Below are 69976 nucleotides of genomic sequence, written 5' to 3'. Positions count from 1 at the left end.
TGTGTGACCAGGTCATGATCGTCGATAACAGGATGAACATCTTTGGGGCCTCAAACCGATCCATCTCACTGTGTAGGGCTGTGAATTGTGAAGAGAAGAGAGGTTCAGCTTTCCCTCCTCCATTATCCACAATGAGAATAATCCTCCCAATTCATCTGGGTCCGAGAGTCACCACAGACATCATTTGCTGTGTGCCACCCGTGCACATGACCTTATGACCTGGAAGTCGGCCATTGTCATCGTTGAAACGATCACCAGAAATGTCTTAGAAATAAAAGTGAACAAACAATATTATCAGTTGTAAAGTTTGTGAGTAATGAGGAGCAGAAATGAAGCGCGCCCGTCCTTTTCTTTTTGTCCCTCTTCAGATCCCACCTCAAGACTTTCTTCTTCGACCGTGCCTATGGTCAAGTCCACCTTCTACCCGGATTGGCATCAAACTGCGCCACTGTTAAACATCCGAGGCACTATCCCGTGTAACTCGAATAAATGTGAGTTGTTGTTGTTATGGCGGTCGAGGGACTGGCAATTGTTCTTTAACCGTTTCAATCATCAACAACGACAACAACTTGCATTTATATAGCACCCTTCACACGATCTCAGGGGTAGCGTCCCAGAATGCTTAAGGGAATCAAAGCTAAAGAGAGACACAGTAAGAGAGAGACAGAGAAAGAGAGAGAGACAGAGAAAAAGAGAGAGCGATAGAGACAGCGAGAGAGACTCAGAGAGATAGACAGAAAGAGAGAGAGAGATAGAGAGAGAGAAACAAGACCTGAGGCAGCCCATGAGGCCTCGTCGATCTGATCCGTGTTCTCGATGATGTTATAGATGATAATGTCACACTCCAGCAGGAATAAGAGCAGCTCCTCACGCGATACAAACTGAGGAAGATAAAATCAAAGTCACCCACAAGCACGGTTTGCTCAAGATTTAGTTCCGTCACTACGCTGTGCATTCAACCACCTGAGCTCAGCCTGCAGTGGTTACAGCATCCTATTATGCACCATAAGCGCACTTATTAAAATCCCGGTCTATGCTGGAGTTTATTGGGCTCTAAATTAGCTCTGGCCTACCCAGGGTTGTGGAGAGGGAAAACAGCCAGGCTTCCTGCATCTGATCCCTTTACGGCACCCTCTACTCTTTGTGTGCACACAGGACGCCCTCTACAACTGAGCGACACTCATTGCCAAGGCTCACATAAAATAAAAATAATCCTTGCATTTGATAGCGCCTTAGCACTTTGTGGAGACGTCTCAAAGCCCTTCACAGAGAGTAATGTAAAGTGGATTGACTGTATATTTGGTGGGCAAATCATGGCAGTCAATTACCCATAGCAGTGTCCCACTAACAGTCGTAGATTGAGTGACCAAATTTTTAAATGTTTTTTTTTGGAGGGATTATTACTCCCGGAAAGCGATCCGCCAATTGACTAACAACTGGGTTCCTACTTACTGCTCGGTCAACAGAGGCTTGTGGAGTAAGGAAACTTGACCAAGGTTTCACCCAGCCTGGTAATCGAACCCAGGACCTCTCGCTTAGAGTCGAGCGGAATAACCACTGTATGGGACTCCACGTAGGATTATTCTCATTAATTAGGGATCTCTGCCACTCAAGCTAGAGACTCAGTTGGCAATGAGGAAACTTACAGAGCAGATTTCAAAGGCGAAATCAGGACCCTTGTCATTACGGTTTTTCAGCGTTCCCACGACCTGATACGTTCCCTCCTTGCCTCGGCCCAAGGACCCGCTTAGTATCGTAGAGGTCTCCTCCTCCTCTTCCTCCTGATCGACTTCCTCCGATGACGATCCCACCACACACTGGGCCAGATACTGCAATGGGATAATAATAGATAATAATTCCTGCATTTAAAACAGCACCTCATCACATCATCGAGACGTCTCAACAACCACAACAAATTACATTTGTATAGCGCCTTTCACGACAGGAGGACATCCCAAGGTGTTGGACAGTTAGGGATTTGCACCCAAGCTGGTGGTTGGGATCAGGAGGGGTGGAGGGCGGTGAGGGTAGAGAAAGGAGAGTGACCGAAGGCACAGTCGAAGAGAAGGGTCTTGAGACTGGTCTTGAAGGAGGCAAGTGAGCTCATGTGAGATCAGCCATGATCTTACTCAATGGCAGAACAGGCTCGAGGGGCTGAAAGGCCTACTCCTATTCCTATGTGAGGGCATGGAGGAAAGTTAAACCTTTTCCTACCATGACTGAAATTATAATAATAATAATTCTTGCATTTGATATAGCACTTTTCACATTTTCTAGATGTCTTCTAGATGTCTCAAAGCACTTCACAGTGAAAGCGTGAAGTGAATTGCCTGTATATTTTTGGGCGAAACACGGCAGTCAATTGCGCACAGCAGTGTCCCACAAACAGTCAACATTATCAAAATTATCAAAGTCAAGCAAAAATTTTCCCTTGCGATGTTTTTTCAAAGCAACTGCGAAAGCATCGCCCTAATTCCTTGATCCTCCCACAACGCGCACCTTTTTCCTATCTTTAAATCCCACCCAAATACCTGCCTCGTCGACCGCACCCATGGTCACATACCCCACAGGAGGAGGCCATTTGGACATGTTGCCTGAATCGGCTGTGTGAAAAAGCAACCCATTCACTCTACCCCCCCCACCCCACCCACACACACACACACCCACACCCACACACACACACACCCTCCCCCACACACCGGCAGGGTAGCGTCCCAAAGCACTTGACAGTGGCGGAGCATGACATTGAGTTGGGGGGGGGGGGAGGAGGGAGGTGACTGTAAGCACGGCCGAAGAGTAAGGTCTACAGACGCGACCTGAAGATGGGGAAGGAGAAAGCAAGGTGTTGGGATAGAGGGAGGGCGTTCCCAGAGTTCCGGGGGCTCTGTGGCTGAAAGCCACCGATGGTGGAGCCCGCGGCGGGCAGGAGGGACAAGGGCAGGAAGCCGGAGCCGGTCGAGTGGAAGCAGCGGGTCGTGGGTTGGCGAAGTAAGCAAGTCGGAGAGATGCGGAGGTGCCAGGGCTTGAAGGGATTTGAAGGCCAGTGAGAGGAAGACCTGGAGTAAGAGGCATTTCTCCCAATTCCCTCAGAAGCGGTTCTGACCCCCCAACCGCCGTGTCCCAGAGATTCCCACCTCCTAACACGGTGCGACCCTAACGGTTCGTGCACACGGTTCGTGCAGGGCAGACACGGACCTTCCCCACATATTTGCCCACGAAGGTGTCCAGTTGGTTGAGGAAGATGCGTTTGCTGCGGACTATCTCTTTCTGACCATCGTCAGGTTCCTCCATTGCTGCCCGTCGCTAAGGTAAACACCAGCTGCTCCCGTTGCTAAGGAGGGGCCTTCGCACCCGACACATCAGGTCAGGCATCAGCTCGGCCACCTCGACCGACAGCAGCAGGCGGGAGGCGGGGTCCAGGCAAACGTCACACGAACACGACAATTGTTTAGGAATCGCATCTTTATTCCCCACACAAACACACACACACACACACACACAAAAAAACCCAGAGACGAAGACAACAGCTCTCGTTGGTTTTTTTTTGTGAAAATTGTGGGCAGAGAATCAGGCGGATCTGGAGGGACAGGCGGGGGCCTGAAGTGCGCGGTGCTTGATGGGAAATGTAGTCAATCTATGACCACACACTACTGGAGTCACACATTGGTGCCCCCCCCCTCCCCCCTCCCCCCCAGTTAATAATAATAATATATTAAATCTGTTGAATAGGATTTCAGGAACAGGAATATCCCATTCAGGCCCTCAAACTTGCTCTGCCACGGCTGATCTGTACCTCGATTCCGATTACCCGCCTTTCCCCCAAATCATTTAAAGAATTAAATCAAATTAAGGAGAAACCACAGTCGTTCGTTCAACTGATGAACTTTCACCATCCAAAAGGCCCTCCACCCCCTCCTGACCCCAACCCCCAGCTCGGGTCCAAAAACCCGATTGTCCGGCGCCCTGGGACGTCTTTCCGATGTGAAGGGCGCTATACAACTGTCATTCGCGGTTGGATATTATTTCCATCGTGAAAATCAGTCAAAGCAGATTTTAATCGGTTGAGAGGCAGTCCCGGGTCAGCCGTTGGGCATTAAACAGGTGTCCAGTACTTCCCAGTATTAATAATCCTTGCATTTGATACAGTGCCTTTCGCATCGGGGCAGTCGCAAAGTGCTTCTTCGTGGGATATTATAATAATAATCCTTTCATTTAATATAGAGCCTTATCACGTCGTTGAGACTGTGCTTCTCAGAAGTGAAGTGACCGTGTTTTGCGAGCCAACGTGGCAGCCAGTTTGCGTACAGTGACCCAGAAACCCCACTGGAATGATGGACCATCTTCATAACTGAGAGCAGGCGAGGAGGTGGGAATGGGCAGCCATGTGTCTGGTAAATAATAATAAAGAACTCTGCAAGTTAGTAAGCAAACAAGCAAGCGAGTAATAAATAAATCAAGTGCCCAACATGAGTTTGGCAATATTTTATTTACAAGTTCTTCTTGGTAAGTAAGGGGGCGTTTTTTTTCCCGCCTGGTTTCTGTAAAACAAATGTTCCCTCTCGTAACTGCTTTGCAATAACGCTGGAATTAATCCTCGCATTTGACACAGCGTCTCCAACATCGAGACATCCTCAAAGTGCTTCACAGAGACTGCGTATTTGTAGACAAATGGCACAAATTAGCTCCTGCACCCGTCCACAACACCAATGTCTCTGGAGGATGTGTTGGCGTTTACCACATTTAGGATTTCGTACATTTCATGTTTGTTTGTGGGGGAAGGTGGCGTGGAGGGAAGTGTGGCTTGTAAACCAGCGGATAACTAAAAAAAACTGTTCTTTAAAATAAAAACGAACGGGGCTATGGAGTAAGAGCGGGGGAGTGGGACTAGTTAGTGGCTCTTTCAAAGAGCTGGCACAGGCACGATGGGCCGAATGGCCTCCTTCCTCTGTGCTGTAAGATTCTATGATATGGCGGTACTCCATTCACAACCGCAGACCGACAGCGCCGCCTCATGGCGAAAACTAGACAGTGCGACGCCCGATATTCTTGGAAGCACATCTCATCTCCTCAAATCTGGAACATTTTGGCATTTTCAGCTCCTAGACCTGTCCGTCTCCAATGGAATGTCTCCCCACTGCCCCAGCTTCATAAAACCCATGCGTATAACCGTTCAAAAATGTACAAACCTGATGGGAATTAAGCGTTTAAATTCAGTTTGATTTGAACACTTCAGGTGATGGGTTTCCTTGTCGGACAGTGTCAAGATACCCGGTCGACCGAAACAAAAATGTCTAAACACGTGGGAGAGGGAACTGGAATTCTAGGTCACCATTACCGGTTGGTGGTGGGGGGGAGGGGGTCCTTGGGGGTGGGGGGTGGAAATGGCGCTGTCACAGAGCACACGTTCTGCTGTGTTAATCCTCAAGCTCCTTCGGTTTCACAGCTTTCAATCTAGAATCGCGTTTGGAAGACTGTTGTCGCTCCTTGCACCTCAAAAGGTTGACGGCTCTGTCGGGTCAGTTCTTCCATCGGATTTGCTGGAAAGTGCAGTCATCAAAACTTCCATTAGCACCCAATACATTCTGGTGGGCTGGGATACTCGCTTGCTTTTCCTCCTTCCCTCCCCCCAACCTCCCAATCGTCACCTTCAAATATCTGCTCCGTTCTACCTCTGCGATCTCCTGTCACCCACTCTCCAATGACATTGGTTTGGGCCCTAGAGTTTAGGACTCTGGAGTCATAATGTGAGTGTCATTGGGCGACTCAATGAGTTGGATAAAACAACACGACACCCAAAGGGCAGAACACACTTCGGGGGTTCTGCCGTTCTCCAAACATACCCATCCTCTCTCCCCCACCTCCTCTCCACACCCTGCTCCCCCCCCCACCCTGCTCCCCCCCCCCCCACCCTGCTCTCCCTCCCCACCACCCTGCTCTCTCCCCCCACCACCCTGCTCTCCCTCCCCACCCTGCTCTCACACCCCCCACCCTGCTCTCCCCCCCCACCACCCTGCTCTCCCCCCCACCACCCTGCTCTCACACCCCCACCCTGCTCTCCCCCCCCACCACCCTGCTCTCCCCCCACCACCCTGCTCTCTCCCCTCCACCACCCTGCTCTCCCTCCCCACCACGCTGCTCTCCCTCCCCACCACCCTGCTCTCCCTCCCCCACCACCCTGCTCTCCCCCCCCACCACCCTGCTCTCCCCCCCACCACCCTGCTCTCCCCCCCACCACCCTGCTCTCCCCCCCACCACCCTGCTCTCCCCCCCACCATCCTGCTCTCCCCCCACCCTGCTCTCCCCCCCACCACCCTGCTCTCCCCCACCACCACCCTGCTCTCCCCCCCCACCATCCTGCTCTCCCCCCCCCACCCTGCTCTCCCCCCCCCCACCCTGCTCTCCCCCCCCACCACCCTGCTCTCTCCCCATCCACCACCCTGCTCTCTCCCCTCCACCACCCTGCTCTCCCCCCCACAGCACCCTGCTCTCCCCCCCCCAGCACCCTGCTCTCCCCCCCACCACCCTGCTCTCCCCCGCCACCATCCTGCTCTCCCCCCCCCCACCCTGCTCTCCCCCCCACCACCCTGCTCTCCCCCCACCACCACCCTGCTCTCCCCCCACCACCACCCTGCTCTCCCCCACCACCACCCTGCTCTCCCCCACCACCACCCTGCTCTCCCCCCCCACCCAGCTGTGATCAAGGCGAGGGAGGTGAGGGAAACCGCATGGTGTCTAGCCACTGCCACTGCCATCCCTGCTGCAGAATTTTAAATTCCTGTTTAACTCACGGAATTGTTCAGAATAATATCTATCTTCCGCTCCTCCTCCGAGCCCCTGTCCACNTTTTTTCGGTACATCAACAGCTGCTGTCGGTCTTTCAGGTCCTTGTAGCTCTGAAATCAGAAAAAGAGGAAAAATAATACAACAAAAACTGCATCTTGAGTAGTGTCTCGGTGCACTCAATGATGATGGAGCCCAACGCCAAGCTGGGGAGAGGGGGGGAGGTGACTGTAATCACGGTCGAATAGGAAGGTCTTCAGATGCAATCTGAAGATGGGAAGAGAGAGGGAGGCGAGGCAGAGGGAATGAGGTGGGGAGTTCCAGAGTTTCGGGGTGTTAGTGGCTGAATGCATGGTGGAGAGGAGGGGATGAGGGACCTGCAGAAGGCAAATAAAGAATTTAAAAAAAGGAAAATCAAATGCATCCCATTGACTCCGCAACTGCAATTCTCTGCGCGCAACACGGCTGGTATTTACAGAGCAGCTTTCAAATCAAATAATCTCTGAAGGCAATTGCCAAATGTGACGTGTAGCCAAATCACCTAACCACTGCTTTGTTCCTCTCCCCACTTAGCGAAGCAAGAGTGAATGATCAGCGAAACCTTAGGCAAGTTTCCTTACTCCACATGCCTCTGTTTTACCTAATAGTAAGTAGGAACCTGGATGTTAGTCAATTGATGGATCACTTTCCGGGAGTAAAAATCCCTTTTAAAAAAATAATAATGTAGTCACTCAATCCACGACTGTTTGTGGGACACTGTTGAGCACAACTGGCTGCCGCATTTCGCTCACAAAATATATAGTCAATTCGCTTTACAGTATATCCTGGGAAGCGCTTTGAGATGTCTCGAAGATGTGTTAAAGTGCTATATCAAATGCAAGGATTATTATTATTATTAATCCACTGCGCCCCGCACTTACCTCAATCACAATGTCGTGGCACTTGTACTTTGTGGCAAGATTTAGCTTCAGTTCTGGGTTATCCACCAGAGCGATGTACTCCTGGAGAATCTGGGACAAAACACCACAAAAATCAGTCATTTCTGGCATCAGCAAAGTAAGATGGGGGTCAGGATGGTGAGACAACAACAACTTGCACTTATATAGCGCCCTTCACGCCGGACAGCATCTTGGAACACTGTCACACTGAAATCTCAGCCACATTGTGGTAGTAAATATTCCAATAGTTTCCTTCTCTTCTCTCTATCTCCCCCCCACCCCCCAATCCTATTTATGTCCTAGTTTGAAGTTGTGTTCACTGAGTTGAGGAATATCTTGTCGGAATATTCTTGCTGCTCAAGGGAAGAAAGCATCCGCCTACAGCACTAAGGTCCGTGACCCGATCACTCCCACCCTCGCCCGGCTTCACTAGCTCGCCATTCCCCAGAGAAGAGTTTAAAATCCTTGTCCTTACTTTTAAGCTCTCCACGATTTTCCTCTGTGACCTGCTATCCCCATACCAACCTGTCCACTCCCTCCGCTCGGCGAGTAATGGCCTGCTCCCGCCCGACCCTCTGGAACTCCATCCCGGAGCCCCTCCGCCTCTTCCCCTCCCTTGCCTCCTTCAAGGCCCGCCTCAAGTCCTTCCTCTTCTTCCCCTTCGGTCGTCTTCCCTCCTCCACCCACCTTGCCTGCTATCCCTCATGTCCCCAGCCTGCAGCTCGGGTGAACGACCTCGACTGTTCAGCGCCTTGGGACGTCCTCCCGACGTGAAAGTCGCTATACAAATGTAATCTTGTTGTTGTTGTAAAAGCTTACCTTAACCGGAGCATTATTCTTGTGTAAGATGTCCACAACTCGATGGAACCCAATGGGGGCTTTTTTCTTGGTGTAACCCAGCCAGTTCTTTAATAGAATAAAGTGGATGTTATTTACTTGGGGAGAAATGTTTGCACTGAGTTTGACAAGACAGGGCCAATATGCAAACCAGCAGGGAAAAGCATGGGTTAAACACAAGGGTGCAGACATAATGACAGGAATGATTGTTAATTGCATGAAAAGGGCATTTGTTTGTGGGACATTTGCTGTGCGCAATTGGCTACCGCGTTTCACCCGCAAAACACAGTCACTCCACTTTACAGTATATTTTCTCTTCAACCGTGCCTTCAGCTCCCCTCTCGACTCTCTACCCCCTCCTCGCTCCCTCCATTCCCACCCCTCACCCTGACCATTTCCCCTCCTGCTCGGGTCCCGACCCAACTGTCCAGTGTCTTGGGACGTCCTCCCGACGTGAAAGGCGCTCCATAAATGCAATCTTGTTGTTGTTGTATATCCTGTCAAGCGCTTTTGAGTCATCTCGATGACGTGTTAAGGCAATTAATCTCAAATGCAAGGATTATGATGATTATTATTATTATAATAGGGCTTCCCCACCCCAATCCGTGATGTTGCTCTCCGGGACGCTACCCTGCATGAAGGGCGCTATATATGCGAGTTGTCATTACAGAAATCGATCACCTTTGTAGTAAAAAGCAGATCAACGTCATTCCAAGCTTTGAGCTTCACTCGGGCTGCCAGAGCCGTCAACACGTACTGCTTGTCAGAAATCTGTGTGCAGGGGGCGGACAAGGAAAGCACATTCACCTCGATCTGTCTAAAAGCTGTGAATGTATAATCAACCTGGTGTCTGCCTCTGTACGTCTCAGGGTCTTAAGTATCGTTTCCTCCTCTTTCTCCCCAACCACCCACCTCCCACCCCTTAAAGGAGATGGATAACTGCTGAAACCCATCACTATGCTTAAAAGTATCCAAAACCCAACTGAGAATTCCATGCATCCCATCAGCGTTGGAAAAAAACATACGTGATTAGAAAACGGGGGAAAAAAACCCTACAGAATGGGAGGAAAACATGACCCCCTCCCCCAACACACGCGCACACACAAGCCTATTTCATCCCTTTCCCCCCCAACCCCCCTTTCACCTGGCCCACCCGCTCCCATCATAACTCGTAAATGTTATGTTATATTTCTGGAAGGGAAATGCAAAAATATTGCTTATAATATTGGCTCCCGGATGTTGCTCAAATAGGGTGTCCGGCCCTCAGCAGCCAAACGGTTTGACCCCCCCCCACCCTGAATTAGATCATGACTGATCTGTACCTCAACCTCAATTGAAGTTACTTACTTTGAAGGTTTTCCTCAGGTTTCCTGGGCCACTGAACGTGCCCTAGGAAGGAACAGAACGACAGGGTTACTTGCATTTGACCTGGAATTAGCCGAGCGTCTCGGCGCATGATGTCTCTGCCCCCACCCTTTGGAACTCCGTCCCAGATTGCCCTCGCCTCACTCCCTCCCTTGCCTCCTTCAAGGCACATCTCAAGACCCTCATCTTCGAACGTGCCTTCGGCCACCAATGTAGCTCATTGGTTAGTGTGCTCGCCTCGCAAGTGAGAGAACCCGGGTTTGATTTCCAGGTGGGGCGAAACCTTAGGCAAGTTTCTTTACTCCACACACCTCTGTTTACCTCGCAGTAAGTAGGAACCCGTTTGTTAGTCGATTGGCGGATTGCTTTCCGGGGGTAATAAACATAAAAAAAAATTTGCTGACTCAATCCATAACTGACTGTGGGACACAAAATATTCTTCACAGAATGGAATATAAATTCTATGCTTTGAGGTGTCTCAACAACGTGATAAGGTACTATATCAAATGCAAGTGTTATTATTATTAATGCGCCACGTTCGCCTACAAATACACAGTCACCACACTTCACAGTAAAACCTGCAAAGCGCTTCGAGACGTCCTCCTGACAGAAAAGGCGCCGTATAAATGTAAGGATTATTATAATAATATCGCACAAGAGCGCTGGTCGTAAAGGAATCAAAGCGGCTCCTCTCTCTCGCTCTCTATCTCGATCCCGCCTAAAGAACTTCCTTTTTGATCGTGCTTACGGTCACCTCCCCCCTCGGCTCGGTGTCAGACTCCGCCACCGTGAAGTGCTCCGGAACTTAACCCCATGTGAAGGGCGCTATATAAACGCAAGTTGCTGTTGCATTCGATGCCCGTGCACGGCACGCAAGCTGGACGGCGCTAACGTACTTCTGACTCTCCATAATGGTAGAAGCAGGCGTAGTAAAGTGTGGTGATCAGCGGCATATTGAGAATGGAGGCCTTCCTCGGATAACGCTTAAAGATGTCCATCTGTCCTGCTGCCTCAATGCGTTTGTCGTTCGCCTGAAAGACAGCAGCAACAACAACAACAAATGAGATTTACACAGCGCCTTTCACGGCGGGAGGACGTCCCAAGGCACTGCACAGTCAGAGGTTTGGATCCGAGCTGGGGGGTTGGGATCAGGATGCGTTGGGGGAGGGGAGGTGTCCGAAGGCGCAGTCAAAGAGGAGGGTCTTGAGACGGGCCTTGAAGGATGAAAGGGAGGGGGTTAGGGGAAGGGGCTCTGGGATGGAGTTCCGGAGGGTGGGGGCAGAAAGGCTAAAGGCACGACCACCGATGGTGGGGTGGGGAGGGCGGGGGAAGTGGAGCAGGCTAGTGCCTGCAGACAGGAGGGAACGGGCAGGTTGGTGGGGTTTTAGGAGGTCAAGACAGAAGCAGATGATCTCCAACCTCTTAACAACCTCCACTCCCTACACACACACACACACACACATATGCACGCACATACACAATCCTGCACGCACACATACAGACTCACACACAGACAAAAACACCCACTAACACACAAAAAAACATGCGCACCTTCGCATATACTCCTGCACATACGCACACACTCACACACAAACACGCACACACGTGCACACATACTCACACAAAAACATGCACAACACACACACACTCTCTCCCGCAAGCACATACAAAAACACGCATACATGCACCTGCACACACAAAAACACGCACTCACACACACACACTCAACACGCACACACACAAAAACACGCACACTCACACACTCGTGTACACACAAAAAACATGCACACGCATACACACTAACATACAAGAGGAAGAGGTCACCCAGCTCCGATACCCCAAACGATAACAAATGAGAACAACTGATATTATTATAAGAGTAAAGGACTCTGCCTGCTTCTGCTCTGACCTCAATGATGAGCTGTCTGTCCAGCAGTGTGTAGTGATCTTCAACGTGTGTGGCATCATCGGGTGCGAATGAAAACCTAGTGCGCAACAAGAGGAAACGTTACACGTTGCAGGTAATGTTCAACAACAACAACTTGCATTTACACAGCGGCTTTCAGGCAGGATAGTATCTCGGAGCGCTGCACAGTGATGGGGTTGGACGCCGAGCGAGGGAGAAGGGGGATGAGCGAGGAGGGAGGTGACAATGGTTGAAGATTCAACACTAATAATCCTTGCACGTGATGATATAGCGCCTCATCATGTCGTTGAGACATCTCAAAGCACTTCACGGGCTATACTGTGGAGTGACTGCGTGTGACTGTGGGCAAAACGCGGCAGCCAAGTGTCTCCCTTTCTACCCCTGTGACTACCACAACAACTTGCACTTATATAGAGCCCTCCATACAGGGTAGCGTCTCAAGAGCGCTTAACAGTGGCCGGACCTGACTCTTAATCAACGGCTTTAATGCGCTCTGAACGTTTACTCACCCGATGCAGCTCTTTACGAAGTCGGTTTTCTTAATTTGGTCCGTGATGTTTAGATGTTGCTTGTAGTGCAGGAGCTGAGAGAGCAAATTCCAGAGGCAGAGTAATAATATTAATAAGAATAATCCCTGCGTCGGATATAGCGCCTCATCACGTCGTTGAGAGGTCTGAAAGTGCTTCACGGGATATAACAACAACTTGCATTTACACAGCACCTCTCATGCAGAGTAGTGCCCCAGAGCGCTTTACAGTGGCAGAGCATGACACTTTACAATATACAGTAAAGTCTAGTGACCGTGTATTTTGAGGCCGCCAATTGCGCCAATTGTGTCCCACAAACAGTCATGCATTGAGTGACCAAATTTTTTTTAGTGGGGGAGGGATGGGGATTATTACCTCCAGAGAGAGATCCGCGTATCGACTATCAGTTGGGTTCCTACTTACTGCTAAGTCCCATTCGTTGTGGGGGGGGGGTGGGGAGAAAGAGCAAGGTGGGGGTGTGCAGACCCCGGGAAAACAGGGGGGTGGGGGGAAATACCCCTCTCTCTCAAAACGTAAACGTACTTACCGCTGCCTCTTCTGTTCTCCCCAGCGCTCTGCCAGTGAGACAAATACTGGGTTCAGATTCCACTGTTAAACTCCAGAACCAGCAAAGAAAACACACCCACCAGACAATCTCCTACCTGAGTAGCTCCATCAGCACCTTCTCTCTGCCCATCTCTTTCAGGTAACAGATGAAGTGGTTCAGAGCGCCCTGCCTGAGGCCGAGCTCGGGAAAGAGCACCTCTAAAACCCCAGAGAGAGAGAGAGAGAGAGAGAGAGAGAGAGAGAAAGCAGCGTATCAGAGGCCATTCAACCCATCAAGCCCGTTCCAACAATTTAGTAGAGCTGGGTGGTTCTTTGTATTCCAATGCCCATTCCCTTTCGCTACATATACCCTTAATACCTCTGGTAACCAATGATAATAATCTCTGTATTTGATACAGCGTGTGAAGAAGTATTCCCTGCCCTAAGCACTAATGGTATTGGTCTTCATTCTGTCTTTAAGGCTATAACCCCGGTAATTAATTAGTCTGACAGAGAGAAAAGGCGTTCACTCTGAAACCTGTTTTCCAATACACCAGCAGAAATTTTCCTATTACAGACACACAGAGCCACACACGTTCTCAATACAGGATAGGAAAACAGAATTCCTTCGAGGAATGCACACAGTGGAGAAGGAACGTTGACATTAATTGGAGTTAAGGTACTGATCAGCCTTGATCTAACAGAATGGCAAATAAGCTCGAGGGGCTGAATGTTCCTATGATATCAGGGCACCCAATCACCTCGATTCCATTCCTAATCTTCACCTTGATAGGTTTAACCCCTTCCATCCCACCCAAACTTACAAGAATAACGCAAGATAAAGAAGACAATTTACCTTTGCTTAACGTTTTGTTCAGAAATATCAGCACCTGGGAAGAGAAATTGTACCGTGTTTTAAAGTCTTCATGAGAGGTCGGGATGATGATCCTTCCATCTCACACATCATCCCACCCTGTTGCCCATCACAGCAGAGAGCCATTCCTAAATGTGTCCCAACACCCTGGCCTCAACCACCCTTCCTTGTAAGTTGTTAATTACCCTCGGCTTAAAGGGTCTGGTGTGTCTTCTAAAAGTGCTCGTCACATCCCTAAACTTGTGCCATCTTGTTCTGCTGCCTTTGTGTATCTGAAGCTATTGTTCGGCATGTACTTTCTCAATCCAATCTCAGCTTATTATACCATGATAATAATTATCATTATTAATAAATTATCATATTATTATTAATTAATTATAATTAATATTATACATTATAATATTAATTAATATTATAATTCTTAATAATTATCATAATAATAAACCATTATTATGCTCTAATTATACCATGATAAGGTGCCCTCGGTGATGTCTCTTTTCTACACTGAAGACCCCATGTTTATCTCAACCAGACACAGGAACATCTCCACGTATAGCTGGCAGACATATGTGGAACTCCCAGTCTAGTTTGGATGCTCTTAAGCACGGTGATGGATTTCCACAGGTGTCAGGACACCCCGGCTGACCAACTAAAAACTAATGTTTTTATTTTTTTTTAAATAAAAAAAAGTTTGGAACTCCATCCCACAGTCCCTTCCCCTCACCCCTTCCCTCGCCTCCTTCAAGACCCTCCTCTTCGACAACACCTTCGGTCACCCACCTACCCCCACCCTCCCTGATCGCAACCCCCAGGGATGCAAATCCTGGACTGTCCAGCTCCTTGGGATATCCTCCTGATGTGAAAGGCGCTATACAAATGCATTTTGCTGTTGTTGTTCCACCCAGTTGATCCTTGAAAGCTAAGAGATCGCCTCATTGTACTCCTGTGCACTGGCTCTAGGGATTGGGCCTTGGTCCCAGCGAGCAGGACTTGCAGGTGGGTGAGTGTGTGCTAATGTCACAGCACTGACAGGATGTCCCGTGTCGGGAGCCGTGGCGATACAGCACAGACTCACCGCCGTGATAACGTTTCCATCGTGCGTCCGCACGGCCTCATCCACAAGCTGTAGCTTGTCTTTCAAGGAGCGAAACTTTTCCAGGGAGTACGGCTGCCAAAACAAAACGACACCCTAAGACAAGGCTTGTGAGAAGTAGAAGCTGAAGCTTTTCCCAATGTCCCAGATTAGCGCATCGCAACTTTTTCTTCACCTCGGACTGGCTCAATCTCTCACTGTGTGCGACAGCCCCTCCCGAAGAGATTTGGGATAAGAAAAAGTCGCTCTAGTCAACTCTTGTTGACTTATTGTTGAGGCGGTGGGGGAGAGAAAGGAACCATTTCTCAGGGACATCATCTCTATTGTACAGGGTGTGCAAAATCCTGAGCTGGGCAATATCACGGAGGTGGGGGAAGGTAGAGACCTGCTCTGCCTTCCTCCACAATATCGTCGATCATTATCTGCCATGAAAATGATGGTGCTCACACACACATACCGACCCTCTGTAGTCTAAATATAGTTAAACACTTGCATTGAATAATTAAGCACATCTAAATATAATTGATATCATTCTTCCATATGTTTCAGTTGCATTGTTGGGGAATAAACACATGATGGAGGGCTGGTAACAGGACTTTGTGGACACCCTGTAGAATGATTTCTATACATGTTGGTGCAACGTAGAACAGCCCTCCGCAGCAGTAGATGCCAACCCCGCCAGTCATACCTTGGCCTTCTGCATCCGTCTGACTGTCTCCAGGGCGTTCCAATCAATCACACTGTCCTGGGGGGGAGGGGGGGGGGAAGGAAAACAAGCAATAATATCCAATGTCCAAAGTACTTTTTGTTGTATTCAATCTTCCCTCCTCCCTACTGCCCTCGGCCCTCAGCCCCCTCATCTTCGCCCCACCACCCCTACTTCAGCTCAAGTGTGAATCCTGGACTGACCAGCGCTTTCAGGGAACGTCCTCCCGATGTGAAAGACTCGATGTCAGATCTTTTAATCCCATTTCCCTTCCTCTTAGTTAAATCCCAAATCCCTCTTCTTAAAATATCCCAACTGCCTGTATCTGCACAACCTTCCAGTGGGAGTGAGGGAAGAGCAGACGGAATTTAACATCTCGACCAGTGTCCAGGGAATCACACAGTCATTCCTTTCTTTCTTCCTACCTTGTAGTCAAACTTGGATTTCCGAAGGTCGGGAGCTATGTTCGTGCTCCCGGAACCGATGACTGCTGGAGGAGTGAGGGAGGGTGAGAGAGAGAAAATCACAGTGCAGTTAATACACCACACACACAGACAGTGCTGTGACATTAGCACACAGACAGACCCACAAACAGACAGACCGACACAGATAGACAGACATACACAGACAGATACACAAAGACACACCCGGTCTTGCCCAGACTGCCCAACCCACAGACTTACAATCCGAAAGCGACAGGAAGCTCCCTGGCCTACTGCTCCCATAGAAACCTGGGGGAGGCTCCCGGTTTCTTCCTGGAAAGCAAGCCAACAACATGTTCAGTCACAGGCCATGCTGGGGACTGAGTGAGGGTGGCCTCTCTACCCACCACCCCCCCTCTAATCATGGTGCAAACCCCTCTCACGACCTGCCCCCCATTAGCTAGATCATCAGCCAGCTTCAGAACACCGGGATGAAGAATATACATTTATGTATGTTGTAGTGCTGTAGTGTAGAGGTTAGAGCACTTGCTTCACAAGCGAGAGGACCTGGGTTCGATTCCCGGTATGGCGAAATGTTGGGTAAGTTTCCTTACTCCACACGCCTCTGTTTATCGAGAAGTAGGAACCCGGTTGTTACGTCAATTGGTGGATCGCTTTCCAAAGATAATAAACCCTTCAGAAAAAATTGGGACACTGCTGTGCGCAATTCGCTGCCGCGTTTTGACCACAAAATACACAGACATTTCACATCACAATATATTCTGTGAAGTGCTTTGAGACGTCTCAACACCTCAACGTGATAAGGCCCTATATCAAATGCGAGCATTATTATTATTATATGACATTTAAGAGACTGTTACCTTTGAAAAAGCTGCTCAGAGAATAGGTGGAGAGGGGCTTGGTGACTGCCGACTGTGCATGGCTGGATTGGGATCTGGCAAATCCTTCATCCCGGATCTCGGACGCCCGAGTGCTCAATGAGTTTTCCTTAACTGACCATGCGATACCTGGAAGAGAGATGCCTTCGATTAAAGTTGCCTGTTGACAGACCACTACCAACCCCCAGCCCCCGCCATGAGATCAGCGTCATAATAGTCCCTTCGGCTCGCTCCCTCCCTTGCCTCCTTCAAGGCACGTCTCAAGACCCTCCTCTTCGACCGCGCATTCGTCCACCCTCCGACAGCTATGCTCCGTGCCCTCCACTCTCCCTGATCCCAACCCACCAGCTCGGGTCAAATCTCTGACTGCACAGAGCCTTGGGACATCCTCCCGACATGAAAGGCACCGTGTAAATGTAATTCTGTATTTAGTATTGGTTTGGTTAGTAGCTCTCTCTCTCCTCTCTGGGTCAGGATGTGGAGGGCATTACCCCACCTCACCTCCACAGAGCACGTTGTTGTTTGTTTGGACCATTCATTCGACCAAAGACTCACTTCCCACTCGCTCGCCGCTCCAGGTGACCTTTTCCACATCATCGTCGTCCTCATCATCTTCATCATCATCCACAATCCTCCGGAGATTGTTCACCGCACGCTTAGACTCCTTCAGCTGTAAAGGGACGTTTTTTTTAACGTAACATTGAAACGCCGTCAAAGATATGGCTGTCAAGTGTAGTAACTGTTGTTTGTGGGGAAGGTTCCCCAACTAGCCATGACCAATTTATCTGCAGGATTGTTGGCCAGGACACTGGGATAAACTCTGTATTCTCTTCAATGCTCTCAATTGGATTGTTAGCTGAGGTTCAAGAGCCAGCCACCCCATTGGAAAAGAGGAAGGGATTTTCTCTCGGTGTCCCAGCCAACAATCCTTGGCAAAAGTTAGTCATTCACTTCACAGCTGTCTTGGGATCTAACTCTGCTCAAATTCATTCAACTAAAAATATACAGTCACTACACTTCAAATTTACAGCGCAGAAGAATGCCATTCGCCCCACTGTGTCACTTGATAGCAATTGCCTGTGAAACTCGAGTGGGGTAATCCTGCCACTTTATAAATCACTGGTGTGACTGCACTTGGAATACCGTGTGCAGTTCTGGTCAACACAATATAAAACAGATATTGCAGTGATTGAGAGGATACAGAGTGGGGCAACCAAAATGATTGAGGGGATGGAGGGACTGGACTACAAGGAGCGATTAGATAAACTGCGCTTGTTCACACTGAAGAAGGTTGAGTGGTGATATGATCACGGTCTTTGTAAGATTCTAAAGGGACTTGATAATGTAGACCATGATAAGCTGTTTTATCTTGTGCTGAACAGTAGAATCAAAGACACGTCTTGCAATTGAAGGGGGGGTTAAATTCAGAACAAATCTGCAGAAACACTACTTCACTGAGCGAGTAGTAAACTTACAGAACAGGCTCCCTAGGGAGACAGCAGAAGCAGAAAATGTAATTTGTTTCAAATCTATCTAACAAGTTAGATAGATTTCTGCTAAAAAAATAATATCTGGGGATACAGTGTATAGTTTGGGACACGAAATGTCAAGCGACTGTCAGGATAGTGGAAGGCGAACTAGATGGATCTTGGTCTTCTCTCGCCAGCAAATTCTTATGTTCTTACGAGACAGTCCAATGTAATAGACTTTATGAAATGTACCGATTAGTATGTTATTATACATAATAATACTTATCCATGACTGTTTGTGGGACACTGCTGTGCGCAATTGGCTGCTGCATTTCGCCCACAAAATACACAGTCAATTCACTTTACAATACATTCTGTGAGACATCTTACAATGCAACGATTACTATGTATTATTATGATGTGTGCAATTGGCTGCCGAGTTTCACCCACAATACAATTAATTCACTTTACAGTAAGATTCTGTGAAGTGTTTTGAAACATCTTGAAGATGTGATAAGGCACTATATACCAAATGCAAGGATTATTATTATTTTATTATTATTATTAAGTATAAAATCAACCCGTTCACTTGCCTGTGTAAATTCGTCATCGTCATCAAAGATAAAAGCTTTGCATTTGGTGCTGTTCCAATAATCTTCTTCATCATTTTTATTTCTGTTCATCTGAAAATTAAAAAATATTGTGTAAAGCGATCACTTCTCTTTTCATCTGAATGTCGTTTGGTGATGATATGTTTGCTTCTGTTTCTCCCACCACCAGTTATTGCCACCTTCTCCTTTCTCTTTATGAAAATGCAACCTGTGCCAGTGATAATCCACAATCATTAATTAATCTGATGAACTGGGACTTTTTCCTCTGGAGAGAAAAAGAAAAGTTGAGAGGTGACCTAATGGAGACCTTTGACATTTTTGAGGGGTTTTGATGGAATCAACAGGGAGAAATTGTTTCCAAATAACAAAACAAAATATAAAAAAATAAAAATGGGGTCACTCAATCCGCGCCTGTTTGTGGGACACTGCTGTGTGCAATTGGCTGCCGCGTTTCATCCACAAAATATACAGTCAATTCACTTTACAGTATCTCATGTGAAGTGCTTTGAGATGTCTCGAACACGTGATAAGGCGCTATATCAGATGCAAGGATTGCTATTATATTATAATTATACCCAGAACAATCTGACTTTGGTGAATTTTGATGAGGAAGGAATTTGGATGCTCTTCTTCGAAACCGTGCCACGCGGGAACCCGTTAGCATCTGCCTAAATAGGTGGACGGGAACTCGCATTTAACATCTCACCCAGCAATGCAGTCACTCCACCGAAAGGCAGGCAGCGACAGCACACTCTGAGCAACGACGTCCACACTTGTGAGACGCTGCATGTGACAAAATCAGTCTTGGTCGTGAAAAGGACATCATTCTAATAGCAGGAGCAGGAGGTACCGTTATAATAATAATAATCCTTGCATTTGATATAGCGTTTTTCACGTCGGGAGGACATCCCAAAGCGCTTCACAGAACACACTGTAAAGTGAATTGACTGTATATTTGTGGGCAAACGCGGCAGCCAATTGCGCACAGCAATGTCCCACAAACAGTCGTAGATGGAAAATGACCAATTTATTATTGTTTTGGTTTGGGAGGGATTATTATTAGGCTCTGTGTGGAGTAAGGAAACTTGCCCAAGGTTTCGCCCTGAGTTTCCTCGTCCCTTTAGTAGGTCTAACCAGTTCAAACAACAGTTTGTGGGACATTGCTGTGCGAAATTGGCTGTCGCATTCGCCCACAAAGATACAGTCAATTCACTTTACAGCCTATTCTGTGAAGCGCTTTGGGACGTCGAGAAGACATGAAAAGCGCTATATCAAATGCGAGGATTGTTATTATATTATTATATTATATTGCCCCGACACAGGACCTTGCACGTGCAAATAATGTATGGAAGTCAATTCACTTGACCGTATACGCTGTGAAGCGCTTCGAGACGTCCAGAAGACGTGAAAAGCACTATATCAAATGCAAGGATTATTATTATTATATTATTATTATAATCACATCAAGTGCAAGTACCCTATGAAGCCAAGGTCAGAGCAAATCAACACACACATATATGTAGATAAGCAACAGTCGCAGGAGAATAGAGACACCAACCCCCCCCAACCCCCCCAAAAAAAGGGGTAGTGTTCATTAATCCCAACCCGTTTCCGGGTTCAAGGTAAACCCCACACACTCACCCCTCAGCTCAGCTGATAGCGCTCAACGCGAGACACGGAGCATGCGCGACGGCTTCGGCCAGCGAGCTCTGCGCATGTGCACAGACGCAGAGGACTTCGGGAGTTGTAGTCCGATTTGGTTAAAACGCGCCCCCCACCCAACACTGCCCTCTCTCTCTCTACTCCCTCCGCCCCCCCCCCCCACTCATACCCCACACTGCTCCGGCCTGACGTTGGCCTCGTGGTCACCACAGTTTCCGGTTGAGCCGTTGAGACAGCGCTTTAATTATTCCTCTTATTATTATTATTATAATTATTATTATTAGTTCCTTTCCCTCCAGGGAAGCTTGTGGGAGGGGACCGCCCGTTACCGCTGCCACAGAAGTCCAGAAACTTCTGCGGACGAGAAGGGAGGGAGGGGTGCGCGTGCGTGCGGGGCGGAAGTGACGAACGCGGTGTGGCCCCGCGCGCGGGGCGGAAGTTGGGAGAGGGCGGGGTGGGTGGGTGGGTGGTGGGGAACGCTGTGACGCGCGACGTTTCTAGTAGGTTCTGCGGGTGACGGTTAAAGGCTGAAGCGGCGGTGGGGGTGGGGGGGGGAAGGAGGAGGGGCAGGGGGCGAGGCGACGGGTCGCCGGCCGGCAGGCAGCAGCGAGGCGAGCAGAGCAGAGCAGAGCTCCCGCTCCGAGTCACCAACAGCCGCTGTGTATTTATTGTTATCTCCCCCTCACCCGCTCGGCTTTCACTATTTATTGCCCCACCCGCAGGGCGTCTGTCTGTCTCTGTCTGTCCGTCCGTCTGTCTCGTCTGCTCATGGCCAAGTGGGGCGAGGGCGACCCGCGGTGGATCGTGGAGGAGCGGGCGGACGCGACCAACGTGAACAACTGGCATTGGTGAGAGGGGCTCCTGCCGGCCCGCGGGCCGGGTCACCCGCTTTCGGGGTCCCTTCGGCTGCACCGCCGGGGGCCTGGGGGATGGGAGGCCTCGAGCTCGCGTGGTGGCGGGGTTTTTTTTTGGTCGGTGCGGGAGGTGTAGGGGGTGGGGTGGGGGGGGGGGGAGTTAGAGAGGCCGACGCGGCGCTGTGTGTGGTGGGAGGCGGGGGGGGGGGTTCGTGTGTGTGTGGTGGGAGAGGGGGGGCAGTGTGTGTGTGGGGGGGGCAGTGTGTGTGTAGGGGGGGCAGTGTGTGTGCGGGGGGGGGGTCGTGTGTGTGGGAGGGGGGGTCGTGTGTGTGTGTGGGAGGGGGGGGGGGGGGGGGGGTCGTGTGTGTGGGAGGGGGGTCGTGTGTGTGTGTGTGGGAGGGGGGTCGTGTGTGTGTGTGTGGGAGGGGGGTGGTGTGTGTGTGGAGGGGGGGTCGTGTGTGTGTGGGAGGGGGGGTGGTGTGTGTGTGTGGGGGGGGGTCATGTGTGTGTGGTGGGAAGGGGGTGTCATGAGTGTGGGGGGGGTGTGTGTGTGGGGGGGTCGTGTATGTGGTGGGAGGGGGAGTCGTGGGAAGGGGGTGTCATGAGTGTGGGAGGGGGGGGTTGTGTTTGTGGGGGGAGGGGGGCTCAGATGTCTTTTTTTGTTGTGTCTGGGGGAGGAGGGTGGGAATTATCTCTCTTCTCCTCCTCCGGCATGATGGTCCTGTCTCTCTCCCCCCCCCCCCCCCCCCACACACACACACACACACACGACCCCCCCCCCCACACACGACCCCCCCCCCCCCCACACACACACACAGGCGCTGTATATAGCGAATGAGGCAACAATGGGCTTCATACAAATACAGTTACTCAGGAGTTCCGACGAAGGGTCGTGGACCCGAAACGTTGACTCACTTTCCTTTCTCCGTAGATGCTGCCTGACCTGCCGAGCGGTCCCAGCGACTTCTGTTTTTTTACTCCGACTCGGGTTGGGTGTACATTGGAGCAATTTGTGTTCAGAATTGTCTTCAGTCAATTGACTTCACAGTATATTCTGTGAAGCACTTTGAGACACCTCAGTGATTTGATAAGGCGCTGTATTAAATCCAAGGATTATTATTCTGCTCCCCCTCCCGTTTGCAGGACGGGTCCTGTGACCTTGGAGGGTTAGTTTGAGCGTGAGAGCAATAGGCAAACCAGCAATAAATATTCCTGTAGCACATTTTTAATATCATCCAATATTTAGGAGCCGTTCGGGATAAGGGTACTGTGTATGTATTGTGTCATCCTGATGTTGACAGGTGCTGTATGAATTTTTTGTTGCAAGATACTTTAGAACTGGTTCAGAGAGATCTGGGTTTGCCATAGACCGAATCTGATGATGCTGGGATCCTGCCTTGCTCACGCTGCAAGAGGGATCCAAAGTGAGATGAAAAATTGAACAGACAGATAGATACCTGGGCTTTTACAAATCTCGAGTTGTGACTTTTTTTTGCTGTATTTTTTATAGCGCTGAGGATTGTTGGCCAGGCGCGGGATCTTTAGACCTCCTTTTAATGACAACAGCAAATTGTATTTATGTAACACCTTTCATGTCGGGAGGATGTCCCAAGGTGCTGTAACTTCCAGAATATGCATCTTCCACTGTGTAAAGAATGGAATTTGGCTCAGTTGGTTTTTAGATTTGCTTGTTGATGGTTAAACTGGCTGCCTATAGTCAATGTCTATGCAAATTAGTGAAGAATTGTACTTTGGGTTAAATACTGGAAATTTGTTGTGTTAGTTGGGACTGTATCGAACTGTGGCTTTTGGGGTGGGGGGAGAAGATAAAGCGTCATATAAACATTCCTTTAGTGCTGTGGAGGTATCTCCACAAGGACACCTACCACCTGCAAGGTGTTGAACTCCTGCAATGCAGCATCTCTTGATGCAGGCTCCTGTATTTAACATGGGACCAGCCATTTCACAACTCTGTTGGTTCCATCTGGATGCCTAAAGTGATTTTATACATCTTCCTTCAAAAGCAGATTGTTTGTGGCACTGGTCCTGTAATCTGAGGCTTGTTTATTAAATAGTATTTCATCTGTACTAAATAGATTAGACGTGTTCTAAACCAATTGGAGCCATTTGTTCTAAGCAAGACTAAATGTAGTCTAAGCCTATGTTAGGGAATTATATAAATGGCACCTATTATCATTCCTCTCCTACTTTTCTCTCTCCCCCCCCCATCCCATTTTGGTATTGAATGCTGAATGCTCCTAGCTTACGTATAGTGTTGACATGAATGCAGTATTTCAGTACTCTACTCCCTGCTTGTTGAATTGTGTTAAAATCTAGATTGATGGATTTTTTTTGTACCGGGTGAGAAACGAACAAATTATTGTCCAGTATTTGTTGGCGCCTCCTCATTTTAAAAGTACTATAGTCACGACTTGGCAGTGACATCCATGCAGTGATCCAGATTTAGAATATGAGCAACACTGTGCATGCTCTTTTGAACGCACACTGCTTTTGTGAGGTTTCCTATGGGTGAGATCTCTTCCAAATCAAGTTGTCCATCAAAGGCATGGAAACAAGGGACAACTTAATGCAGAATTCCACTGTGTTGCAGGTATTCATTCACCCAAAATACAGATTCTTCCACAACATAGTCAATCCAGTTTACAATATATCCTGTGAAGCATTTTGAGACATCGTGAACACGTGATAAGGCGCTAGATCATATGCAAGGATTGTTATAAGACTAATTATATATATATAGAGCTGACCCCTTCCAGCAGTGCTTGCAGGACTCTATAGTTCATAAATCATTGCTATCTGAAACCTCTAATCAGCAGCTGGTGTGAACCTCATTTGAAAATTAATCTCCACTATATCATTGCAATTTGCTGATATCCTGGTTAAAGCCCTGTTCCTGTCCAGGATGGGGAGGTGGGGGCTTTGGGCAAAATGCATTTTTATTGCCGGCTTGACAGGTTTATTATGGCAAGCAAAGATTGTATTCATTTTGAAATACTGTCGGACCTCCCAAGTCCTAATGAATCTAACCTGCATTGTTTGAAATGCTGCACTAATCATAGTAATAATAATCCTTCCATTTGGTATAGCGCCTTATTATGTCAGAAGGATATATCAAAGTACTTCACAGGAATTACTGTAAAAATGGTTTGACTCTATATTTGTAAGTACTAGCTGGTAAAATCGTTGATACTTGGTTTAATGAAATTGCGGGGTTTTTGTTCTGATTCTTGTATAGGGGAGGATTATCAACATAACTAGGAGTCCTGTAGCTCAGTGGTTAGAGCACTCGCCTCACAAGCGAGAGATCTGGGTTCGATTCCCGGCAGGGCGAAACCTTGGGCAAGTTTCCTTACTCCAAATATATGCAAGGATCATTATTATTATAATGATAATCCTTCAAAAAAAAATTAAAAAGATTGGTCACTTCAATCTACGACTGTTTGTGGGACACTGCTGTGTGCAATTGGCTGCCGTGTTTCACCCACAAATATACAGTCAATTCACTTTAAAGTCTATTCTGTGAAGCGCTTTGAGACGTCTAAAAGACGTGAAAAAGCGTTATATCAAATGCAAGGATTATTATTAACTAGTATAATGTTGCCATATTAGACTCTTGAAAGGTGAGAGCTCTGAAATTATCCTGCACAAATTGTCTCAAAGCTTCACTTACTGCAAAGAGTGTGTCGTGTGCATGCCTTGGGACATCCTCCCGACGTGAAAGGTGCTATGCAAATGTATTTTGTTGTTGACGGGCTCTACATCAATGCAAGTTGTTGTTGCATGGGGGGGGGTGGGGGAGAAGCTCGACATGTTATTACCACACAATAAATAATTAACTTATTATTTATGATAATAATAACCTCGTCACAATAAAGCTGATATTCCAAATCATTCTGCAGGACAGAGAGAGATGCCTCAAGTTGGTCAATAGATAAAATTAAAGCACTGTTGCTGGCAGTCAGTGTAGAAAATGAAGAGGGAACGTGCAATGTGACGGAAGTGAGCAAGATTGATGGGGAAGCGTCAATTAACAATAGAAAAGGCAAGCTGATATTCTTCTTTGAATGGAACATCCAGATCTCCTGGACGGGTGAGTGTAGAAAACAAGTCTTGAATTGTTTTTCTCTCTTCTTTTCACCTTCTTGTTTGAAGAAGGTAGAAAGGTAACTAATCTGCTCCCTGTTTTTGAGGGCTAACTTTCTTTGTCAATGTTTGTCTTCTTTCCTCCCTTCCCCCACCCAAAAGTGGGCATTGCCTCACACTGGACATGGATCCATGTATGTTGATAACCCTCCAGTGATTAGCCCAAGTGTCTATTCTTCACACAGGTCCGGATAGTGAATATATCAAATTGTTCGACCTTGTGGTTGGGTAGGACAAGGGCAATACATGGCTGAACCCAATCCGTTCCACACAGTGCACCTCCAGCAGCAGTCACTGGGAACACTGAGCATCTTGATGCTCAATTAAGGACTTTCTTCCCCAATAACGTCGCTCTCTTCCCCCCCCACCCCCCAAAAAAAAAAATTGGTTTATAAATCTAATTGTCTTAACAAATAGCTCAAGCTGCCATTGTGTGAAGTAATCTTGGGACTAATGTCATGTTCTTTAGGTATTGTATCTCATTTGAAGGTTTGGCACATTTGGGTACCTTCACCATCTCGTCTGTATGAAGAGATTTTTACTTGTATTATGAATGCTGGCATAATCTGTTACTTTAAAAATCAGTGAGCACCCCTATTGGGAAGAAACCTTTTCACACCTGCCTTAGTTGGACAGTTCCAGAAAGTGTGGGGGAAGGGATTATAGCACCTAGGAGCAAGCTGAATATCTTTCCTAATTGTAGATCCTGCACTACACATCTGAAATCCTTTTTTATTTTGTGCTGTTTAAGTGCTATGTTTAATATTTAAAAAAAATAACACTGCATAAAATCAGCTTCTTTGTTCTAAAAATGTTTAGGACTCTCCAAGAATGGAATTAAATACAAAGGAACTGGAGAAGTACCAAATCTCTCTGATGAAAACGATCCTGATGAATTAGATGTGAGTTGCTTTTGTATTAAGCTGCTTTTGCTCTTGTTTGTACAACCGTGCGTGTGCTGTGAAAAGGTAATAGGTCTGGAAGGGACCAATCTGCAGCCTTTCAATCCTTGCAAATATACAGTCGATTCACTCTACGGTATATTCTATGAAGCGCTTTCAGATGCTATATCAAATGCAAGGATTATTAAGAAAGAGCATCAGTCCTGGTTATTCTGTATCACTGTACTCACTGAACCGGTATTACTTATTGGACAGTTGGTTTTCAGTAAAACAGTTATGGAATGCATATCCTGAAAGGGTGGTGGAATCCGATTCGATAACAACTTTTAAGAGAGAAGTAGATAATTAATTGGGGAGGACAAGTTCCGGGGGAGTGGGATTGAATTAATACCTCTTTTCAAAGAGCTGGCACAGAAACAATGGGCCGAAAGGCCTCCTTCTGCGCTGTATAATTCTATGATTCTATGCTATTACAAAATAGAATACAAATTTGCTTTGTATTCAAATTGAGATGCCCCTCTCTCAAGCCTGAATTAAATAATTTATTTTATTTTGATGAAAAGAGACTTGAACTCCCTCCCCTCCTGGTGTTTTGCAAGTGCAGCGTTGAAACTTCTACGGCTGCTGCGGCATTTGCTGGTAATAGAGATTGTTGCATTTTGTGACATGACGTCTATTCTTCAAACAAAAAACTGTTTCTTATGTGCTGTCACCCACAGTGAGCTTTATTAGCCGAGGCTGTCCATGTTGACTTCTATAACGTGCCCGTGGTTGAATACCTGTTCTTGTAAAGCATTGATGTGACAAGGCAACAAATTTAATGCAAGAAACCATTTTAAGCAAATGTGGGGAATAAAGAAATATCTACTCCAAAGATATTGGGAGTATCAAATATTTTGGAGGCTGCTTTTTAATTGGAACGGTATTGGTGTTCATTTGTGAAATTACCTTTCCTTAGATTAATATTTCACTCTCAAAAGATGAGCCTGACACAAAGCTACTAGCTTTGATGAAAAAGGAAGGTGCAAGTAACATCAGGAAGGCGCTTGCTACCTACATCGAGACACTGAAAACTGGTAAGTGTGGAAGGAAACATTTCACAGGGTGAAAGTTCTTTCCTCCTTTGTACACACTGGTTACTGAGTATTTTCTGTTGTGAAACTGCAGAATAGGTAACAGGCAAAACTCTGCACATAACAATTCATTTATAAACTGGTACTTGTTAATAGTAATTCAGAGAATCAGAATCTTAGCAATAACTAGCCGGACATCACAACTGACTCACCTGGCTTCTTGTGATCTGCTTTAGAATGGGAGTGACAGTTACTGGCATGAGGAATGGCTGTTGATCCCATCAAGCCTGATCTGCCTTTTTTTAAGATAGTGGCAGATCATTTGTATCTGCCTTTGTTTAAGATAGTGGCAGATCATTTGTAAGCTTGGTTCAGTTGGGGACACTTATTCTCTGAATGAGAAGCCTGTGAGTTCAAGCCGTCAATTCCAGATTATGAACCTGATCGAGGCTGGCACTCCAAAGCAGTGCTTGGGAAACACTGCATTGGTGGTCTCATTCAGAAACAAATTGTGTTTTAAAACCGTTCAATATGATAAGGCATTATAACAAATGTAAGGATTATTATATTCTCTTTAGTACTATTTCTCCATAACTCCTTTGTAAGATAGTTTTGGCCACAAAATATACAGTCAATTCACTTTACAGTATATTCTGTGAAGAGCCTTGAGGGTCTCAAAGACACAATAAGGCGCGAATCAAATGCAAAGATTATTATTATTATTAGTAGTAGTAGTACTTGTAGCTCCCAGGACTACTGATTACTCAAACGAATGCTGAATTTTGGGTTTGTATTCCAGAATTTACTCAGGGGATGATTTTACCAACAATAAATGGAGTTCAGAAGGAAACATCTCAGCCCAAACCTAAGATCGATGTGAAGGCCACGGTAAGGCAGCAATGGTACCATGCTGTATATGATTTGTTTTGCGGGTTGGGAGGTCAACTGGGAGTGTGACACATGCAGAAGCCCATCGCCGTGCTTAAGAGTCTCCAAATCACTAGGTTAACTTTGACCACTACATTGCGATACAGTTCCAGGTTCCAGACAGAGCCATCAGTGGCAAGATAATTCCATGCATCCCGCCTACATATGGACATTTCAGAGGTAGATTGTTGGAATGGAATGTGCACTCTCTCCCTGCAGAGTATTAGGCGCAGGTTGGCAAGAGCCAGGCTTGGGGACCTGCAGAATATGCGTTGGGGGGAACTGCTGAAGTCTAACCAGCCAAAAATGCATCTCTAGCCATTGATAGCTTTGTCTGGAATCTGAAACTGTATCGCCGTGTAGTGGTGAGAATTAACCAAGTGGTTCCTATTTAACGGTCATATGGAATCCTTGAAGGACCAGCGTTCAGGGCCTTGTGATATTTATCCTAGAAGCAGTGATTCTAACATTCATACTGTAATGTATACCTTCATGATTGACCTCAGTGCACCAGATTGAAAACAATTTGCAGTTCCACTGATCCATTTTTCTCCACCAAGAATCTAAACCTAATCTTCATTTTAAGAGACAACCACTTACCCTTTTGCAAAATTATAACCTTATAAAATGCTTGAATGGCAGGCTAACCGGACTGATTTGATGGGGCTTCTTAGCCTCAAAGACTAATTCAAAGAAGCAATTACTATAAAAAGTACTTGAAAAAGGAAAAGCAAGTCTGAATAGTCCATTTTCTGATTGCTGGAGGAACGAAAGAAAATGAGGATTTGAGAGGATTAGGATCAGTTGTGTAAAATGCAGGTGCATCAAAGCAACCAAAATGGTTAAAGTGACTTGCTGTGATTGATGCAGTTGGAGCAATTTCTTCTAATTGTGGAATTAGAATGAATTTGTATTTGCATTTTAATCCCAAGGGAATGTCTTGAGTGCTAATCCGAAATATTCACCAGGAATGTTGTTTCTCTAGGTCTCAGCAGGATCCCGAGTGATCATCGTACTTCAGTCGGGGTAAAAATCCCAACTTGTAAGATCAATATAATGGACCGTTTCCGGACTTCAGTTGACGAGCTGTACAGGATCTTTGTGACACAAGAGGTAAGGACAGACATTAATGAGAGAAGAGTGAAGAAAAGATGAATTTGCTCCTAAGGTAGCAGCAAGTCCATATTTAAATGCTGTGTTCCACAGGAAATTTAGTGTTGTGGTTCTGTTCTCTTGGTTTCAGCTGGTTCAGGCTTTCACACATGCACCAGCTTTTGTTGAGGCGGAGAAGGGAGGAAAGTTCCGACTCCTTGATGGGAGCGTGAATGGAGAATTCTTAGATCTGGTGAGTCATCCTTAAGCCTTTTGAGCACTGGCAAAGAACACGGTGCATGGAATCCTATGTCACATTCACAGTTCATCCCTCACTCTGTCCCTGAGACATTGTTTAAGACGGGTTTAATTGATTTTTGCATCCAATGCTGAAAAATCTGTGCAGCCATCACTGGTGAATTGCAGTCAAGTCTGTGCCAGTGCTTTGAGATGTTTCAATGATGAGGCACTATATCAAATGCATGATATTTTTAGTGAGTAGGTATTTTTGTCCAACCTGGAGCATCTCATATACCATCTGTACATATTAACCTTCCATTTATCTATTGACCTGTGCACCTACATTCCTTCATCACATATTGTTGAGTGACATCTTGATGCTAAATGAAGGTATCACTATGGCTGGTATTGCTCTAAGATGCTACCCTGCCTGAGGGGCACTATATATAAATGCAAGTTGCTGTTATTGGCTTCAAGAAGTCTCCAAACTATTGATTTCCAATTTTATATTTTATGCAGCTGTAACTATTGAACTTCGAGGTATTAAAAGGTGTTCAAAGGGCGTAATGGTATTAATTGGATAACAGTGTTATTAATTGGATTCGTACCAATTAATTATTTTGCGGAGTTCAAACTGATGTATTATTTAATTTGCCAGGTTTTCGACGAGTCAATTGTTATGAAGTGGAGATACAAGTCTTGGCCGGCCGGTAAGCTTCAGTTTTTTCCAGCTCTATTGCATAGCATTGGACGTGAACATTTAATAGATTCATTTAATAGGAATTTGGAAAATACATGCAATCATAAGCTTTATTTTCTGGTTCAAACTTAACTCTGAAATACTCTGCAAGACAGACCTAATAATGCAAGACAAACCTAATGTGTATCTGTTCCATTGGTGGTGAGGCAAAATAGTCTTGCTGGATAAATGGTCACTGCCTCAAGATTAAGACCATAAGACGTAGGAGCAGGAATAGGCCATTCGGCCCCTGAAGCCTGCCCTGCCGTTTAATAAGATCATGGCTGATCTTCTACCCTAATTCCATTTACCCGCCCTAATCCCATATCCCTTAATTCCTTTAGAAATCTATCAACCTCGGTCTTGAATGTGTTCGCCTCACTCCCTCTCTTGCCTCCTTCAAGGCATGTTTCAAGCCCCTCCTCTTTGACTGCGCCTTTGGTCACCCTCATACCCCCACCCTCCCTGCCTTCCACCCCTCCTGATCCCAACCCCCAGCTCTGGTGAAAATCCTCGACTGTCCAGCGCTTTGAGCCATTCCTCCTGCCATGAATGGTGCTGTGTAAATGTAATTTGTTGTTGTCATTAGTGATGTTCCAAAAGTACAGTGACTAATGTTGCAAACGCCTGTTTTTCAGAACATTACGCAATCATAACGTTGACTTTCTGCAACAAGGATGATGAGACGGAGCTACAGGTGGAGTGCAAAGGGGTGCCTGTGGGCGAGGAGGAGCGGACAAAAGAAGGCTGGAAGCATTACTACTTCGAGGGCATAAAACAGACTTTTGGATACAATGTCCGCCTGTTCTAGAGACCTGTCCAACTGCAAACCTCCTAGCTTAATGTAATGTACAAGTACAGAAAAGCTTTAGACCCTTTTGTTCATTTCACATTCAGTTCATTCTTTTTTTTCCAATATTGATCATTCAATTTGCAACAATAATCACAATAATGGACACCCTAAGTGAACAACTTGCCCAGTTGTGGGTTCCAGGTACACTTTTCTGCAGCAGCCAAAAGCCATTCAGTATACAGTCTAGTTACCATCTCATGGTGGGAATGTTTTATTTTGCAGGTTGGTGTAATTTGTGAAGTTTCACGGTCATGACTGTTGTTCATTGGGAAGTTCTTTATGACTTACTGAATTCCAAGTTCCATGCAAGAATTTCCCACTATATGGTATGTGTCAGACGAGGCATTGTCACTATTGTTGATACCATTGTTGATATCAGTTGTTTTCTCTAATATTAGAGGAACACTTGGTGAGTTTAAATGGAGAAATTCTTTTTTTCCTTTAACTTACTTAAACTACACGCTGCCTCCACCCAAGACTCAAGATGAAACCTGTGTACTTTGTTCAGAGAAAACGGGTTTTTTAATGAATTGTTCAGGAAAAGCAAATCTGACCTGTTACCTCTTACCTGGGGTTCATTGCTTAGTGAATAATGAGTGTGCCAGTGAAGGGATGAAATAAAAGCTAGAAGTGGAAGAAATCGTGAACAGTAGCAGTTTTTTTTAATGTAATCGGGTCAAACGGACCTGGGTTGAGCGAATGTGTTCTGAATATTAATGCACAGCTATTGACCAACCTTTGGTTGCTTTTGCATGTGTCAGCTTGTGGTTAACCAATTAGGTTGTCATTCTGTGTTTCTCCAAAAAGTTGGGCCCCTTCTGAAAGGCTGAGCCCAGTTGAAAATAATCCACCTGGTGAAAGCAATTGTGCCTTTTTTTAAAAAAAAAAGCAGCCCCTGAGGTGCAGAATCGAGTGTCTTGTAAATACTGTATTAGTCAAGAGTCAAATTGGAATAAGGAGATTTGGATTTAAGGACTTTGAAATATTGGCAGTGAAACTTGCTGCAATTGTAGAACTGCACTGCTCTAGTCCCAGACAATAGGTTAGATTGTGTTTGATTGTGTTTGGTGGGTGTGACACATGCATTGTGCTTTTTGATCTAGACGTTGATCTGCCCTGTGGATGACATTAGGTTGACCATCTCAATAGCGACAGTTGTACATGACTACCAGAAGAAAAGGCATAGGCTGGTTCTCTATCCTATCCTATGTACATATTGTCTCCACGTACTTTATTAAATACAATTTCTACTTAAATGTTTGTGTCTAAGACCTATCAGATCACAAGGTTGGGACAGTGGCACTGTTGATGCGAACTTCATTTCTGGACTCTGGCTTTTAATTGCTTCCAAATATCAGCGTAGGTTGAGATGTGGAAATGCCCTCTTTTTACTCTTTCAAAGTTGTATAACTATTGTGGTAGTGATTCCAGTCACACAACTAGTGTGACTAGTTAACTGAGAGTTACGTGATGATTTGATGCCTGTGTGGATTTATGTGTTAAATGTAGATGGCTTCTGAATAGGGCTCCTTTTCCCTCTCTTCCCCTCCCCCCTCTTTTCCTCTTCCCCAAACACATCAAACCTCATCCAGCACTGAGTACAGAGAGCCAAGTAACCTTCATGTTGCCAACATCAGTGTTACTATCTGCTATCCACATGATAAACCTTGTTCAGAATTGGTGGATTTTGGCAAGTACTTTATTTGAAGTTTGGATAGTTCTATACAGACAGGTACACTCCAAATGCTGGAGCTGGCATCACTTTATGCAGTGTCTTTCCTTCCCCTTGAAGGTGCAATGGCTTCATTCAATTGCCACCTTACAATTTTATGCCCTCGTGCAACTTAGTGCAAAGCTTCCTCCCATTTACTTCTGCAGTATTCCAGGGCACCACTGATGACAGCACAGCCAGACTGGCACATCAGCAGGACCTGGAAGGGCAGACTAGTCACTGGGGAGAGGGAGACATCCCACTCAGCTCCTGTTAACCCTGCAAGCCAAAGGGTGGTAAGGTGGTCCTAGCTGGATAAGCGGCAGGAAAGCTTGCCAGAAAGCAGTATCAATGGCAAACTATGTGGTTTTAGCTTTTAGAGGTCAGCAGTTACCCCAACACACATTCTGGGTCCCAAAGCCTCGGTTTTTGCCAACCTGTACCTAATACTTTCTGGAATTAGTTAAGCAGGATATGTCCCTCCAGGGAGAGAGTGCCCATTCCATCAATCTATCTGGGATTTCCATGTGAGGGTGGGATACATGGAAATCTCAGCTTAGCTTGGATACTCGTAAGCATGGCGCGGGTTTCTGCATGTGTCAGACACCCGGCTGACCCCAAAACAACTTTGCTGCAGCTATCCAGGGAGGGATTGAGCACTGTCACAGGTCGAATGAATGAATCTAGGAACCTTTCAGAATTTAATGGTCTCGTCATAGTGCTTGAGTCAGTTTTCTTCAAAGGCCCAAGAGTAGAGCCCCAGGAACTTCACTCAACACTGGTGGCTCTAACAGTGAGTGCATTGTAATATTGTCAGAACAATGTGAAGTCATTGCAACTTGACTACCATTGGCAGAGGTACAAGCTTGTGTTTCTCCTCAGGTGGGATGAAGGAACATTTGCCTAATTAAGACAATGAGCTTGAGTTTGCCTCTTGCATGAAGACATCAATGCAAGCTCAGCACAAACCTCACTGACCTTCACACATTTGTATTGTCTGACACAGGACAAAGGGAGTGGTTTGATTTAAGGCAGTTTATTTTAATCCCAGATATGGGACAGAATTCATACATAAGGTACAATCAAGCACTCTGTTACAGAATGCCAGTCATCGCTTCCTAACACATTGAGGCTTCTCACTAACCCAAGAAAGAGCTGTTAGTTGTCCAAACCAGCTTTGTGGTGACTACATTGTAAAGTTCCACCAGGTTTGACTTGGGGGTGAAACTTGTCATGAATGTCACAAAATCTCAGCCCAAATAGAATACCAGGGATTGATTTTTTTTTAAAAAAAGTTGATTTGGGAACCTTGAACAGTAACTTTTAAGAGTTGTTTCTCCCCACCTCACCCAAGCTGTTAGATACAAAATTCTCACCCTGATCAAATACAAAAGTTTGGTGAAATGATGTAGATAAAATGGTCTGAGCTTTTCTCCCCACCAACCCTGTTAATCCATAAATTGCACTGCCTATACTTTTATAAACAGCAGCAAAAAAAAAAGGTTTCATGGCAAGCAAAAGTTATGACAAACCATAATTGGGGAAAGGGGTTGTTGAAGCTTAAATGCTGTAGTTTGAGTACTGGAGATAATCACAGGCTAAAGGGTCTCCATCACCACTCTTAATAAAACAACTTTCCAAGATAGTTTGTCCACTTTCAAACATTTCCCTTGAGTCGAACAACTTGGGCCGGTCTCAAAATGAGGGGAGTAATAATAATAACAATTCTTGCATTTGATATAAAAGTGCCTTATGTTGTTGAGGCATCTCAAAGCGCTTCACAGAATATACTGTATTTTGTGGGTGAAATGTAATGTTTGCAATTACAGCTAAACTGGGTCAGATTCAGAAAACAATAAGTCATTCATTGCTACTGAACTATGTTTTCGCAAAGTAATAAAAATCAAACCTTAAAAAAAGTTTCAACTCTCCCTTTTCGCACCCTGGTAAACTGTTTTCTAACGCTGCCGATTTAATCCAGATTCTTTTTTATTTTGACCATTCACTTGCCACACCCAAGCACAGAATCTTTTTAGAATTTCTTTTTTAAAAAAATCTACAAACTACAGCAAATAAATAAAAAAAATCAAAACATTTTTTCTTATTTTTTTTTGGTAATGCGTTATAAATTATAACCTAAAAGGGGAGGGGGGAGGAAAGGAGGGGAAGAGGAAAGAACTTAAAATATACACAACCTCTGAAATTCCTTGCGAGTTAGTCATAATAGTCCTTGTATTTGATATAGCGCTTCATCACATTGTCAAAGCGCTTCACAGAATATACTGTAAAGTGAATTGACTGTATATTTGTGGGTGAAACACAGCAGTGTCCCACAAACAGTCGTGGATTGAGTGACCAAATTATTATCACTTATTTTTTTTTGAAGAGATTATTAACCCTGGAAGAGCGACTCCCCAATCGAATAACAAACGGGTTCCTACTTACTGCTAGGTAAACGGAGGCGGGTGGAGTAAGGCAACTTTCCCAATGTTTCGCCCTGCCCGGGAATCAAACCCGGCTCCTCTCGCTTGTGCTACATCATTACGCTACAGGACTCCACAAGTTGAGCATATTTCTAAGAGGTTGAAACTTTTTTAATATAAAGCAAAGGTCATGAATCACGAGAGACGGGTGCAAATTTAATGCATGTTCTCTCGGATGATTGATTCAGTGGGTTCGTGATGTGTTTTGCCAATGGTGGAGTGTCTTGAGGGGGGAAAAAAACCCTCATGATGTAGCCTGGTGTAGCACAGGCTACACCAATACAGTGTTTGTCTATTACCCACAATAGTGGGGGGGATTTATATATTATATATGTGTATGAAGTTGAACAGGTTCACGACTGAAGCTTGCAGAGTGCAGAACAGGTATGGGGGCGTGGGGAGGAGGGGGAGTGCAAGGTGCCCACTGACGAGATGTGCTTAAGATCTTTTTGCAGCCCAATCACATTCCTTCCCATCTGCCAAACCTCAACACCGCTCTTCAATGCAACACACGTACCCGTTATTGTCCGAAACTGAACACAGCCTTTTAGACAGTGAGCAAAGGTGACGTTGCGCAATGCGATCGATAAAGGCCAACACTTTGCAATCAAAAATATGAGCGTTTAAAGGGAGGAGATAGAAAATGTCCATGATTCTATTCTAATACGTTGCACAGAAACAGCTTAGGTAGTCATCTCCAGTAAATTGCAGCAACAATGAAGGGGGAAAGAGGAAGAAAGAAGAGATTGAACATGGAGCGCAACACAATACCCGAACAAGCCATGTCAACAGCGTGTACACACACACACTACGCACACACAACATAGGAGGAGCATAGTTTGAGAAGGGCATTAATTTACTTCAAAACAGAACAACAACAGAAACCCAAATGGCACAGAACTGCCAACTTCACTTACCCCAAGCTCCCGATACAGTGTTTCTGGGGGACAAGCTGACACGTCTTACATTGCAATAGACCTCTCAATTCAGTTCTAGTGTTCAACACACACTTTTTAAAAAAAGGAATAAATAAAAAGTGGCTCCAGAAAACAAAAATCACACACAAAACTGTATTTTTCCACCGCTTCACAATTAAGGTAGGATTAATCATCATTATTATTATTAATAACAAGACAATGTTCTTTTACTGCATTTATGAAACAAGCCAGCCAAATTGACAAAGTAGACAATCTCGTCAATGCAACAAACTTGGGTGAGTCTTGAAGCAATAACAATGATCATCACCACATTAAAAAAAAGTTATATATATAATATGTACACACACACACGTCAAATATTCAAAGCAATGGACCAAAGGTTACAGCACAGAAACGTTGGAAGGCCATCTGCTGACACTTGGCTCTTCTTCACTGGAGACAACTATGTAGGGTAGTTCACAGGCTGCACTTGTTCCTTCCTCACTCCAGTCAGTCAAACTCCAGCTAATAAATCGTTTCGGTCCTAGTCACACCCTTTGCCAAACGGCCGTCACAACACTCACTCCCATATTTTTTAAAAATATTTATATTTTAAAAAAAGCAATGATTTTTTTCAATACAGTATTGTATGTACAAAAAAAAACACTGTGGCGTACGTTCCAAGCAAGTAATACATCAGTCAGGTCAACAACCTGCCCAGAACGTCCCACCTACACAAGTTAGTTTCTAGTAATGTGTGTGCGTGTGTGTGTGTATTGCGGGTTTGTTTTTAATCAGTATCGCAAGATCTGGTCACATCATCCAACACACACCTCTTTGGTTTCTTTCAAGACATTTCTCTACCCACGTTCACAAACTACTACCAGAATAATTTCCCCATCATTTAAAAAATATATTACGTTGTTTTCAATATAAACCCTGGTGTAAACCCATTCATTATAATAATCCTTGTGTTTGATACAGCGTCTCATCACGTCGTTGAAACGTCTCAACGCGCTTCACAGGATATACTGTAAAGTGAATTGACTGTATTTTGTCTGTGAAACACGGCAGCGCACAGTCGTGGATTGAGTGACCAATTTTTAAATGTTTTTTTGAAGGGGTTATTACCCCCGGAAAGCGATCTGCCAGTCGACTAACAACTGGGTTCCTACTTACTGCTGGGTAAACAGAGGCGAGTGCACTAAGGAAACTTGCTCAAGTTTTTGCCCCGCCTGGGAATCGAACCCGGGTCCTCTCGCTTTGCGAGGCGAGCGCTCTAACCAATACACTACAGGCCTTCACTGCTACGTAGATTTAAGACATCAGCTAATGGATTTTTGGAAAGTATGTCTGAGGAAACATTCTCTAAGCTATTCAGACGACTGCATTTAAGTGCAGAGCAGAAGGCTTTCTCTACACGGTGGTGGGGGCGGGGGAGTGAAGAATTAGTGTGAAAGAATCAAAAACATCTATTACCCAGATTTACAGAATTGTTGACGGGGGAGAGGTGCTGGATTAAAGACACCTGGATTTGCACATTGCTGCACTGCGTAAGCGGAGGAGAAAGAGGGGGGAATAAATAGCTGAGGGTCCTAGAAAAACTCTGCGATGATAATAATAATAATCCTTACATTTGGTATCATGCCTTATCACAGTTTCGAGACGTCTCAAAGCGCTTCACAGAATACACTAAAGCGAATTGACTGTATGTTTTGTGGGCAAAACACGGCAGCCAATTGCACACAGTAGTGCCAACAAACAGTCGTGGATTGAGTGACCAAATTTTTTTATTTCTAATTTTTTTTGGAGGGGTTATTAACCCCGGAAAGCAATCCGCCAACAACCGGGTTCCTACTTACTGCTAGGTAAACAAAGGCGTGTGGAGTAAAGAAACTTGTCTTAACGTTTCGCCCTGCCCGGGAATCAAACCCAGGTCCTCTCGCTTTCGTGGCGAGCGCACTAACCACTGAGCTACAGGAATCATGCGATGGGGATGAAGGGGTAATTTCAGCAGGTCCTCACAGAGGAAAACCATCACCGTGCTTAAGTGCATGTGAACAAAAGGAATTGAGGTGCAGGATGCCACAGACTGCCGGGCGATACAATCACAAACAAGGTACATAAGGGGAACAAAAAACACTGCTTAATTCACTTTGCTGCGGATTACTGGCTAAACTTAAAACTACTCTCTCTCACACTCAAAAGTTCCACCTAAATCCTTTAATAATTTTTGTATTAAAAAAATCATTATATATAATATAAAAACAAACATTTGTATTTCGAAGCTAATGAACTTTACAAGATGTACAGTATTTTTGTGAATGGGGGAATGGAGGGAGAGAAGCAATGACTGGATTATTTTTTTTTACTAAAGGTTACCAAGTTTGTAAGCTGGTTTTGGTTTTTGTTTGATTGCTTTAAAATTAAAATCATGTCGCAGGCGAAACTGCCATAACTCTTAAAAAAAAGAAACTCTCAACTCTCTCCCAATTCTCATGAGCAGCCAGAATAAACTCAAAACGCACTCTCACTTAGTGGCAAAAATCTGCGCACACACATATATATATGTAACACTGCATATATATATATAAAATATAGATATAAATACACACACACACACCTTGACAGTCCCAGAACCCTTCTAAGCAGAGTATGGACAACTGCCCCATTGCAAGCATTTCACATGAGGAGGGGGCAGTCTTGGGCCGAACATACTATGAAACGAATTGACTGTATTTCGTGGGCAAAATGCGGCAGATAATTGTGCACAGCAATGTCCCACAAACCACAGTGTCTTGGACTGAAGTGACCAATTTTGCTTTGAGGCAATTATTACCACCCCCTGGAAAAGCAATCTGCCGATCCACTAAAATTGTAGGTGATGTTGATGATTCAGGGCGAACTTTAATATGCAAGGCAAAAAAACAGGTCCATACACACAGCACGCGCACGCCATACACAGCACACATACACGCCATACACAGCAAACACACAGCACACACAAACACCATACACAGCACACACACACGCCATACACAGCACACACACGCCATACACAGCACACACACACACACACGCCATACAAGCACACACAAACACCATACACAGCACACACACGCCATACACAGCACACACACGCCATACACAGCACACACACGCCATACACAGCATACACACACACGCCATACACAGCACACACACGCCATACACAGCACACACACGCCATACACAGCACACACACGCGCCATACACAGCACACACACACACGCCATACAAGCACACACACACACGCCATACAAGCACACACACATACACAGCACACACACGCCATACAAGCACACACAAACACCATACACAGCACACACACGCCATACACAGCACACACACGCCATACACAGCATACACACACACGCCATACACAGCACACACACACCGTACACAGCACACACACACACGCCTTACACAGCACACACACGCCATACACAGCACACACACACGCCGTACACAGCACACACACACACACGCCATACACAGCACACACACACACGCCATACACAGCACACACACACACATGCCATACAAGCCAATAGCTCTGATGCCACAATGGGGAAATGCACGGAATCTCTCCCTCTCTCTCGGGTTGCCATCAGGCAGGGAAAACAGTCACCCTAATAATACTGAGTAGAGAGATAATCCCATTGCTAAAAACCTTTCAGAGCAGCAGCTGGAGTGTCAGTCGCTCACTTGTTAGCCTCTTCTCTCACTCCGTGCGTGTGTGTCTGTCTCTCTCTCTCTCTCTCTCATGCCCATTCCTGCCAATCATGGAACACTGCAGCTTAAAAACCTCCTAAGTCTCCACCAACACAACTGTGACCATGACCCTCCATCGCCCCATAAAACCCGCCACGTGTTGGGTACAAATATTGGTGGGGAGCGGGGAATAAGAGTGTGGGTGGAGGTTAAAGAAAAATTGAAGCTGGATAGATGCACCAGAAATGCTTTACTGTACAAAGACAGTATTTTCAGCAAAGAATGGATAAAGTTCACCCCCCCCACCCCCGTGTGGGTCTCAGGCAACCGTCACACACACACGCAAAGCCCCCCCGCCCCCTCCCACTTCTCTCTCGGTCTGTGTCAAGGCTCTCTCTCTCGCTCTCTCTTCCGCAGTCGGTCTTTTTTTTAATATAGAAAAAGAAAAATGCAGTTCACTTAAAAGATGCTTCAGGCCTTGCTCTCTCTTACGCTCACGCTCTCTCTCTCGCGCCCCCCACCGTATGCTCACGGTCTCTCTCGTTCGCGTGCTCACTGGCCGGCTCGCTCCTTGTCCTCTCGCTCTTTGCGTCCGTCCATCTTAAACTCGTGTACTCTCTCTCCCCTGCCCATCGTGAAACACTGCGTCTTAAAAGTCTTCTGAGCAGAGCAGGGACCTGCGATTACTGAGTCAGTCTGACTGCAATTTAAACTCACCGGGAACTTAAAACACACACACCCGCGCGCGCGCACACACATACCCCCGCGCGCGCACACGCACACATACACACACACGAATACAGAATGCTGTGAAAAATCAACCCACCCTTGGAATAGAGGAAACCTTTCATCACTTTAGTTGTAATAGCTTTCCCCCCCACCCCTCTCGTTTCTATCTTCTCCGTCACCAATCAATTCGACTCAAAGCTGCAAACCAAGTCCCAGTTCCCATCGCGGAAACCTCAGAGTCACGGGACAGACGGACAGAGACGGGATTTCTAGTCTCACCGATTCATCAGTTCAGCGTTGGGTCACAACGTTGAGAAAAGGAGCCGGTTTTACATTAGAAAAAAAAAGGCTCTTTCCCCGCCCAACCTCCTCCCTCCCTCTCTTTCTCTCTCCCTCCCACCCATCCTCATCTCCCCCTCCCTCCCACCTTCCTCTCTCCCCCCTCTCCCTTCCCCCACCTTCCTCTCTCTCCCCCCACCCTCCCCTCCCTCGCTCCCCCCACACCCTCCTCTCTCCCTCTCCCACCCTCCTCCTCTCTCTCCCACCTTCAGCTCTCTCTATCCTCCACCCTCCTGTCTCTCTCTATCCTCCACCCTCCTGTCTCTCCCACCCTCCTTCTCCTTCCTTTTCCACCCTCCTCTCTCTCCCTCTTTCCCACCCTCCCTGACACCCCAGTGTGCGTAGAGCCAGTGACAGAGGGAGTAAGGCTGCCAACCAACAATGTCTCGGTTCTCAATCGTTCCCAAATCACTGCCTGTCTTTCCTCTGGGAGTGGGGGGGGGGGGGGGGGAGGAGGAGAGGGGAGGGGGGAAATGCAATCGTTCAGTTTACAGCGACCCTCACCAGGGCAACCTTTATTTCTTCGTTCTCCCATTCTGGCTCCCGTCTTCTCGCTAACCCCTTCCTCTTCCCACCTCCCCCAACGCCCCCCCCCCCCGTTCGTCCACACCGTGTTGCATTCAGTCGCACATCTCCTCCGCTATTTCGTGCGGGTTCAGGATTCCCGGGACCGTCATCTGAATTTTCCGCTTCTCTTCCTGGGCTTGTCGCAGGGCAGCTTCCCGCTCCTCCAGGAACAGGTCTGAAGTGTCCTCGCCCCCGAATTCCTGAAACGGGGAGTTTGTTTTTTAATTAAAAAAAACAGTTAATAATCCTTACATTCCACGCAGCAACTTTCACGTCAGTCACGCGTCTCAAAGCGCTTCAAAGGATGCGCTGTAAAGTGCTTTGTGGCATCAACGCGGCAGGCAATTTGCACTCAGCCGTGTCCCCACAAACCCATGTCAAGACTTGGTCCAACCCGACGCTCCAATGCAGCTCCAATGGGGGGGGGGGGGGGGAGATTGTCGGGAGATGCCCGAGTTTTCGGTTGAGAAGTTAATCGAGGTAATGTCTGCCAGTTCAAGTGGATGTTATATACAGTCACTCCACTTTACTGCGTATCCTGTGAAGCACTTTGAAACGTCTCGAAGACGTGATAAGGCGCTGTATCAAATGCAAGGATTATTATTATTATTTAGCAAATGCAAGGATTACTATTAACCAAAGCAGAACGATCACAATTCAATCCCTGGTCACATGGAGCCACTGTAGAGTTTGAACCAAGAATTGGATTTGATTCAGTGGTTGTGTAAAAGCACATTTCAGCCAAAGGTTGCAAGTGAAGAGTTAAGGTGAGCAACGCATCGCAAATGATGGCGTCCCAGAGTTGTGTTAGAGTGGTCGCCTCACAAGCAAGAGGATCTGTAGGCTCATATTTGCGATGCTTAATGTTTTGAGGGCTTTTTAATTCATCTTTATATACTTTTAGAATATAACCCACGTGGGTAATCCTTCACAGTATGACCAACTGATCCTGTAAAGCATAATAATAATCCTTGCATTTGATACAGCGCCTTGTCATGTCTTCTAAATGTCTCAAAGTGCTTCACAGAATATACTGTAAAGTGAATTGACTGTATATCCTGTGGGCGAAACACAATCTCAAATGCCTAGCTTAGGGCCTCTGGAAGGGTTGTTAGCAGAAGGTAAAGATATATTGGCTTGACTCAGTTCAGATCAATCAGTCTCTGATAACATTGCATTCCTTGGTTCTGTTCTTTGGGTTCTTGATGTCCTCCTGTCTTGAGGTCTGAGTAACTACTCCTTGAGCACGATAAGAGCAAAACCAGGAAGGCTTGTGAATCAGACCAAGGCAGGGGGATAGGGGAGGAAGGCCAAGTTAAAAACATATAATATTTAGACGAAAGAAAAAAAGAACTTTGGAAAAGTCGGGAGTAGTTGCAGAGGGTCAACACTTCTTCCCAGTGGAATCGGGTAATATGGATTTGACAGTATCTATGATCTCAGTTTGAGGTTAGACTAACGTGCTCAGCTCATTGACTGGTTTTATTGATTGCTTGATAAAATACTGGACTCTTCGATCTGTTACCGACCCAGGTCCGATTCCCAGTTGGGGAGAAACCTTAGGGAAGTTTCCTTACTCCACACGCCTCTGTTTACCTAGCATAAAGTAGGAACCCGGTTGTTAGTCGATTGGTGAACCACTTTCCGCGGATAATCCCTTCAACAAAAAAAATTTGGTCATGACTGTGTGTAGGACCCTGCTGTGCGCAATTTCACCCACAAAATATACAGTCAATTCATTTTACAGTGTATTCTGTGAAGCGCTTTGAGACGTCTCGAAGACGTGATAAGCGTTACATCAAATGCAAGGATTAGTATTGCTATTATCGCCCCCTCTCTGATTTTGAGACTGGCTCAAACTGTTACCAACTCTCAGAGGAAGCATTTAAAAATGGACAAACTATCTTGGAAAGTTATTTTATTAGGAGTGGTGATGTGATTATCTCCAGTTCTCAAACTGCAGGATTTAAGCTTCAACAACCACTTCTTCCCCCACCCCATTAGGGTTTGTCATAAAGTTTGCTTGCTGTGAATCCATTTTTTTGCTAGTTTCAAAAGTATAGGCAGTGGAATTTATGGATTAACAAGTGGGGGGGGAAGAAAAGATCAGAGCATTTTAATTACATAATTTCCCCCTCCCCTTCAAAATATGTCTTGAATTGTCCCAGGCAGAGATTAGCCTCTAACCTGACCACCCACATTAACACCAGCGTTGTGTCTTGAATGTTGTTGAGTAAATGGTCTCCCTGGCCAAGGCTGGAAGGAAATCTCGTAGGCTTTATAGATCTTATATAAAGGAATCTCGCCTTTTTTTTAATAGAAGTTATAAGCGTTTTCAAGCACTTGGCACCCGCTCTGTGGAACTGCATTCCCAGATCCCTCCCTCCATGGGGATGTGAAAGGCGCAGTGGAGTATCAGGTCAATTGTATTGCATTTGTTTCTGACCTAACGGGACTGACTGGTTTCTGTGTGTCTGCAGATGGCTTGGCTCGGGGACGTTCCAGCCGTTCCCTACTTTGGAGACGGATTAAACATAGTTTCGTGCATTCACATCAGGGACTTGGCTGCGGAAGTGTGAGAGCTTTCCTGTCGGCTCAGAGCACCAGCAACGGCAACTTACAATCACGCAGCTCCATTCCTCTAAAGTAACCGCCCCGAGAAAATGCCCTTCACTGAACATCACTGATTGGAGATGAAAGCGAATGTTGTTATGGAAGTAAACCCTCCTGGTGGGGCAGGGAATCTCCCACTCAACTCCCGTTAACCCCACAAGCCAAAGAGCCTCACCCTCATTTTCAAATCCCTTCGTGCCCTGGCACCTCCCTCCCTCTCTGACCTGCTTACCCCCTCCCCTCCGACTCACAACCCCCCGGCTCCCCCGGCCTTCTGCAAGTCCCTCGTGCCCTCCAATGGTGGCCGTGCTTTCAGCCACTACGCCCCTGAACACTCTTCCTCTATCCCTCCGCCTCGCTCCTTCCTTCCTCATCTTCAGGTCGCGCCTGAAGATCTTCCTCTTCAACCATGTCTAGTTACACCCCCCCCACCCGGGATTCTCCTTACCACTGTCAAGCGCTCCTGTGTGAGGGGCGCTATTATGAGTGTAAGTTGTGTTATTGTGATCCATACCTTTATCTGTACCAGGAAGTCCCGTAGGTGTTCCTTGAACGAGGCAATGTCTTGGTTCAGACTGAACAGTCCGGTCACAAAGATCTTTATCTGTGCGCTGAGGAGGAAAGCGACAGTGAAGGTGCTGAACATCAAACCAGGGGGGAAACCGAAGCCACTGTGTCACCCAGCGAAGCTGCTCATTACAGCAGCTGCCCCCCCCCACCCCCGGCTCAGTCCCGGAATCCGTTACAGTGAAGCGCTCCGAGACGCCGTCTGGCGTGGAGGGCGCTCTATAAATCCAAGTTGTTGCTGCTGCTCTTCACATGTCGGGAGGGTTTAAAGGTGTTGAGGGTGGGGGGGGGTGACTTTTTTTTATATAAAAAATACGGAAACCCATCACTGCGCTTAAGAGTCTCCAAAGCAAGCTGAGAATCCCACCTACACGTGGGGAAATCCCAGAGACAGATTGTGAAATGGAATGTGCACTCTCTCTCTCTCTCTCCCTGGTTCCCTAATTTCGGAGAGTATCAGGCGCAGGTTGGCGAGAGCCAAGGCTCGGGGGGGACCCCAGACTGTGCGTTGGGGTAACTGCTGGAGTCTAACCAGTTAAAACCACACCGATTGCCATTGATATCACTGTCTGGCCAGCTTTCCCGCAGCTTGTCCAGCGAGGACCACTCTACCCTTTAGGGTTTTGGCTACAGGGTTAACAGGAGCTCCCCCGGCTCCTCCTCCCCCACCAGAAACCAGTACTCACTCCTGTAGGTGAGGGAAAGCCGTCTTCAGAAGGTTGGCCACAAATTCCTGGACAAACAGCTGGTTGTTGACGGTGGGAGTGGAGGGGCTGAGCGAGAGCGTGATCTTCCCATCCTCCACCAAGCTGAACATGTACGCCAAGATAGTGGCATGCATCGTCAGGCCTGGAAGCGGGGGAAGAGGAGAAAGGGTTAAAAAAGTTATTCCCCCCCACCCACCCACCACCCCACCCAAAAAAACAGGCACACATTCCCCCGTCCCTCCCCCACGCCAAATTTTCAACCTCTTCCATCGCCTAATGGCGCCATTTCTGTATCCTACCCCACGTCTCGCCTCCAGCTGATGTTCCTTATAATGTGACTCGACTGCATTTTGTGAATGAACGTGGCAGCGAATTTGCACCCAGCCTCGGAGTGAGCGACCAGTTTTTATTTGGGGGACTGTTGGCCAGGACGTTGGGAGAGAACAACTCTTTTCGAATAGTACCACGGGATCTTTAACATCGTTTAACGTGTCATCTGAAGGACAGCGCCTCTGACGATGCAGGGCTCCCCTTCACCTTAAGACGATGTGATTCTAAGTCCTAACGTGGTGCTGGAACCCACAAGCTTCTGACTCAAGCCAGGCTCTCGGGTGGTGTGTGAAGGTCCTTGTACACACTCCACACAGGACACTAAGCAGGAGAGCTCTCTGCTTACCTGCCGTGTGAGAGGTGTCCGTCACCACCGAGAAAATGTGCTGGAGGATGTCACAGAAGTAGGTCTGGTAAAAGCTCTGGGCAGCTCCAGCCTCCTGAGCAACGTTCTGCAGCAAGATGTACAACACAGACAGCCCTGCAACAGCAAAGTCAGCCAGCGGTCAGAGAGAGAGAGAGAGAGAGGAGAGAAAGAAGAGAGGTTAAGTTCTTTGTAATGGGATCCCCTCTGCCACCATAAGCACTGAAAAATGTACTACATCTCGGGATCAGCTCCCAAATTATGAGCAAGAGAAAGAATAACAAAAGACCAGCCTGATAGAGGACAAGGACAAGAGAGGGATCTCTAAAATAACATGAATAGAGAGCCCAAACAGAGGAGAATATTAATTATAATAATCCTCGCATTTGATATAGCGCCTTATCACAACTTTGAGACTTCTCAAAGGGCTTCACAGAATACATTGCAAAGTGAATTGACTGGATATTTTGTGAGCAAAACAAGGCAGCCAATTGCGCACAGCAGTATTCCACAGACAGTCATGGATTGGAGCGACCAAATGATTTTTTTTTTTTGGAGGGATTATTACCCCCGGAAAAGCGATTGATCCGCCAATTGACTAACAACCGGATTCCTACTTACTGCTAGATAAACAGAGGCCTGTGGAGTAATGTTTTCCCAACATTTTCCCCCGCCTGGGAATCGAACCCGGGTCCTCTCGCTTGCGAGGCGAGTGCTCTATCCATTGAGCTACAGGACTTTACCGGATGAAGAGGGCTGGAACCCCTCCCCTCCACCCAATGAAAAGAAAGGGGAAAGACTTCCAAAAGGTTTAGGGAATGTCTTACCCGTGTCAGCTACGTTCCTCATGGTGTGTTTGAAAGCCCAAATAATGGAGTCGAGGACCAATTTGAATTGGGCTGGAGGGATGTTCAGGAAGGCAGGGAAGCAGTACATATTGACTGCTTGAAGAAGTAGAAAGAAGTTAGTCCTGTGTTCGGGAAACTCTTCAAAGTCCTGAGGGGAACAATAATAATAATAATAATCCTTGCAGTTGATGTAGCGCCTTGTCAAGTCATTGATACGTCTCAAAGTGCTTCACAGAAAATATTGTAAAGTGGTCACTGCATATTTTTGTGGGCGAAACAGGACAGCCAATTGCGCATAGCAGCGTGCCAAACTCGTTGACTGAGTAAACCCAATTATTATTATGTTTTTGGAAGGTTTTATTACCCCCAGGAAAACGATCCATCAATCGACGAGCAACCGGGTTCCCACTTACTGCTCGGTAAACAGAGGCGTGTGGAATAAGGAAACTTGCCTAAGGTTTTGCCCTGCCCGGGAATTAAACCCTCGCTTGAGAGGCGAGTGCTCTAACCAATACACTGCAGGACTCCACAATGACCTAATAGAAAGGCTGAACAGGCTTGAGGGGTTCAATGGCCTCCCCCTATGATCCTATGTAAAACGCTGGTGTTTTCAGGCTGATAGTCACCTTGTTGATCATGTCCAGGGTGCACTCGAACACGGCGTCAAAGATCTGGGGCACCTCAGCCGTGATGTGGTTCTCGAGCCGGTTGACGATGGTGGCCATGGTGCTCAGCACCTCGGGCTCGCGGGCTGCTGGCACGTTCCTCTGGTAGTCGATCAGCACCGCGTCCAGCAGCGGCGGAACAAAGTTCTCGGCCACCTGCGGGGGAGGGGGGGAAGGAAGGATCATAACCCACACAACGCATCAAGTTTGAGTAACTGTTAAATTCCACCCGAGAGAAAATGATATTGATAATAATGATGATAGATAATAAAGAAGATAAAGATAATAATCCTTGCATTTGATGTAGCGCCTTATCACCTTTGGATGTCACCCCGACCTGAAGTTACTGTAGCAATACTTGCCATACAAACGTAATTTATATTTGCTGTTCTTACTACGTCAAAGAGATGTCTCGAAACGCTTCCCAGGATACACTACAAAGCGCAGTGACTGTCGTTTTGTGTGTGGGGTAAAGCGCGGCAGACAATCGCTCACAGAAATGTCCCGCAAACAGCTACGGGGTGAGCAACCAATTTTATTCGGAAGATCGTTGGCCAGGACACCGGGGGGGAGAGAGAGAGAAACACTCCCTTCTCTTTTTGAATAGCACACACGGGATCTTTAACATCCACCTGAGCAGGCAGACGGGTTTAACGTCATCATGAAGGATGGCGCTTCTAACAATGCGACACTCCCCAGCGCTGCACTGGTGCGTCAGCTTAAGACTGCGCGATTCAAAATAAATAAATCTCGGTGATTGTATCTCGGGGTTCAGGGTCGGTAACTCACCAGCTGAGGGTCCGACGAGCGGCTCACCCACCCGGAGATCAGCTTCAGGGTCTCTCGCTTCACAGTCCGCATGCTTTTGATCAGCGGTTGTTTGGTGACCACTTCACCTAAATGGATAAATAGCAATAGTAACAATAGTGATCCTTGCACTTGATACAGCGCCTTATCACATCTTCAAAACGCCTCAATGAGCTTCGCAGAATATACCATAGAGCGAACTGACTGTGTATTTTGTGGGTGAAACGTGGCAGCCAATTGCGCACAGCAGCGTCCACACACACACACACACAGTCGTGGATTGAGTGACCAAATTATTATTACTATTATTATTATTACGGAATTATTACCCTCAGAAAAACGATCCGCCAAATCGACTAACAACCTGGTTCCTACTTCCTAGTAGGTAAACAGAGCCGTGTGAAGTAGGGAAACTTGACCAACGTTTCGCCCTGCCCGGGAATTGAACCCAGGTCCTCTCGCTCGGGAGCTGAGTGCTCTAACCACTGAGATACAGGACTCCGTGAAGCACGGAAAACCAACACAGATTAAGAGCAGTTTTTTGCCTCCACTTCAGTAACCATTGTTACACAACAATAATCCTCAATACTGTATCGATAATGGTCAAAGCCTCACAAGTAATCTCTGTGAAGCGCAGTCACTACATTCTTAAGGTAAACGTAGCAACCAATTTGCGCACAATTCTCCGCAAACAAACAGCCGTAACTGATTTCTCTGGAGGGTTGTCGGGCAGGACGCTGAGAGTAACACCCTGCTCTTTTCCAGCAGGACTACAGATCTTTAAACTCCACCTGAACAGGCACAGACGGGACCCTCGGTTTAAATCTTCAACCAAAGGATGGCACCTCCGACAATGCAACCCCTTCCCCCAGCGCCGCACTGGAATGAGTTCAAATCCCGAAGTGTGGCTCAAAGCCACAAACTTGGGCGCGGGTTCAACTGACTGTGAGCCGGGCTGGTGAGCTAGCCGGAAGTCACAACGTGGGGCTTGAACCCACCGCGAGACAGAAAGAGAGAGAGAGAGAGAGAGAGAGAGAGAGAGTGAGAGCACACGCGAGAGAGAGGGAGAGAGAGGGTGATTATATTTACCATTGGCCTGGATGGCTGCGGAGATGTTTTCACTCAGACACTTGTACACGTTGAGCATGTCGAGGTAGATGCGGCCCAGCTGGATGACGAACGGGTGCCCCACGGCCTTGCACGCCCGCACGTTGGTTTTCAGGATGCTGCCCAGCTGCTTCACCGTCTCCGCGTCCTTCAATATGTCAACGTTCTGCATTTCGAGAGGGAATCAGAAGCAATAAAATAAAAATAACAACAGACGGAAATGTCCACTTCAGTGGAAAAACGCAAACCTCGGCTCCCGTTTTCCCCCCACGCCAGGCAATAAGGAGCTGACGTTTACCTTGAGCGCTGGTGCAACAACAACAACGTGTATCTATTTATACAGCGGCCCCCTCACTCAGGGTAGCGTCCCAGAGCGCTCGACTGTGGTGGAGCGCGACGCCGAGCCGGGAGGTGGTGACTGCAGTCGAAGGGCAAGGTCTTCATTTACAAGAGCAAAATGACTTCTATATGGATAACGTCTTTCACGTCTGAAGACCGCCCCCCCCCCCCGCCCAGGCTGATGAACAAGCAGCCATTCAAAACAACAACTTGCACTTATATTGCGCCCTCCGTCCACCGAGGGTAACGTCTCGGAGCATTTATACGGTATACCTCACACAAGTCTGATCAGTTGGGACCATAGGTTTAACATGATTTATGCAAAGCACAAATTACATACTGTCTGACAAGCTTTCCCGCGAGGACCACCCTACCCGTGAGGGCTTTGGCATGGCAGGGCTAACAGGAGCTGAGTGGGAGGATTCCCTGCCCCCAGTCACTGGTCTGCCCTTCCAGGTCCTGCCGATGAGCCAGGCTGGGCTGTGCTGCCATCAGCCGTGCCCTGGAATTCATAACTAATAGGAAATTCAAAGGGACCTGGGTGGAAACAGCAGCCAATAGCACACAGCAGCGTCCCACAAATACTCGTGGATTGAGTGACCAAATTACTACCCCTGGAAAAGTGATCCACCAACAACCAGGTTCCTACTTACTGCGAGGCAAACAGAGGCGTGTGGAGTGAGGCAGGTGCCCCAAACACTGAGCTATACGACTTATACAGATCAGATTTGTGCAAGTTTTACTGTAATATCCTGTGTGGATCAGGGTAGGGGCGCTGGCTCACCTTGGTGGCTTGCTGAATGATGCTGTCCCACACCTGGTTGGGAAGCAGCATGTACTTCTCTATCAGGTGTTCCTGTACAGTCTGGTCTGTCTGTGCCCCGATCATGTAGCCCACGGCTTCATAGAACGTGTGAACCTGAAACAAGCAGAAGGGACGAGGCTTCCTGTTAAACAGGACTGCAAAACCCAAAACTCAGGAGAATGCTCACCCTCACACCCCCCACCCCCCCATCGTGTCTGTGCTGGGGCTCGCTCCCCCACTGGAGCTCTCTCCTCTAACCCCATTCCCTGCTTTCTCTCTCTCCCCATCGTATCTGTGCCGGTGCTCGCTCCCCCACTGGAGCTCTCTACTCTAACCCCATTCCCTGCTCTCTCTCTCTCCCCCCATCGTGTCTGTGCTGGTGCTCGCTCCCCCACTGGAGCTCTCTACTCTAACCCCATTCCCTGCTCTCTCACTCTCTCCCCATCGTGTCTGTGCTGGGGCTCGCTCCCCCACTGGAGCTCTCTACTCTAACTCCATTCCCTGCTCTCTCTCTCTCCCCATCGTGTCTGTGCTGGGGCTCGCTCCCCCACTGGAGCTCTCTACTCTTAACCCCATTCCCTGCTCTCTCACTCTCTTCCCATCGTGTCTGTGCCGGTGCTCGCTCCCCCACTGGAGCTCTCTACTCTAACCCCATTCCCTGCGCTCTCTCTCTCTCCCTCCCCCCATCATGTTTGTGCTGAGGCTCACTCCCCCGCTCGAGTATCTTGTGGCTGAAATGCGGTAGCCGATTGCACCCAGCAGCAGTGTCCCACAAACAGTCATGGATTGAGTGACCAAATTTTAGCGACTGAGCGTCCAGCACCCGGACTGTCACAAGTCAGGCTGGTTACAGTGTGGAGCCTCCCTAGGCCTGATCGCTCACCCGACCTCCCCCACCCCCCACTCTCCCCCGTACACCTACCTGGTGAGGCTGCAGGTCACAGATGATGGTGTTGATGTTGGTGAGAATCTCGTCGATGAACGGCATCACTTCGCCCACCTGCACCTGAACAAAGTGACGTCGGCATTTCTGCGCTATTTTGATGAACGTGTCACACGCCATGTCTTGCACTCCATCGTGGGTTTCTGTGGGAGAAATGGGAGATGTTTTCAGCACAGGATGCATCTCGGAGCTCGATCACTGGAGCTCTCTACTCTAACCCCATTCCCTCCTCTCTCTCTCTCTCCCCCCCCCACCCCCACATCGTGTCTGTGCTGGGGCTCGCTCCCCCACTGGAGCTCTCTACTCTTAACCCCATTCCCTGCTCTCTCTCTCTCTCCCCCCCACCCCCCATCGTGTCTGTGCTGGGGCTCGCTCCCCCACTGGAGCTCTCTACTCTAACCCCATTCCCTGCTCTCCGACTGCAGAGTAGCTCTACATTGCCGCCACGTGGCCAGAGATTGAGTTGTGATCATTTGTGCTTTGGTTAATAACAATCCGTGCAATTTGATCTAGCGCCTTGTCACGTCGCTGAGACGTCTTAAAGCGCTTCACGGGATAGATCGCAAAGTATATATTGTATAAACTATAAAGTAGATATATTGTAAAGACTACATTGGGGTGTAAGCGCTTTAAGACGTCACAAAGACGTGATAAGGCGTTACATCAAATGCGAGGATTATTATATATTACCTGTGGTGGGTGTGTGTTTGCGGGTGTCTGCGAGTGGAGGGGATTGCTGGGGGAAACCCACCTTCACCGCCTCTCCGGCCCCTCCGGCCCACTTACCATGCATAAACTCAAACAGCTTGTTGACCACAGTCTTGAGGAACTTCCAGTGAGCGCGGAGGAAGCGAGGGTACTGCCCCACCACGTACATGATGTTGGAGGCGATGATGGCCTTGTTGTCCTTCCCTCGCTTCTGCTCACACAGACCCAGCAGATCCTAGTGCATAATACACGCATACAACACGGTCAGATCAGCTTCACAACCTTCCCTTCACAACCTCAAACCTCCCCACCACCACACGCGCGCAACCCCCTCCCCAGCACACGCTCGCGCATGCAAACACCCTCCCCGAAACGCACTTGACACACCAGCACCCCCCACCCGCGGACACCCCCCCCGCCACACAGACACTCCCCCACCTCCCCCCCACCCTAGAACGCTCTTCCTCCATCCCTCCGCCTTGGTCCACTTCCTTCCCCATCTTCAGGCAGTGCCTGATGGCCTCCTATTCAACCGAGCCTACGGTCACCTCCCCCTCCCCAACGCCGTGCTCAGCCATTGTCAAGCGTTCCCGGACCCTAGGGGGCGCTATAGACATGCAAGTTGATGTTATTGTGCCTGTGGCGGCTCCTTGAAAGAGTTATCCAATTAGTTCCACTCACTCCCCCTTACACCCTCGCCCCCATATTCTCTCATCACCTCACCGCCCCCACCACCACCTCACCCCCGTCTCCCTTGAACAAAATGGACCCACAGGATCTGTAACATCCATTGGATAAATCGGCACCCAGGACACTCTTTCCTTTGCTGGGTTGGCGAAGGGCGCAATCTTTTAGGAAGTTTAACTCTGGTGCCTTTGCAAACCCTCCACCTCCGCCTCAACAACAACAAATTGGATTTAGCTAAGAGTTGTTCACGTCATGAGGACGTCTCAAGGCGCTGGACGAGGGGGGAGACAAGGCGGGGGGGAGGTGTCTCACGCACCTTGATAACTGTGACGAGGAATCGTTTCTCATCCTCCTCGTGCATGGCTCCGCTGATGGAGCCGATGGCCCAGCACAAGGTGTTGAGGTTTTTCCAGGACCATTCGGTGCCGTTCACCTGGTTGTGCAGCTTCTCGGTCATTATACACTCCGTGTCAGCGTAGTCCAGGTGGGTGAGGTACACTGAGAGGAGATCGCAGGTCACACACACGCACACCAACCATGCACCATATACACACACGCACCCGCACAGTCACAGAGACAGTCACACAAAAATAGTAATAATCCTCGCATTCGATATGGTGCCTTATCATGTCATTGAGACGTCTCAAAGCGCTTCACAGAATATCCTGTAAAGTGAATTGACTGTATTTTGTGGGCGAAACACGGCAGCCAATTGCGCACAGCAGATTCCCACAAACAGTCGTGGGTTGAATCAAATGAAAGGATTTCAATCAAATGCAAGAATTATTATTATCTTAAAGCGTCAGACTGTTTCCCCCCCCCACCCCCAGAGAGCTGTCACTTAAGAACATAAGAAAAGCTAAATAAAAAAAAACCAAGGTCCATCTAGTTCATCTTCCGCCTTCCTCGCGGTCACATGCATACATGTCCCGAACTACCTACGTACCATATCCCATAATGTTATTGCCTAAAAGAAAACTATCTATTCTGTAACTGAAAGAGTCAACACTTGCTGCTTCAACCGTCTCCCTAGGGAGCCTGTTTCACAGGTTCACTATTCGCTCTCTGAAATAGTGTTTGCGTAGGTTCGTTCTGAATTTCTCCCCCTTCGATCGCAGGCCGCGTCCTCTGGTTTTGCTATTCGGGACAAGTTGAAGCAGCCCGTCATGATCTGGATTGTTTTGCCCCTTTAGAATCGTAAAGACAGCAATCATGTCGCCTCTCAATTTTATCTTTTCCAGCGTGAACATGGCCAATTTACTTAATAATAATAATAATAGTTGCATTTGATACAGCGCCTTATCGTGTTAGCAAGACGCCTCATAGCGCTTCACGGGATAAATCGCAACGTGAGTTGACTGGATATTTTGTGGGCACCAAATGTAAGTGGAAATATTTCTTGTTGTTGCAGGATTCGCACTCACCCAGCGTTTCTCTCATGGTTTTATACAAATTGATGGAGTCTGTGTCCTTCATAAACTCTCGAACCACCTCCCCTTGTTCGTTCTCCACCACCAGCACCTCCTCTGGTTTGGCCATCCGGCTGATCATTATCAGTCTCACCTGAGTGAGTGAGTGAGTGAGTGTGTGTGTGGGGGGGGAGAGGCAGAGAAAGAGGAGAAAAGCAATGGAACGAGTAAATTCTACGCTCATCATCTTTAGCGTTATTTAATCCATTTATAATTTTGAGGAAAGTCATATGATCGCTCTGACCAGGGGGCACGAGTTAAGATAGTAACGTGGGAGAATAAAAGCAAACTCAGGAGGAACGACTTCACGCTGAGGATAGTGAGATTGTTGGGCTCACTGCCTCAAGTGGTAGCTACAGAGAAACTATTTCCTCTGGTGGGGGGATCCAGAACAATGAGGGGCATCATCTTAAAATTAGAGCTGGGACATTTAGGGGTGAAATTAGGAGGCAGTTTTTCCCATACAAAAAGGTTAGTGGAAATCTGGAACTCTCTCCCCAAAAGGCTCCCCATTCATATTTTCACGTCCGAGATAAAGATATTTGCTAGGTCAAGGTATTAAGAAAGTTGGAGCAAGGGAGGGTAATTGGAGATGAGGTACAGATAACACAGGGTGACCGACAAGTCTTACTTTTCAGCGACCCTATTATCTAGAAGAAATATCATCTTTTCTTTAAGACGCCTTAGACATTCTAATGTCTTTAAATGTATGTTGGACCCGGCATGTACCTTGGAGAGGACGGGTAGGTAGATCTGTCTCCGTGGCGGCACGTCACTGTGGGGGTTTCCCAACGCCGGGGAGGCACTGATGGAGAAGGGGTTCTCCCGGTAAAGCTCCTCCGCCAGATGGTTCCAGTATTCCAGGCAGATCTTAAAGATCTCGATCTCCTCCACCTCCGAGATGAGGATCATGTAGTTCAGCCCCTAACAGCAGCACAAACAAAGTACTGTATCATCCGGGCTGCACATCCCCTCCCTCCCCTCCCGAGCAAGTCTCCCCTCCACAAATTCTCATTTGATCACCAGCCTGTGACCCTATCACACCCCCATCCTCGCCCGGTTCCACGGGCTCCCCATCAACCCAGAGATTAAAATCTTAATCTACTCGCCTTCCCTTTTAAAGCCCTCCACAACCTTGCTCCTCGCTATCAACCTGTCCGCTCTCGAACACTGGCATGCTCTGCTCCATGTCCTCTAACCTGCCCACCCCACCGTGGGCAGTCGCCTGACTGACTTCAGCCTCTCCCGCTGTAGCTCCATCCTCAAATCCCTCCAGCTCACGCCCTCCCTTGCCACCTCAAGATCTTCCTCTTTGACCACGCTTTTGGCCACACTCCCAGCCCTCTACCCTCCACCACCACCCCGCCAGCTCAGTGCAAACCCTCAACTGTCCAGAGCCTGAGCCCCGAGTGACCGTCTCCTGATTGGCTGGGGCCCTGCGTGCACGTCGCCTGTATTTGCTCGGACAATGAAGTTAGGAACGGTTCGCAGGCCGGATGGGAATCATTCCCCAGGGCCGGATGCGGCCCGCGGGCCACCGGTTGGACCACCTCGGGTTAAATGGCAGTGACAAGTTAAGTCAACGGGGTGGGGGGGAAAAAAAAGTTACTATAGTTAAGTTGCCATGTTGCGATCCTTGCGCAGCATCCAAAGGTGGTCTCCGAGGTGATCTACTCACATCCAGCAGTCCCTCCCTGAGCTCCAGCGTCCTCTCCACCAGTGCTCCATGCTCCTTCAGGAAGGTGCAGAGGAACAGGCTCAGGTTCTGGATGAAGTTCTGCTCGTCATCCTTCCCGTTGGCGTAGGCCAAGCGGATGTTGGTATTGGCCGGGAGCATCTGAGGGTGAGAACCAGGGTTAGAATAATAATAATCCTTGCATTTGATTTACCAAGTCATTGAGATGTCTCAAAGCGCCTCACAGAATACACTGTAAAGTGGATTGACTGTATTTTGTAGTATAAACATGACAGTCAGTTGTCCCACAAACATTCATAGATTGAGTGATCAAATTTTTTTTTTTTTTCAAGGGATTATTACCCCCTGGAAAGCGATGGATAAATTCAGAACAAATCTATGGAAACACTATTTCAGTGAGCGAAGAGTGAACCTGTGGAACAGACTCCCTAGGGAGACGGTTGATGCAGGAAATGTTCCTTCAAACACGGATTTGAAAGTCTTCTTTTAGGAAATAAAACATTATGGGATATAGTACGTAGGAAGTTCGGGCAAAACACGGCAGCGTTTAAAATAAACGTGATCAGGCACTATAATCCAATGCAAGGATTATCATCATTAAATCTGTCCCTCGGTGCAACAAGAAACATCTTGCTTCTCATAACTCGACTCCTCTGGACACACCACCTTAACACCCACCCCGACACACAAACACCCGCAGGCTTTACCTGTTTGAGCTGACCGAGGGTCAAGGTGAATAAGCTGACAAATTGCTCGTCGTACTGGCTGACGCTGACGCCTGCGATCTCCGTCAGGCACTTAAGCGTCACGTTCCGGAACATCGGCACGTTCAGGAACTGTGGCCGGAGAGGGGAAGACAGGGAAAAACACAGGGTTTAATAATAATAATCCCTACGCTTGATACAGCGGTTTAACATGCAGTTGAGACGACTCAAAGCGCTTCACTGTCAAATGGATTGACTGCATATTTTGTGGGCGAAACATGGCAGCCAATTGTGCACAGCAGCGTCCCACCAACAGTCCTGGGTTGGTGACTTTATTTGGAGGGATTATTACCCCCGGAAAGTGATCCACCAATCCACTAACAACCGGTTCCTACTTATTGCTACATAAACAGAGGCGTGTGGAATCAGGAAACTTGCCTAAGATTTCGCCCTGGAGGGAATCAAAACCCGAATCCCATCACTTGTGAGGCGAGTGCACTAACCACTAAGCTACAAATTGCAGGAGACCCAACACGTTTTGTTTATTTGCTTATTTCTCCCTATTACAAAGAGATTAAGTAGTACAAGAGATCCTTAACACATCGCAGTGTGTGTGTGTGTGGGCGGGGGGGGGGGGAAAGGAAAAAAAAAAAATCGCTCTCACCACAGCAACAAATTTAAATGAAAACAAACAACAGCAAATCACATTTGCATAGCGCCTTCGACATCGGGAGGATGTCCCAATATGCTGGACCTGCGCACACACACACATTATGACTGATGGGAGATCGGCTCTGGTGCAGGAAGCGTGGGTACCTTGTACACTAAGCTGGTGATGAGTTTGGTCTCGAAGATGTAACCCAAAGGTATCCAGTTGAGGAACCGCAGCAGCGTCTCCAATGTGGCGTGGACCAGAGGAGCATTCTGAGAGTTTTCCTGTCGATAGCAAATCACAGCCCCCCGGGGAGCTCGATTTAACATCTCACCCAATGACAGCACCTCCGACCATTAACGCAGACACCCGCCCACCCCTTCCCCCCTTCCTATTCCCCCCTCCACAGCGCTGCACTGAAGCCTCAGCCTGCACTGTGAGCTCAAAGCCCACCCAACCTGGAGGCTTGAGGCCACAACTTTCGGACTCGGTCGCGAGCAGGATACCAACTGAGCCAGGCTGACGTCCGTTAAACACAACCGGGAACAATGATGTATGCGATAACGGCTAATATTTACTCACCATGACAAACTGACACAGCTGGAATATCTGGGAAAACTCGTTGCACATGCTGGCGGAGGGGAAAGAAAAAAAAATTAAAGTTAAAAAGAAACTCATCGTAATAACTCCACGAGTATTCAAAATATTTTTGAATTTCGGTCAGCCGGGTGGGTGTCTGGACACATTCGGAAACCCATCGCCGTGCTTAGGAGTCTCCAAACCCAACTGAGAATTCCCCGCCTCCCACCTGCCACTGATATCGCCGCCTGGCAAGCTTTCCCGCTGTTTGTACAGCGAGGACCACCCTACCTGTTAGGGCTTTGTGCAAAGTTAACAGGAGCTGAGTGGGATGTGCCTAGATAACCTGTCCAACAAGAAGAATAACTCGCATTTAATGTAGGGCCATTCACACGGGGTAATGTCCCAGAGCGCTTGCCAGTGGCGGAGTCTAACCCTGAGCCAAGGGGAGAGGGAGGGAGGGGGAAGGTGACCGCAAACACGACCAAAAAGAAAGGTCTTTAGGTGGGATTTGAAGATGGGGAGGGAGGGAGGGGGCGAGGCAGAGGGATTGAGGGAGAGAGCTCCAGAGGTTCGGGGGTAGTGGCTGAAAGCACGGCCACCGATGGTGGAGTAGAGGGCACGAGGGACAAACAGGAGGCAGGAGCCAGTCAAGGGGAGGCAGCGGGTGGTGGAATGGGGGGGGGGGGGAAAGGGCGGTAAGTAGATCAGAGAGGGAGGGAGGTGCCAGGGCATGAAGGGATTTGAAAACGAGGGAGAGGATTTTGAAATCGAGTTGAGTTGACTGAGAGCGAGTGACCTGACCCCTCACGTCACACACCCACCTGTCCTTCAAATGCTTGGCTTTGACCTGGGTCATCTGCCCACTGGAGAAGTCAAACACCTCCTCACTCAGCAGCTTGAGGATCACCATGTTGTTCTGACACAGAGACTCGCTGGTCCGGCTCGCTCCCACGATGTCGCTTATAAACGTCGGCCAGTTTTTAGGCCACTCGTGCTTGAGGATCTGCGGTTTGAAACAAGAACAACATCAACAATTCCTCACATTTGTCACGGCGGCCATTCACGTCGGGAGGACATCTCAAAGCGTCCCAAAACTCTGGAACTTTTCCTCTAACCCTCCACCTTGCCCCTTCCTCTTCGACCGTGTCTACGGTCACCTCCCTCACACCCCTCCTGCCCCCACCCCCCGGCGGCTCAGTATCGTGCTCCGCCACTGTCAAGCGCTCTGGGACTCTCTCCTGCGTGAGGGGCGGTGTGAATGCAGGTTATTGTTGCTGTTGTTTGCTTGCGATGGGCTATATAACACCTCATCGTGACATCGAGATGTCTCAAACCGCTTCACAGGAAGTGTAATTGTGGCTGGAGATGACTAGTGTTGGTGGAGAGTGGGGGAAGAGGAGGAAAGGGAACAAGAGGAGAGACGGGAACCTTTAGCTTCCCCCAGCCCCCCCACCCCTCACCCCCGCAGCAGGTGGTCCACGTTTCCGTGCCTTTGGCTACAACAGGTTTGCGGATCCCTGGAAACAGATGCTTTGATCTCCGCCATTTGCTAGGTAGAAACACACTCACCTGTACAAGTATCATGTTGAGTTTGCCCAGGTAAACTTTATCTTTCTAGGAGAGAGAGGGAGAGTGGGGCGATGTGGGGGGGGGGGGGGGGGGGAGAGAAACAGGGAAGGGGGGCGGGAGGGGAAATCAGGGGGAGGGAAAGAGAAGAAAAAAATCTTTTAGAGATTCACAGGATATACTGTAAAGTATGTTGTGGGCAAAACGTGGCGGCCAATTGCGCAAAGAAGTGTCCCAGAAAGAGTCGTGGAGTGAGTGACCACATTTTATTTGGGGGGAGGGAGGTTGTTCGCCAGGACACCAGGAGAGAGAGAGAGACTCCCTCCTCTTTTCGAATCACACCGCGGCACCTTTAACGTCCAGCTGAACAGTCAAATGGGAGCGAGTTTATTTATAAACACATGCGGCCGGCATGAATTAAATGATAACTTAAACCTGGGTCAAGTTGTTAAGAGTTTTACTGCATTTATACAGCCACAAGCAGCAGCTGATCTGCGTCAAAACACAGCACATTCAGTGGGATTTCGCGAACCAAAAGGTCATTCGAACCAATTACAAAATGGAGCAGAAACTCTTCTTATGCAAAAAAAGAGATTTTTTTTAAAAAAAACAAAACACTGAGGACGACAACTTTACCTCCAAGGTCATGTTTTCTGAAGATGTTTTAATAATTAGGCCAACGACATACTTTTTTATTCCTGGAAAACAAGACGTTTAAAGAGAAACGATTAAAAATGCTGGAATTGGTTCCGGCTTTTCATCCACACATGCAAATCCCTCCGTGCCCTGCACTTCCCCATCACTCTGAGCTGCTCACACTCCAACAACAACAAATTATATTTGTATAATGCCCTTCACGTCGGGGCGATGTCCCAGGGCCCTGGACAATGAGGGGTTTGTACCCAAATTGGGTGGGTTGGGATCAGAGAAGGGTGGAGGGTAGGGATGGTGGAGGGTGGAGGAGAGCAAATAGAGACATACACACACATACACAGACAGACTTGCGCACACACAGACACTCACACAGAGACAGACAGATACACAGAGACAGACACAGAGAGAGACATACGCACACAGAGACAGATATACACACACGCAAACACACACAAAGAGGCATACACACACACACAAGGCACAAAGAGAGACACACACACAGTTCGCTCACCATCACACTGATTCCGAGGAAGAATCTTCCATCGTGTTTTAATGACATTTTCCAGGATCTGCAAAGCATAGTACTGCAAAGAGATGTTTTTTTTAAATTAAAAATTTTTGCATAGCCCTGAAACAAGCCAACCCTCCGTGCCAGTGTTTATACTCCACACGAGACTCCCGCTGTTCTTAACTCCCTCCTGTCCTCTCGCTCTCACAGGTACAAGAAAAAACTGCTGCTCACTCGAATAACTAGCAGACATTCGGGTGATTACCAGCTGCCACATTTCCCTACGTACAAACAAACAAGCGCTACTCTCCAAAGTAACTCAAAACACAGGAGCGAGCACGAAAATCAAAGGTTACGTGTCTCGCAATTCCCCTCAAAAACATAACCCCCGCCCCAACCCCCCAAAACCCACCCTGCCAACACCCACCCGTCCCCTACACACGCACACAAACATCAACCACACGCGCACATCAACCACACACACACACATCTCTGAAGGCCTTACCTTTGTGTTCATATTCTGGGAGAATTCTAGGATCGTGTCGACCCTGGTCCAGGCATCTGGATGCTCCTTTAAATGTGTCAGTATCTCCTGTGCCATTCGTTGCTGGGAACAAAGACGAGGAGAGTCGTCAACACCAAAGGTCATTTCAACATTCCTTCCTCCCGAAAAAAAAAGAAATATCTCGAGAGTTTCCTCTCGGATTTTAGACGATTTATGCAGTTTGCTTGCAACTTAAATGTTACGGCCCCAACTGATACTATCTCTGCCCTCTCCCCACCCACCCCTCCCTGGAGGTTTAGCAATAGATGCAGCACCAGAAGCAGCCCACAGTAGGCGCAAAGGAGGAACGAGTGTGGAATGAGAGTTAAGGTAGAAACCCCCCCCACTCCCCCACATGCTGCAATTTTTATTATTCCGCACAATCCCCCCTCATCCAAAAACCCAACCAGGTCTATCGCTGTGCATGGGACACGTGTGTTGGGGGAAGGGGATGGAGGGGGTGCGGGAGCCATGTTGGGAGGACGTTCCAAGGTGCTGGACAGTTAGGCATTTGGACCCGAGCTGGGGGTTGGGATCGGGGGGTGGGGTGGAGGGCATGGAAGGAAGGTATAGTTGGGAGGGTGGCAGGCGGGGGATGTTGAGCAGGTTGGAGCCTTCTTTAGCGGAGGGAGAAGACAGATTGGTAGGGGGTTAGTAGGTCACAGAGGTATATAATGGGAGTAGTGCTCTCCAGGGAGAGAGCGAGGTGTTTGTTCGGGAAGCAAAGGAGTCAACCCCGCGGAGAAAATTCTGCTAAAAGTCCCGCAGAACGCACTCTCACCTGGGAACCTTCCCCGTGATACAAGCAGTTGACCACATTGTCCAGCAGGTTGATGTCGAGCTTCTGCGTGAAGTCCAGAAGCTGACGAGCAGGGTGATCTGTAGTCATAATTGTTGGCATGAGGTCCTGTGGACAACATATACATGTATATTAAAAAAAAATCAGAAACCATCTAGTTAAGTAATCTTCTTGTTTGCATCATTTCATTCCTTTCTCTTCTCCCACCGCAGCCCTGAGCAGAACAGTGACACTCGCACAGGGGTCTTGAGTCACAAAGCCCCCACTGTTCCAGCAACTCGTGGAGTCCTGTCGTGTAGTGGTTATAGTGGTTAGAACAAAAAGGAAAGGCATCAAGGAAGTTGCCTTTTCGAAATAGTGCCATGGGAATTAAACATTCACCTGGACAGGTACAGGCAGGACCTCGGCTTAATGTCTCACCTGAGACGAACTTACCGATCTGGACTGGTATTTGTGAACGCCTTTTCGTGTCTGGCTCAGCGAGAGCACTCTCACTGGAACCCAACCCAACGTCAAACCAACCTGTCTGCTCAATGGGCACTGGCCGGCTCCATGTCCCCGCCCGCCACACCATCGGAAGTCGGGCCTTCAGCTTTTCTGGCCCCACCAACTGGAACCCTACCCCTCCTCCTTCAAGGCCCGTCCCAATTCCTTCCCCTTTCCGACCATGCCTTCACTCTTACCCCTCTCGATTCTGACACACCCCCCGCCCCCAGCTCTGGTGCAAACCCTCAACTGTCCAGCACCTTGGGACTTGAAGGGTGCTATATAAATGTAATTTAGTTTCTTGTTATCAGTCAATCCCTCCCTCACTTGCTGACTCAACTTGTGTACTTTCAATTTTGCCCATAAAATATACAGTCAATGCACTTTACAGTATATTCTGTGATCCCTCCAAAAAACAAAAACAATAATTAAATTGGTCATTTTCAATCTATGACTGTTTGTGGGACATTGCTGTGCGCAATTGGCTGCCGCGTTTGCCCACAAATATACAGTCAACTCACTTTACAGTATATTCTGTGAAGTGCTTTGGGACGTCCTCCCGACGTGAAAAGCGCTATATCAAATGCAAGGATTATTATTATTATTATTAAGTGCATTGAGACGTCTCGAAGACATGATAAGGCGCTATATCAAATGCAAGGATTATTATTATTACTTGGTTTTAAAAGCCAGTGAGTGAGTGGACACAAATAGAGAGAGAGCACAGAAACAGACCATTCGGCCCAACAACAACAAAATTACATTTGAACAGCGCCTTTCACGTCGGGAGGACATCCCAAGGCGCTGGATGAGACTGCCCGAACCAGTCCACGCTGGCGTTTTACATCCCCATTTCATAATTTATGATTAGGACCTAATAATAATAATACTTGCATTTGGTATAGCGCTTTTTAACGTCATTCAGACGTCTCAAAGCGCTTCACAGAATAGACTGTAAAGTGAATTGACTGTATATTTGTGGGCGAAACGCAGCAGCCAATTGCGCACAGCAGCGTCCCACAAACAGTCGTGGATTGAAGTGAACAATTTTATTATTGTTTTTTTTCGAGGGATTATTATTAGGCTCTGTGTGGAGTAAGGAAACTTGCCCAAGGTTTCGCCCTGACCTGCCGGGAATCGAACCCAAGTCTCTCGCTTACAAGGCGAGTGCTCTAACCACTGAGCTACAGGGCACCACTTTGGTGAATAAACAGATGGCAAATTTACTGGGCAGGGAATTTTTAGGGGGTCAGCAGGGAAACCCATCACTACACTTATGAATAATAATAATAATAATCCTTGCATTTGAATCCAAACCAAACAGATTTCCACGCATCCCACCTACACATGGAAATCCCAGAAACAGATTGTTGGAATGGACACATCCTGCGTACCTAATTCCAGAAAGTATCAAGACAAGTTGGCAAGAGCCTTGGTTTGGGGGACCCCAGCGTGTGCGTTGGGCAAACTGTTGGCGTCTAACCAGCTAAAAAAACCATAGCTTGCCATTGAGAGCACTGTTTGGCTAGCTAGGGAGGGAGACGAGAAGGTGGTTGGGGAAATGAAAGAGAAATTAAAAACATAGCCTGAGCTTTCTATTCTTGGTAGCTGCCCAGTGACCCCTTCTGGCAATTAGGGTTAGGGTTGGAGTCTGTGTCTATATGAGCTCTGGAAGAGACCAGACATGATACCAACCACTACTGAAACGTTCTGCTTGTTCACTGCCCACATGTGAACAGGCTTACAGGAGGAGCTCGTATAGCCCCTACAACCAGAGTCAATGCATTCAAGGGAGAGAGAGAAACAAAACTTCCCAAGTCAAAACCAAATATAGTTTTTGCACAAGGAGATCAATTGAAAAATGCCCCCCTCTCTCAACTCAGAGCAGCTTCAGTTCAGAATATTGCAAAAAGCAGAATCCTGTAGCGAAACGGTTAGTGCACCCACTTCACAAACGAGAAGAACTCGGGTTAAAATCCCAGGCGGAGTGAAACCTTAAGCAAGTTTTCTTATTCCACCCGCCTGTTTACCTAGCAGTAAGTAGGAACCTGGTTGTTAGTCGATTGGCTCTCTGGGGGGATAATAATCCCTCTAAAATAAAAAATAAATTGGTCACTTCAATTCACGAGTGTTTACTGCTGTGCGCAATTGGCTGCCGTGTTTCACCCACAAAATGTACCGTCAACCCACTTTACAGTATAGTCTGTGAAAAGTTTTGAGACATCTCAACGACCTGGTAAGACCTTAGATCAAATGACTGGAGTATTATTAGTACATTAAGGAAAGATAAACCTGTGTATGTGCAAAACAAGAGAGAGCGTGTTGACTTGGCTTAAAGTTTGCATTAACTTAATAGGGAAGGAAAGACACAGAAGCGTTTCTGTAAGTGTGTGTGAGCTGCTGTGTGAGCGAGTGTGAGCTGCTGTGTGAGCGAGTGTGAGCTGCTGTGTGAGCGAGTGTGAGCTGCTGTGAGTGTGTGTGTGAGTGTGAGCTGCTGTGTGTGAGTGAGCTGCTGTGAGTGAGTGTGAGCTGGAGTGAGTGTGAGCTGGAGTGAGTGTGAGCTGCTGTGAGTGTGAGCTGCTGTGAGTGTGAGCTGCTGTGTGAGCGAGTGTGAGCTGCTGTGTGAGCGAGTGTGAGCTGCTGTGTGAGCGAGTGTGAGCTGCTGTGTGAGCTGCTATGTGAGCGAGTGTGAGCTGCTGTGTGAGCTGCTGTGTGAGCGAGTGTGAGCTGCTGTGTGAGCTGCTGTGTGTGAGTGTGAGCTGCTGTGTGTGAGTGAGAGCTGCTGTGTGTGTGTGAGAGCTGCTGTGTGTGAGCTGCTGTATGTGTGAGTGAGTGTGAGCTGCTGTGTGTGTGTGTGTGTGAGCTGCTGTGTGTGTGTGAGCTGCTTTGTGTGTGTGAGTGTGAGCTGCTGTGTGTGAGTGTGAGCTGCTGTGTGTGAGTGTGAGCTGCTGTGTGTGTGAGTGTGAGCTGCTGTGTGTGTGTGTGAGTTGTTGTGTGAGAGTGTGAGCTGCTGTGTGTGAGTGAGTGAGTGTGAGCTGCCGTGTGTGTGAGCTGCTGTGTGTGTGTGAGTGTGAGCTGCTGTGAGCTGTGTGTGAGTGTGTGTGAGCTGCTGTGTAAGTATGTGTGAGCTGCTGTGTGTGTGTGAGCTTCTGTGTGTGAGTGAGTGTGAGCTGTGTGAGTGAGTGTGAGCTGTGTGAGTGAGTGTGAGCTGTGTGTGTGAGCGTGAGCTGTGTGAGTGAGTGTGAGCTGTGTGAGTATGTGTGAGTGAGTGTGAGCTGCTGTGTGAGTGTGAGCTGTGTGAGTGAGTGTGAGCTGTGTGAGCTGAGTGTGAGTAAGTGTGCGAAACGCCAACAAGTGGCACCTTTCTCAAATCAATGAACACGCGGGGCGCTCCGCCAACCTAACTCGCTGACGGAACCCGCGTGATCGACAGCGGCCGCGACCAATCGGCGACCGCCGCCGCCAAATTACTCAATGGGCCCGGGGGGGGGGGGGGGCGGGGCTCCGGGGGAGAAGCAGCAAGTGTGGTTGTCGCTCTCCCTCGCAACAAAACGTGGTTTGTACCATTACACAATAGCCCTGAGGGAGCGTCGCTAAAATCTGCTTCGGGGGTTTCTTTTTCGCTCCATTCCGGTGCCCCCGGGGGTGAGGGCAGGAGGTGGGGGGGGAACAGCGAGAGAGACGTTATGATTGCAATTCAGGTTAGAAAAATACTTGCGCTTCAGGATTTTCAACGGAGTCCACAGTTTGTTTTTTTTTTTCGGTGTCAAATGAGGCAACTTTTGCCGACACTCCCTGAAACTGGCACAAGTTTTTTTTCACATACAACACACAAAAAAAAAGGGGTATTTATTACAACTGCCAAGAACTTTATGTATAAAAGCCACTGTAACCTATGTCCACACACACATACACATACAAATGCTCACATAAACACTACCCTCATCTAAAGTGTGTGTTTTTTTTAATACAATAAGACACCCTCCCCTCCCTCCAGGAAAAAAAAGGTGCAACCACACAAAGCACAACATTGCAATGAATTTACTGTAGAATAAAGCGTTTTTTAAAAAAAACACAACGCACACAAAGCCGAGCGTTTCGCAGTGCCACCAAAAAAAAAAAGTTGGGCTGAAAAGAACTGAAAAAATGACTGTTAAACAGAGCAGCAAAAAAAAAATCATCATCAAAAAGAAACACGAAACGGGTCAAAGTAATTCAGCCCCAAATTTCCACTCTCCCCCCCCCCCCCCAGAAGAGAGAGATATATATTCGCAACACCTACACCGATAATATTTAAGACACACACACACAGGTCTTGTTGGAAGAACTGGTGTTCCAAATCCATCAGAGAGATCCCACTCATCCCATCTCCAAAAAAAAAGATTTGCTTTTTAATTTTTTTTCCAAAAAAAAAAGGCAATAGTCGTGTATATATATATATATATATATAAATGAAAAAAGAAGCCACTGGAAGGAATTAACCCGAACCATCTCTACACAAAAAAAAATCTGGATTAAAAGAAGCCACTGACTGCCCTGGTGGGCAGAGGCCAAACACTCACACACAAACCTCACACACACACACACACACACACACAGGCCCTGAAACCCACGCCTCTTAAACACTGTAAACTGATGGCACTTACCGAATAAGGTGAGAAAATCCTCCTCGGATGGGGCTGGAAACTCCGTTGCAAAATGTATCCCACAATTAGGAGATGGGAGGGGGGGGGAGTTGTGGTGGGGGTGAGGGGGTGTGTGGGGAGAGAGAGAGAGGGAGGGAGGGAGGGAGGGAGGAAGGGAGGGAAAACTCAACTGCAGAACCAAGCCACTGTGTCAAAAAAAAGGTGGGGGGTTGGGGGGTGCAGTTTGTGTTTAGCACAAACACACACACACACACACAGAGAGAGAAAAAAAAACCCCTTTGGTATATATGTCAGTTACACACACACCACAAAAAAAAATCGTGGCAACAGTTGCAGAGATAACGACTGTAGAAATATATATAGAGAGATATATATGTGTGTATGTGTGTGTGTGTGTATAATCCCTCCTCTCCTGAGGGGTGTGTGTCTGTTCCTTCTTCTGTTGGTCTCTGTCTGTCTGTGTCTCTCTCTGTGTCTGTCTGTCTCTGTGTCTGTGTCTCTGTGTCTGTGTCTGTCTCTGTGTCTGTCTGTGTCTCTGTCTGTGTCTCACAGCGCAAACACTGGAGTTGAAATTCAAAAGGACAAGAGAACTGCAAACTTAAAAGGTTTGGGAGTATTTTTTGGGGGGAGAGAGGGGGTCCCTCTCCCTCTCTCTCTCTCTCTTTTTGGCCTCTCTCCCTCCCTCCCTCTCTCTCTCTCTCTCTCCCTCTCTGTCAGTCAGTCAGTCAGTCAACACGAGTTTGCGAGGAGCAGCGGAGGAGCAGAGAGAGGGCACAGGGCCGCTGCTGTTGTTGTTGTTGTGGTGGTGGTGGGGGGTCTCTGGTCGGGATGGGTCGGGGGCAGCGCGGGAGCTCCTGGACTCGGTTGGTCGCCGCCGCTGTCGCCGCCGCCGCTCAGTCTTTCCCTCTCACCGCGTCTGACAACCGGTTGCAACCGGTTCCTACCGGGAGATTCCATCTTCATGTGGCCATCCGGAGACACCCGGAAACACCCGAGCCCGAGCCGAGCCCGAGCCCGAGCCGAGCCCGAGCCCGAGCCCGAGCCGAGCCCGAGCCGAGCCCGAGCCCGAGCCGAGCCCAGCCCGAGCCCAGCCCGAGCCCAGCCCGAGCCCGAGCCGAGCCCGAGCCCGAGCCCGAGCCCGAGCCGAGCCCGAGGCCGAGCCCGAGCCGAGCCCGAGGCCGAGCCCGAGCCGAGGCCGAGCCCGAGCCGAGCCCGAGCCCGAGCCCGAGCCCGAGCCAAGCCCGAGCCCGAGGCCGAGCCCGAGCCGAGGCCGAGCCGAGGCCGAGCCCGAGCCCGAGCCGAGCCCGAGGCCGAGCGGTGCGCTACATTGGGCGGGTTTCACCCCCACCCCCCCACACACACACACCCCCACACCCCCTCCCCGCTGATCTCCCACCCACACACACCCCCCCACACCCACACCCCCCCCCACACACCCCACCCCCCCCCATCCCCACACCCCACAACCCCACACCCACACCCCCCACACACACACACACCCCCCACACCCCCTCCCCACTGATCTCCCCCCCCACACCACACCACCCCCACACCACCACACACCCACACCCCCCACTGATCATCTCCCCCCCACACCCCCCACACCCACACCCCCCCTCACTGATCATCTCCCCCCCCACACCCCCCCACACCCACACCCCCCCCACTGATCATCTCGCCCCCCACACCCCCCCACACCCACACCCCCCCTCACTGATCATCTCCCCCCCACACCCACTGATCATCTCACCCCCCCCACCACCACACCCCCCCTTTCTCTCCCCCCCCCCTCACTGATCATCTCACCCCCTCCCCACCCACCCCCCCTTTCTCCCCCCCCCCCCCCCACACCCCCTCCCCACATTCACTCAATTGGGCTATTTTCACGCCCGATTTGCAAATTGGACGGGTTTCAACCCCCCTTTCCCCCTCCTTCTCCCCCACCGCACACCCACTCCATTTGGGCTACTTTCACGCCCAATTTGCAGATGGGGTGGGGTTTAACACTCCCCCCCCCCCCCGCCCCCCCCCGCACCCCACCCCATTTGTTTTTAAGGCACGAGGAAAGGCCCGAGTGCGCAACGCGGAACTCGCTGCATGACCAGTTCAAAGGCAATGAGCGCCAGTCTAGGTCAGGCGCTCCGAGGCGCTGCCCCGCGCGGAGGGCGCTGTACAAGCGCA

General features: G+C 48.0%; 4 protein-coding genes and 2 non-coding genes across 9 annotated transcripts in view; 2 read left to right on the top strand and 4 right to left on the bottom strand.

Moving 5' to 3' along the window:
- The window catches only part of ak7b (adenylate kinase 7b), a 15164-nt gene extending 11844 nt beyond the window's left edge, over positions 1–3320 (bottom strand). The window contains exons 1-4 of the mRNA XM_007906016.2: positions 3196–3320; positions 1647–1829; positions 773–881; positions 1–78 (exon numbers count right to left, since the gene is read on the bottom strand). The exon at positions 1–78 is cut by the window's left edge and continues 17 nt beyond it. Of these exons, the coding sequence (XP_007904207.1) occupies positions 1–78; positions 773–881; positions 1647–1829; positions 3196–3291 (466 nt within the window). The 5' untranslated portion in view covers positions 3292–3320. The remainder of the gene's footprint in view (positions 79–772; positions 882–1646; positions 1830–3195) is intronic.
- A 1602-nt stretch (positions 3321–4922) lies between these two features.
- Positions 4923–20884, bottom strand: vipas39 (VPS33B interacting protein, apical-basolateral polarity regulator, spe-39 homolog). 4 transcript variants are annotated; one of them, XM_007906018.2, is made up of 20 exons: positions 20826–20884; positions 18977–19066; positions 17470–17584; positions 16897–17043; positions 16277–16348; positions 16019–16083; positions 15576–15632; positions 14870–14962; positions 13777–13810; positions 13037–13139; positions 12922–12949; positions 12357–12430; positions 11830–11905; positions 10817–10951; positions 9903–9944; positions 9237–9326; positions 8538–8624; positions 7701–7790; positions 6789–6893; positions 4923–5537 (listed from the first exon to the last, which is right to left on the bottom strand). In XM_007906018.2, exons 2-20 carry the CDS (start codon positions 19064–19066, stop codon positions 5517–5519), a joined length of 1524 nt encoding a protein of 507 aa, XP_007904209.2. In that variant the 5' UTR covers positions 20826–20884; the 3' UTR covers positions 4923–5516. The 4 variants fall into 4 exon arrangements, with proteins under 4 accessions (XP_007904209.2, XP_007904208.2, XP_007904212.2 ...); XM_007906017.2 differs by lacking the exon at positions 20826–20884 and adding an exon at positions 20636–20815; XM_007906021.2 differs by lacking the exon at positions 20826–20884 and adding an exon at positions 20636–20815 and having other exon boundaries at positions 16019–16080.
- A 323-nt stretch (positions 20885–21207) lies between these two features.
- ahsa1b (AHA1, activator of heat shock protein ATPase homolog 1b) lies at positions 21208–32756 on the top strand. Its single transcript, XM_042338201.1, has 9 exons — positions 21208–21504; positions 25431–25621; positions 26494–26576; positions 27535–27652; positions 28449–28551; positions 29569–29689; positions 29820–29921; positions 30567–30618; positions 31286–32756. The coding sequence occupies exons 1-9, from the start codon at positions 21425–21427 to the stop codon at positions 31456–31458; spliced, it is 1023 nt and encodes a 340-aa protein (XP_042194135.1). The 5' UTR covers positions 21208–21424; the 3' UTR covers positions 31459–32756.
- On the top strand, positions 24791–24862 carry trnav-cac. The gene has a single exon. It is a non-coding gene; the product is annotated as a tRNA-Val (tRNA).
- Positions 32757–42030: 9274 nt separating the features above from the next.
- Positions 42031–67887, bottom strand: LOC103186814 (exportin-1-like). Its single transcript, XM_042338291.1, has 25 exons — positions 67796–67887; positions 62646–62771; positions 61826–61927; positions 61324–61396; positions 60795–60856; positions 60162–60206; positions 59414–59595; positions 58593–58641; positions 58175–58294; positions 57362–57490; positions 56637–56795; positions 55688–55882; positions 54914–55052; positions 53806–53987; positions 52881–53037; positions 52074–52237; positions 51131–51265; positions 49990–50173; positions 48883–48989; positions 48055–48249; positions 47408–47576; positions 46563–46697; positions 45866–46028; positions 45127–45223; positions 42031–42199 (listed from the first exon to the last, which is right to left on the bottom strand). The coding sequence occupies exons 2-25, from the start codon at positions 62763–62765 to the stop codon at positions 42053–42055; spliced, it is 3210 nt and encodes a 1069-aa protein (XP_042194225.1). The 5' UTR covers positions 62766–62771; positions 67796–67887; the 3' UTR covers positions 42031–42052.
- Positions 64272–64343, bottom strand: trnat-ugu. The gene has a single exon. It is a non-coding gene; the product is annotated as a tRNA-Thr (tRNA).
- Positions 67888–69976: the final 2089 nt, after the last annotated feature.

This window comes from Callorhinchus milii, unplaced genomic scaffold (assembly GCF_018977255.1).
Source record: "Callorhinchus milii isolate IMCB2004 unplaced genomic scaffold, IMCB_Cmil_1.0 Scaffold9, whole genome shotgun sequence".
In the NCBI taxonomy this organism is placed as follows: Eukaryota; Metazoa; Chordata; class Chondrichthyes; order Chimaeriformes; family Callorhinchidae; genus Callorhinchus; species Callorhinchus milii.
This window is presented reverse-complemented; position numbering and strand designations above follow the sequence as displayed.

Excerpts from the sequence above, each read along its gene's own strand:
- ahsa1b (XM_042338201.1), top strand. The coding sequence starts at position 21,425 with ATGGCCAAGTGGGGCGAGGGCGACCCGCGGTGGATCGTGGAGGAGCGG. Across the intron at positions 29,690-29,819 it reads GGATCTTTGTGACACAAGAG|CTGGTTCAGGCTTTCACACA; the intron begins GTAAGGACAGAC and ends TCTTGGTTTCAG. Across the intron at positions 29,922-30,566 it reads ATGGAGAATTCTTAGATCTG|GTTTTCGACGAGTCAATTGT; the intron begins GTGAGTCATCCT and ends TTAATTTGCCAG.
- LOC103186814 (XM_042338291.1), bottom strand. The coding sequence starts at position 62,765 with ATGCCAACAATTATGACTACAGATCACCCTGCTCGTCAGCTTCTGGAC. Across the intron at positions 59,596-60,161 it reads TCAACATGATACTTGTACAG|ATCCTCAAGCACGAGTGGCC; the intron begins GTGAGTGTGTTT and ends TTCAAACCGCAG. Across the intron at positions 47,577-48,054 it reads CCCTGGACATGATCAACAAG|GACTTTGAAGAGTTTCCCGA; the intron begins GTGACTATCAGC and ends TGTTCCCCTCAG.